The sequence below is a fragment of the Gymnoscopelus braueri genome (assembly GCF_963280865.1).
Source record: "Gymnoscopelus braueri genome assembly, chromosome: 12".
NCBI classification, from domain to species: domain Eukaryota; kingdom Metazoa; phylum Chordata; class Actinopteri; order Myctophiformes; family Myctophidae; genus Gymnoscopelus; species Gymnoscopelus braueri.
Window position 1 is genome coordinate 10,210,278 of NC_137614.1, and position 71,782 is coordinate 10,282,059.

Consider the following 71,782-nt stretch of genomic DNA (forward strand, 5'->3'; position numbering starts at 1 on the left):
TTCTATAGGTGTATATATTGCAGATAAGACTGTGTGGCTGTGTCTAACAAAACAACAGTGTGCCTCGGCACGCCGTTAATGAACCACTAATCAAATAAGAGGCTGTGAACTCGGGGCTCCCTGTGCTCCTTGTGAGTCGTGAGGACCTGAGTTCTAATCTGACTTTTGCACATCTCCACTCTGCCTCTGCCCTCGGTTTCTCTCTCTTGCTCTCTCCTCTCTCAATAAAGCATAACAATGCCAAAAAGAAAATGTATCAGCTGTCTTGACCCCTTAACCTTCAAGTTTAACTTCAACGTGAAATTAACTTACAAAACAGTTACCTTTAGAATACCCAATCATCTGTGCGTGCGTGCGTGCGTGCGTGCGTGCGTGCGTGCGTGCGTGCGTGCGTGCGTGCGTGCGTGCGTGCGTGCGTGCGTGCGTGCGTGCGTGCGTAGAGCGTAGAGCGTAGAGCGGCTATTGAAAATAGTCGATCTACAAGCTCACAACGCGTCGCACCGCTTGTAGATCGACTATTTTCAAACAGCCTATGTATAAAATAGGGCTAAAGTGGTTAATGTATGTTTAATAATGTAATAATTTATATCTGAAAAGTAACTAGTAACTAAAGTTTTCAAATAATTGTAGTGGAGTAAAAGTACAATATTTGCCTCTAAGATGTAGTGGAGTAGAAGTAAAAGTATAGAGAATTGGAAATACTCCAGTAAAGTAACAAATACCTCAAAATTGTACTTAAGTAGAGTACTTGAGTAAATGTACTTAGATACTTTACACCACTGGCGTGCGTGCGTGCGTGCGTGCGTGCGTGCGTGCGTGCGTGCGTGCGTGCGTGCGTGCGTGCGTGCGTGCGTGCGTGCGTGCGTGCGCGTGCATGCGTGTGTGTGCGTGCGTGTGTGTGTGTGCGTGTACGCACGGAAATACAACATTTGAGTTCTGGCGGTGTTCTCACCTGAGTGTCTTCCTGGTTCACTCTGTACTGATCCTTCAGAATGGAGGTCCTTCCACTCTCGTCGCGCCTCACTCCCCTCTCTGCTCTCTTCATCTCTGGGCTCCAGAAGTTGACGCTGTTCAGACTGGAGCCCAACCTTCCATCTCTCCCTCCGTCCCGCCCTCCTCCTCCTCCTCCTCCTCCTCCTCCTCCTCCTCCTCCTCCTCCTCCTCCTCCTCCTTCCATCTCTCGTCTCAGCAGGTCGTTCTCTTTCTGAAGCTCTCTCAGCTGAGCCTGGAGATCCGGCGTGGAGCCTTCGCCGCCCCGACATGATCCGACCGAGTCCAGTCCCTGTGCGCTTCTCCCGGCCTGCCGTCTCAGGTTAGTGGGTCCGCCCAGCTGAAGGTAATGGGGCTGGTCGTCTCCGTAGGGGTCCGACGGGTGATGCAGCCCAGAGGAGGTGATGTTCGGGCTGCTGCCCATGGCCGTGCGGCGGCCGGTGTACGAGGAGCGACGCGTGGTCCTGCCCAGAGTCATGGTGCCTTTGGGGTAACCGCCCGAGGGTTCCAAGGCATCCCGGTCACAGGGGTAATTGGTGCCCGGGGTTGCGTAGGCGGCACTCATAGACTGGATGTTCTCCATGGACAAGGTTTTACCCCCCGGGGCTGTGGCCGAACCGGTCGCCATTCTCCTGTCCGCTGCTAGACAAGGTTTAATCTTTGGCCCTGCTTTGGAAACGCTCCCTTGACCTCCTCCAGCCAGCTTTGACCCCGGCGAAGGCCCCGAGGACACCGAGCCCGGCTCCAGCCCAGAGCGACAGCCTGGAGTGGAGGTCACAGTCTGCTTGGCCTTCCCTTTAGGGGGCCTGGAGGAGAAGCGAGCGTGGGATGAGACGCCATCCGTGTGTCCGACACTCTTGGTGCTAGCAGACAGCTTGCTCTGTGCAGGCTTGGCTCTAATGTTTAAAGGCATGGCTTATTATATGGCAATGGATGACAAAGTGTTTAAAGGTTTAGAAAGCGCAAGTATCCCTTCTGTACCAATTACAATTAGAGATATATTGCACAAGCTCCGGCAAATCATGGTGTGTAGCCATAATAATTCACAGCAACGGATACGGTTGGCACTGCCATTGTTACTGTATCCGATCAAATATTCCGAACGTTTCAAAAGTGTCCATGTTTGATTCAGTGCTGAAGCTTTTGGGTCTCACGTTGTTTTAAATGCAGACGGTAGCGGTTGCTGTGGGCTGCAGCAGGGCTCCCAGGCAGACAGGCGGGCCAGCGGTGTGGTCGTCTCACAGCAGGGCATCATGGGCTCTATATAGACAGGAGTACAGGACACACATTCACACAAAGAAGACACTTAAGCGCGGCTAGTCAATAAGAGAAAGCAGACCAGCAAAGTCAATACAAATGTCTGGAACAGAGGGGTTCCCACTGCGCCTCAAGCCTATTTCAGGCTCTGCTCCGGTGCATCTCAGGAGCGGGACTGTAAGTCTGGAGCAAACTCGGAAATTAAAGCCTTTTTTTAATAACAGGGTGCAGGCAAATTAATAACGTTTCCATGTCAATTCATCTTCATCAGGTCATAATGAAGATTTAAACGTAACTTTCTTTTGTACATGATGACATGTATTACTGTGTTAATCTTTTATGCTATGTTGATGAAATTAATACACAATGGTAACAAGTCCTCAGGACTTTTTTGTGTTATCCTTTTAGCCTTAATGTCTTACTGTACCGCAAGCTGTTTACATTTCTGACTAATAAAGTATTCAATCAATCAAACACTGTTACAAATTTAAAAAAAAGGCTTTAATTGTCTGAGTTTGCTCCAGTGCCTTCCTTCTTCATCAATAGTGTCTATTAGACAATAATTATAGGCTGGGACTGGGTTATGTGAGACATTACCCAGTGTGAAATTCCCAGAGGAAATTGGAAGACAGAGCTTTTCATTATCTTTCATTCCCCCCACCCCCCCCCCCCCCACACACACACACACCCTGCCTAGGCACAAGCAACACTCATTTCCAGACTTACTGTAGATGTCTTAGGCTTCAGCTAAAAATGATCCTATTTTTATTATTTTTTATAGAAGGATATAATAGAGACATGGAATTTGGGCTGAACCACACTTGAAACGTGTATTACATGTTAACCCACTAAAACCGGGAAAGCATCCGTTTCATTTTAGATGTCTTTGGCTATTCAAAAATAGCAGATCTACAAGCTCATAGCACGAAGTGACGTGCCATGAGCTTGTATATAGCAGATATACAGCTTGTATATAGCAGATATACAAGTTCATAGCACGTCACTTTGTGCTTGTATATAGCAGATATACAAGCTCATAGCACGTCACTCACTTCGTGCCGGGCAATGCGCTTGTAGATCTGCTATTGTGCAAATCTTTGAATATTTATATTTTTAAAGCGAACATGTTTAACTCAAATCTTTGCTTCTGGGGGTCCCTGCCTGGAACCAAATAATTTGAGATGGGGGTCCGCGGCCAAAAACATATCATTTTGGGGATCCTTGACATGAAAAAGTTTGAGAACCACTGATATAGCAACATAAGTGTTTCAGAAAACTGTGAAAAAGACATTTGTAGACTCGGCCTCAGGTCTTAATGGGTTAAGCAACCATGCGCTTATGATAAAAAATAAAACATCAAATTGTCCCAACTACAATATTTTCTGAAGTAACATCTGGAAAATGCAAGGGTCACGTTATAAAAAGTCAAGCATTAACACTGTTAAAATAAGTATAAAATAAACAATGGCAATGAATATCCAGAGATGCCGGGTAATGGGTATATAACAGAGTAATCTAAGGGCATGTCCGTGGACCAGACCTTGGGGACTGACTGACGGCAGGATGCAAATCCAATCCATAATCCCTCCTCTAATCTGAGAGGATTGGGTGTGGATGGAGAGCCACGGCATGGACTACAACAGAGAGATTGGTTCGGTGCACTTGTCAATCTTCCAGTTTAGCTGTCAATCCTCTGTCCATCACTGATGTGTGTGAGAGAGACAACGAATGTATCCCGAATGTATGTGTCAACAATCACAGTCAGTCACAATTGACTTTTGGGAATAATGTCTTATTAAAGTGGCAAATGATATCCAAACTGAACGTGAAATTGCTGTTATTTAATTAAGCAATATGGGTAACTACATATACATGAATGTCCCCAAGCTATTCAAGTGCTAACTTGTTAGCTTGCTACTACCGTGGACTTCTGATCATACATACCTGTCAAATGGTGGGAATACTGGACTATAGCTATACATCCAGAAAAAAAGTGGGTAGCCTATATAGTTTCCAGGCGCATCAAGTTTACGCATCGATATCTATATCCCACACTGCCTGCCCAACCCACATTCACACAACCTGCCAACCACAATGTCTTTATGGATTCATTTATCGTCGCAAAACCTGTCGATATAATATAGGAACGAATCCCACGGACGCGCAAACATCACACTCGTCTACAGCAGCGTGAGATACTATCTCTGAGTTGCATGGCCACCAGGCCAGCTGTTGCACGGAATGAAACTCGCTCCACAGACAGTCACACCCCTGCCTGTCTGTCTGTCTGTCTATCTGTCTGTCTGTCGACAATAACAAAATACATGGACTCGTTTCATTCCTCCACGCGCCTCCCTTACAGTTTATCCCGAGGTTAACCTGGTGAAACATAGAGACAGAAGAACGATGTGTTGTATTGTTTGGTGAGACATCGCTGTGTTAGCCTATGAGTCAGACGCTGACATAACTACAGGAACAGAGTGAGGGGATTAGTTTCTTTCTGATATGCAACACGCGAGTCACGACCGGCTACATGAATTAATGCATTACATAAGAAGTATAAAGCTGTCTGTCACACAATAAACGAGAGCTTCATTTGTTTAAATCACGTGCTGATCTTGTCCAGGTGTGTGTGCGCGCAAAAGACTGGACTTACCATCATCCATCCATCCAGGCAGACAGACAGACAGACAGGCCTCTACCTCTCTCTCCTCTCTCTCTCCAGCATCATTCACTTCATCGTGCATCTATCGCATCCCGGGCGGCTCGTACTCCAGCTCCATGATCTCATCATCAGCTCACACACACTCACACACTCCCTCCTCTTCTCTTCTCTTCTCTTCTCTTCTCTTCTCTTCTGACCTGTCCTGCTCTGCTATTCGGGGCCGCCGCGGGAACGCGCATACTACTGTATCAGATACGCGCGCGAAAAAACGTGGCAACGGCAGCAGCTCAGATTAATAAGAATCATCTTTATATTAATGTCACATCACAAGTTTACAGGTGTAAAACAGTAAAAAAAAAAAGCAATTAAAAAGGCTGGGTGCTTTTTCTTCTTCTTTTATTTATTATTATTATTATTATTATTATTATTATTATTATTATATTATATTATAGCTGCCTACCGGCCTAAACCCGTCTCACAAAACAGTAATTGCGATTTAGTTGAATTAATAACCTTTTAAAATTAACTAATTAATCAATGTGGGCCTGTGACAGCTGAGAGAGAGAGGGAGAGAGAGAGGGAGAGAGAAAGAGAGAAAGAGAGAAAGAGAGAGGGAGAGGGCGAGAGAGAGAGAGAGAAAGAAAGAGAGAAAGAGAGGGAGAGGGAGAGAGTAATTGAGAGAGAGAAAGAGAGAGAGAGAGAGAGAGAGTTAATAACTTTATCTTTTTTCTTATCGACGTAAACGTTGTCTACTGTGTAAGCTATAATAATACAAATAAATAGGTCTAGCTAGTTAAACGATAACGTTAAAACGCTATGGCCTTCTGTGAAGTCGAGTCAACCCTGTCGCTAGATATATAGCCAGCCCTAGTCTAGCCCTCTAGCCTATCAATGTAACACATTTACATTTCTATACATTAATATTCACCTGTTCACTGGTAGGCTGTCAGCTTCTTCTCTTGAGTTGTACTTCTAATTCAATCAGTTCAGTTGCTGTGTAATGTGTGTCTACCCAACATGAGCGCCTTTTTTTTTGCTCTGCACGAGTTATGACAGGCAGGTGTTGTGTTGGTGGGTAATCAGCAGCGTTGCCAAGTCTGCTTATTATAAGCGACTTTGGGCTTATGTTTTTCTGTAAAGTTGCTTATAAATATTGGTAGTTGTGTGTAGCATTTTGGCTTGCTTCCTGATGTTGTTTAAGAAGACAGTGGTGTCAAGGACCCCCAAATTAATATGTATAGCCTATTTGTTCATGGAGCCCGATCTGAAAATTGTTTGTGCCAGGAACCCCCATGCAAGAACAAGATTAGTGTATTTGATGTTTCAAAAAACACAACAGAAATCACAGGAACGCGTGCACTGAATTTCAAGGTCCCCCGTTTGATACCTTTTTTTCTGTAGTGTACACACTCTCAGAGGTAGACCCATTTGGACCCCTGGTGGTCCCCATCCCAACGTTGAGAAACAGACACAATGGTAACAATAAATACACAAGTCATAACACATACAGTACGTTCTCCTCCATATTAGTTATCCAACAATGTAAATAAATTAAGATAAAACAAATGTGTGTGTGCCCAGAGGCATGCTGGGAAGTCTCTACTCTGTGTAGTGCAGTGATTCTCAAACTTTTTTCATGTCAAGGACCCCCAAATTTACACTTATTAGGCCGCAGACCCCCATTTGAAAAGACATGCCAGGGACGCCCATAAGAGAAGATTTTTACGGCTCTAGCAGTGATTCTCAACCATTTTAATTTCAAGGACTCCCAGTTTGACATGCATTAGTCTACGGACCCCCATTTAACAGCATTTCTATCTCCGGGACCCCAATTTAAATTGTAAAATCAATGTTAATTTAACTCTGAGAGGCCCATAAGGGTCCATTTGGTTCATAAAATCATTTAGCTGGGGACCCCCTGGAACTCCCTCAAGGACCCCTGGGGGTACCCGGACCCCACTTTGAGAACCAAGGGTCTAGTGCACACCCTGTTCTGGGATGCTACACAGGCCTTCAGGGGTCCCAGGGGTCTGACGCCTAATTCACACCAGCAGCAGTATGATGCCGCTTCCCAGAAAGCGAGGAGGTTTGTTGCGTTGTCTATGGCGGTTGTTCTCAAAGTGGGGTCCTTGACAGGGTTCCAGGGGGTCCCCACTCCCCAGTGGTTATTGTTATAATTAGGGACCAAATGGACCCTTAGAGATTATGTAACTCAGAGAGTGTGCAAATGGAACCAAATGGACCTTTACAGGTCACAAATGGACCCTTAGAGATCTGTAACTCAGAGAGTGTGCAAATGGGCATTTGCACACCCTCTGAGTTATGGGGGTCGTAGATCGGCTATTTTCATATAGCCGAAGTATATAGTATAGGGCTGAAGTGGTTAATGCATGTTTTCTAAATCTACAAAGTAACTATTAGCTCAAGTTTTCAAATAATTGCAGTGGAGTAAAAAGTACAATATTTGTCTGTGAGATGTAGTGAAGTATAAGTATAGAAAATTGGAAATAATCCAGTAAAGTAAAAACACCTCAAAATTGTACTTAAGTACAGTACTTGAGTAAATGTACTTAGTTACTTTACACCACTGGTCAAATGGTTCAGGTGCTGCGGAGCTGTCTCTGCTCTCATCCTCGGTTCCGCTGTTATATACCTGCCTGGAGAACGCTACATATTAATGGTGCTGGCGTGCTCCGCTCCTCCACAGGTCGACAATAACGGCACTCAAGCTGTTTGCAGGGTCGTGGTGAAAGGTCCTCGGTGCTGCTGTGTGAGTGTGTGTTAGGGCATTCACAACTAATGATTTTTACTAGTCGACTCATCTGACCAAGTAGTAGTCGACTAGTCGACTAGTCGAAATTTACATTAAAAAAAAAATTACAATATTTTTTATTTTTCATTTTTTTAGGGGGGGTATTGTTTTAATGCCATCCTACTACTATATTACTATTATTATTATCCTCCTGCCATTCTTTTTAAGGCGTTTTAAGGGAAGCGCTTCTGGCACAGCAGCACAGCAGCGTCTCCAAGGATCCCCATTGCCCAATAATAGGCTTTTATTGGGCATACTTTTGACCCCCTTTTGATAAAAAATAAAGTCAGGAGGATAATAATAATAGTAAGATGGGCCATTACTATGGCATTAAAAACTATTCGACTAGTACCAACAGAGTCGACTAGTGGTTATACTAGTCGACTAGTCGACTAGTTGGTGAAAGCCCTAGTGTGTGTGTGTGTGTGGTCTGCACTGTTCGATGATGCATCTCAAGGTCACACGTACCCCTGGAGGGTCTCAAGCCACTGGACCAGCCAGCTGTCCTTCTGGCTCTTTGAAGTGGAGTTGACAGGTCAGGGAAGCATGGTTGGTCAAGTGTAAAGTTCAGTTTTATTTATGAAGCAAAATCTCACGTGTCTCAATACAACAACAAGTTAGAATACAATACACAACAACACTGATGGCAATAAAATATATATATTAAAAAAAAACAATCAATTATAAAAATCAAGGCACAAAGTCCACCAAAATTATGGTTGGTCTAATTATGCAGGAAAAAAAAGCATTACTAGACTTGGCGTCTCGTACTGAAATGGACAATGGGTTCCAAAGGTAGGGAGCACAGTAAGACAACGCCCTACTGTCAGATGACTTTATTATTAATTCTGGCAAGGGACAATGAGGTAGCCGGCATCTTGTGAACGGAGGGAGCGGGAGGGAGTGTAAGGGATGAGGTCTGATAGGTACAGTGGAGCTAGCCCATGCAGTGATTTATTGGCTAGACTAGAGGACCTTGATGTCTGAGTGAGCCTTAACAGGGAGCCAGTGAAGGGCAGTGATGGAAGAAGTACTCACATGTTTTACTTAAGTAAAAGTACAGTACCCTATTGTAGAAATAGTCTGTTACAAGTACAAGTTGTGAACAGGGAGTAATTCCTCTCAGCCTGGTTGAGAGAGCAGCAGTAGTATACTCTCTCAGGGGTACCTACTGCCACTTTATTGCTATTCTTTTGCCAATGTGTCTCGTGCTAGTGTCGAGGAGCCAAAACCAAGGGACACTTTGTCCCTTTATATGGGATGTAACAAATAAAATCTTGAAACTTGAATATTCATATCCTCTTCCAACCAGTAATGTGAATGAAAGATGTTCTAATGCCTTAAAGTTATAGTTATAGTGGAAATAGTTTACCCTGCCCTAACCAAAATATGACAGAAAATAACCAAAGTCAACCACTTCAGTAGAACTGAAGTTGAGCAAGACCCAGCTCGGGAACAGATGTGGGATGGTACATGGCAGGCTCTCAGATCGTTGTCTCCGCCAGGCCGAAGGCATGGCAGAGACTATGTTTTGCACTCTGTCCATCCGTCCGTGTGTTCATCCGTGTGTGTCTAATCTCCGGCACCGTTGGCCCGAGCGCAGCGAAACAGAGCCTGCACACTCCCTGGATGCCGGAGCAAAACATCTGCCCAGAATATTTCAGATCGGCCTGTTATAGCGCCACCAGGAGGCCGATGTTTGCAAAACAAACTTTGCACGCACATTGCCACTAGGCCAAGGAAGAAATGCCACCATACCTTTTTCAAATCTGCCTTATGGTGGCGCTATAACAGGCCGATTCACGTTTTTACCTGTACTTGACCGATCGGCGTGACACTTTGCACGCTCACTCTCTAGAAGGACCTCTGCCCTGCATTTTTCACATCAGCCTTTTATTGCGCCACCAGGAGGCCGATTTTTGCTTAAGACATTTCTTGATATTACTCCCACAGATTTTGTCCAAAAATCACGCAAATCGGTACACATTATCTCTATAGTCATGACTCATGTGATCAACATGGATCTGTTCGATTTTTCATAATCCATCCTGATTGGCTAAGATTGGCATCTAAAGTTTGGAGTGGCCCGTTGTGAACAAAAAATCTCAATTCATAAACGCAGCTTCTGATTGTCGTGAAACTTTGCACGCACATTCCCTCTAGGCCGAGGAACACATGCCACCATTTTCACATCCTGTCCTGTCATAGCGCCACCAGGAGGCCAATTTTTGCTAAACAAAGTATTTGATATTACTCCTACAGATTTCGTCCAAACATCACGCAAATCGGTACATATTATCACTATAGTCATGTGATTAAGACGGATATGTCCGATATTCCATATTCCATCCTGATTGGCAAATTTCTAACATTGCTGGCCTTGCTTGCTGGTTGTAACCTAAAGTGCAATGCAATTTTGCAAAGGCAGATTCGTCTGGAACCAGACTAGGAGACCTGAGCTCTGAGGAGCACTTTTTCTAGTTTTCTAGTACTTTTTCTAGTTTGACACAGACAAGGTCACTGACATTTACAAACACACGGTCAAAAGAAGAATTCTACTCTGATCCCACATGGACCTTACCCCTATACCCCGACTAAGCTCAACACACAGCTCATTTTCATTGACATGCATTTGTGAAATAATGGTTAAATAGTTAATAGTTCCATTCCCTAAAGTATTTTATTAAACAAGTGTAGTTTTTAAAGTTTAAACCTGAGTCACATAATAAAACAATTCTAATGTTAACCAGGGTTTGGAACCCTTTCACCATTAGTACTTGCACACAAGCTGCATGCAGCTTGTTATTTAGGTTTTTTGCAGCTGCCACTCAGGCAGTCTGCCACTGTGCTTAAGCAATAACAGAGGTTTCACTTCCCCACAAGGGAAAGTGAAATTGTGAGATATTGTGGAAAATTTAATAGAGATGGACACATTTTTTATAATTTCATCGTATATGCTTCATATCCATTATTTTCCTGTGACACTCGAAAATGCTTTAAATTGGCTATCCGGTAAAAAAGAATTACTTTATAATTTTCAACAGATGACTGTTATTCAGTCAATGCACTACAGCACACAAACAGGGAATCTATTGTAAATAACCCTGGCCAGTGAAAGTGACAGTTTGGCATCAACAACCAGATAGAAATCACATAACATTTTAGGCATTTAAAAACTTAAATAAAAAATTAGACTGAATTCCAAAGCAGCAGTCAGAAATTAGGTTTATCTCATTTTAAAATCATCTATCCAACGATGCTTGACATTATAAACAGAAATTGTCCAATGTTGCATGTTTAGGGATGTATGAAGCTAAGTTATATGAAACTTTCACTCATCTTGCTGTCATAGAATCGCAGGTTATCTAACGACAGGGCCATTCTCATTCTGGTCCAGAACAAAGGTTGGGCCCTGGGGTTTCTGGGCCAGGACAGCACTGACTTTCTGCACAGCCGCTTCCTCAGTTGAAGGTACTTCATCTTGGGAAATGTCTCGTCCAGCAGAACCAGTACTGCCACGTCCATCTTGTTTAAAAATAAATGAAAAAAAGAAAAGGGGGGGAGGATATGCCGTCAACTTGGTGAGCATACAGTAGGTGGATTAACTAAAAAATGAATAAAGCACTGATTCTCAACCATTTTCATGTTAAGGACCCCTAAATCTATATGCATTTGGCTGCAGAAATCATATAAAAAGATGTTAAAATGTTTCAAAATAAAAAATTCACACATTTTCTAAATTCTTTGAAAATAGCTGATCTACAAGCTCATAACTTTGTATGCTAATAGAGTGGCTATTTTGATGCTCTATTAAAATGGGTGTTTCACTATAAAACACTTCTGGGATCACTTTAATGTGTTACTCGGGCTTTTGTGTGCAGCCCAGACAGTTTTTAAGTTGCTTGGATGAATATTTAGACATTTGATAGTAATGTTATCAGCCACGCCCCCCTCCTATATAAATCCATTGAAAACCCACGTTCCTGGTTCTGGTGACTGATTTTGTCCTTGTAATCGGTGAGGGGGCTGTGTTTTGAATTACTTTTTGTTTTTTTGTGATTATTTTTGTTAAACATTTATGAAAAACTGAAAAACACAGCCCCCTCACACATTAGAAGGACAATATCAGTCAACAGAAGCAGGGACGTGTGTTTTCAATGAGTCTAACATGGTTAAAATGGAGTTTGAACTTCAATGGGTTTATAAACAGTATATCTCTGCTGTTCGGCCGGAACCAGCTAAATCCAAAATGGTAATTGTTCAGGAAATGAAAAACAAAATATAAAATTTTCAGAAAATGAAGAAAACCTTATATTTTTAAAACAAAGCAATACTGCCTCATCAAACTTGGTATTGTGACTTTATATATTATCAGATACTTGCATGTGTCATTATATTATCACCACTTTACCCAAATCCAGTGCAAGTGGAGTTAGGAGGTTTTGTCCATCATTGATAAGAACAGCTGGCAATGGATCTCAAAGCTCACAACACATCACAACGCATTGTGAGCTTGGAGATCAGCTATTTATGGTGAGCGCCATCCTCATATACTATAGATCAAGCTGAATTCTGTACTTAAACAACTTTTATTTTAACATGCATTGTAAACAACCATGGATCTAACTGTTACCACTGTTGTTCTTCTACAGTTGAGTGCAACAAACAATTCTGCCTCAATACTCAATCATGTATTTAACAAAAGCGATCATGGCACACCAACAATAAAAAAAAATGGCATATAAATACAAAATACATTCATGAAAAATAGAATCTTTAGCCTATCAAATCTGTAGCCTACTGCACTAACAATAACAACCACAGTTGAATTTACCTATCATATACCTATCAACATTTTATTATCACACTGTTGTGTGTTGTGTGTTGCGTGTGTGTGGTGGGTGTTTCTTAGTGCTTTAGATTGTCATAAAAGCTGTGAAAGTCTTTTGGCATGATCTCCTTGAGCTCTTGGAGATGTTTGAAACAAACTCCTGCACACACTCATTCTCTGTCCATTAACATTTAAAAAGAAAACACGAGCAGATGACCTTTGTGAAGACACCCTTCTCCTCTTTACTGGGGTGACATCTATCAAACCTTGCACATACATTCTCTTCTCTTCCCAGTTTATGTTCTCCCAAAAGCATTGAAAAATCTTCTCCCTGTCTGCCTCATACAGAGCAGAGCTTCTCGAGAGCCTGAGAGGAGGGGGGAGTTGTTTGTTTTTGACGGACAGTTTGAGGGTCCAATGGAGTTAGGAGTTTTTGTCAGAGGCGCTTTTTAATACTTTTCATATGTTATTATTTTTTTTTAAATTACACAGATGTAGAGGGGGTTCAATAGCGTTGATTTATGAAAAAAAAAAAAAAACTGAAAAAGGAGTTAGCTGGTCCCGGCTGGACACTGACGATATATTAGATGTATTCAAATATCTAAATATTGAATCAAGCAACTTAAAAAAGTTCTGGGGTGCACACAAAAGCCACAGTAGATGTTAAAATAACTCCAGAAGTGTTTTAAAGTGAAATACCCCTTTAACTAATTTTGCTGGGGACCTCCTGGAAACCGCTCAATGGCCCCTGGGGGTCACCGGACCCAACTTTGAGAACCACTGGAATAAAGAATAGCAAAGTTCATTTATTTACAAACCTTCTCATCCAGAAGCCTCTGCTGAACCATGAAGAAAGCCTGGCGTATCACACCATTGACTGCTTCACCGCCATGTGCATTACTCCCTCCGCTGGAAAGCACAAACACTGTCTTCACACTGCTATACACCGCATTGTGGAGGTTCTCAATACAGGAAACCCCAGGTATCCATTCCCTTTCTTCCAGACAGAGGCAGAATCTCCTATGACCTGCAGTCTCCATTTGGACGATAAACTCGTTATAAACCCAGTCCCTCACAGCTGGGTTCTCTGTGTCAAACACAACAAAGGCATCATATTGTTTCTGAAGGTCACTTCCAGGCAGCTGGGAGTAGCCTTTATATCCTGCCCACAGCACCTGTAAGCCATACCATAGATCCCAGCCATAGAGGTGCTTCAACATGGGGAAAACCGTACATGCCACAGCCAAGAACGACGTGAAGAGGAACGCAATGCTGCCGTAGATCTCTTGGCAGGAGCGGTGGTCGACGGACAGGACACTGCTTCTCTGCTTGGATTCTGGGAACTCACAGAGGACTTTTGTAGTGAGATAGGGAATGTCTACAGGACTGGACCACAGGAAGTCTGCTAAACTGGAAGCATCACAGTTACATTCAAATGGGTTGGCATGCAGGGCGAGCTTCTGAAGGGCACTGCCATTTCTCAACAAGGTGGGCAGCACCTGCTGGTCCAGCTGTTTGATACGGTTGTGGCTGATATAGAGAGAATGCAGGGTTTTGGCCTTGCTGAAGAAGTCATCAGGGAGAGTGCTAATGTAATTGTGACTGAGGTCCAGGAGAGTAAAATCTGGTCCAAATACTAATTGGTCCAGATTTGCATTAGGCAAATTATCAAGGTAGTTTCCACTGAGGTTGAGGTGGCGCAGTTTGCTGAGTACTGTGATACCCTGCCAGTGGAAAAAGCTCAATTTGTTGTTGCTGATGCTGAGTGTCTGAATGCTTTTCGGTAGGTTACAGACCACCTCTTCTGAGACGGAGCTAAGCTCATTCTGAGATATGTCCAGGTAGATTAAGCTAACGAGGTTTTGGAAGAAATGAATGTACTCCTTGTTGCCAGGGCCCCACATGAGGTTGAGGTGATTGCCAGAGAAGAAGAGGTACTTAAGAGAGTCGCTGCTTATATTTTGATTTATTCTTATTCCAATGCCATTGTTTGCCAGGCTTAGGACTTCCAAGTGAGAGAGATTTTGGAGGAACCCAAAGCTATGACCCATGCCCCTCATTTGGAAGTGGAAGTCATTGTTACTGAGGTCCAGTACCTTTAGAGTAGTGTGGAGCTCATTGAAAGCGTCAGGGTAGTAAAGGTCAATTCTATTATAGGCCATATTAAGATAAACCAAGTTTTTCATGTTACTAAATGGTCCTTTCCGCAATGCTTGGCTCATGTAATTGTAGGACAGATCTAAGCAAACAGCATTTTCCATACCCACAAATACAGCTTGGTTAAGGTAAAGAATGTCATTTTGAGAGAGGTCATAATATGTCAAATTATACGGGCATTTGAAGTCCCATATTGTTTTGTGCAACACACGGTCACTGTTACACAGTACATTAGTTTCAGTTGGTTCCCACGTGTCACTTTTGGTTTCCTTTCGATCTATAAGAATTAGGGGAGGGTCAGTGAAATCACGAAATGTATAAAGGTTCTGATTTTGAGGGCTCAGCTGTGATGAACGTTTAGTAGAGGACAGATACGAATGTGGGTGGAAGGTCAGTATGTTCTGGGAGAGGTCAACTTTGGTAAGGGCAGGCAGCTTTCTCAAAGCGCTCATGTTAATAGAGTTGATGAAGTTCATTCGCAGCTCCAATATCTTTAAGTTTCGGAGCTTGGACAGAACTTCTAGGCTTTGCCTTGAAAGCGCGAGGAAAAAGTTACCACTGAGGAGGAGAGATCTAAGCTCAGAGAGGTTTCCAAGATGTCCTGATAGTTTTAGGTCTTTGAGTTTCATATTTGGTTTATAGTTGTAATTAAGGCTAATCCAAGTCAGGCCCTTGAGCTCAGAGAAGAAGGTACCATTTCCGATGGCATCAATAAGGAAGTTGTCAGAGAGGTCCAATCTCTTTAACTTTTTCAAAGGTTTAAAGAGGCCTTCTGGAAATGTTTTCAGTGAGTTTCCTCTCAAACTTAGGTACTCAATAGAGCTGTTTGTAGCAGTGAAAGAGTTTGTATTGAGTTGGAGGGGGGCATGTTGTGGACAGGGAATGCATATCCTGGCTGCACGGTCACAACGCTGGCAATTCCATTCTAAATTTAGACTTTCAAGGCGAGTGAGGTTGGCAAAAGCACCATCCAAGATCTCAGCGATGGTATTGTCTCCTAAATCCAGTCTCAGCAGTGATGGTGGCAGCCCTGTAGGGACTGATGTCAAATTGTTGTATCCTAGAGTAAGATTTTGGAGTTCAGTAAGCTCCCTAAAAACATCCTTGTGGATGTGAAAGGATTGATAACAAGGGTTTCCATAAAAGCAGTTCATGGTAAGAAAGAGCTGCTGCAGATGTGGAGTGTTTAAAGGGTGTTCTATATTGAAGATGTGGTTCCTTTCCAGATCCAAAATTGTGAGGCTTTCAGGTAACCAGGGTAGAGAAGTGAGGCTGTTTCCTGACAGATAAAGAGACTCAAGCTTGTCCAGACCCTTGAAGGCCTCATGGTGGATGTCCATTTTGCAAGAGCTATTGTCCAAAGCTTGCATGCTAACTGGTAGACAATTCCACATTATCTTCAAAATCGTAAGGTTCGGGACACCTGAGAAAGCATTCTGACCAACTTTCGTGACCTTTGTCTGACTTAAGTCCAATGACACGACAGTGTTAGACAGTGTTACATTCCTTATGTGAGGAATGTTAATGAGCGGACGGTGTGAACAGTCTACTGTAGTCAAGTTAACATCACTGTCACAAGGGAAAAATCTGGGATTTCTTGCTCCCACAAATGGCAGTTGACAAAGTATGAATATGACATTTTGCCACATGATCTGAAAAGAAATTGGAGAAGACTTTAGACCTAATTACAATTAGCTATTTATTAACATAGTAAGTAATGTAGTCATTGCAATAGTATTGTAATGCACTTATATATAAAACTTATTGTATAGAACAGTTTTTTTTCAATCAGGTATGCCTGTATTGTACAATAGACAATTATTATCTCACTCTACAGGCAGTGATATATATTATATTTCCACAAAATTACTTGTCAATCTTTCTTGATTTCATTAGAAGTTATACAATTAAGTTTTAACATGTAAATGTCTTGAAATACAAGAATGTTACATTTACATTTTCCCCAAGACATTTAGTATTTAAAACGTATGATGATCCATACTAAAGTGACTAAATAAATGTCAAATCAGAACCACCAAGAGCTGATTTCCTATATAAAAAAGATAGAATGACAAACTATTGTACTTACTAGATAAGGTACTGGACTACTAGTCTTCAACAATTGCATTGAGGAGCCAGCAGAAATGTGCAGTAATCCAGTTGAGGACAAACTGTGATAAGCTATTGCAGTCAGATTCTAAATAGATCTACTTGAATAACTAAAAGGCTCCAGCACAATGGGACAGGCCACCTTTATGGAGAAGTGAAACCATCAAATCGTACATCCAGATGTTCAGGTGCTGTCGGTGCTGCTGTCGGTGCTATCATCCTCGCTCTGCTGTTACCGGCCTGGAGAACGCTGTTAATGGTACTGTGCTCCGTTCCTCCACGCACAGACAATAATGGCACTCAAGTTGTTTTACAGGGTTGTCGTGAGTCATGACAAAATCTTGAAACTTGAATATTCAAATGCTCTTCCAACCAGTAACGTTCAAGATATGATAGGGTGCCTGCCTTAAAGTTACTGATGTGGAAACAGTTTATCCTGCCCTGACCAAACTTTTTTTTTTCTTTACGTTCGATCTTTGACTCAAATGTGAAAAAGGTAGGCACAATAAGCCATTGGCTTCAGCCTACACCGTTTTGGTCTGTTACACTGATTTATATGATATGAAATGAATACATTGTATATTTGTTTAAATGACCAAAATAATTTACTACTACTAGAGTGGTCATTCTGACAATCTGACCTGAAAGAGACTAGGGACTACATTGTGACAGAGACTAGGTCACTACACTTACAAATACATGGCCAAAAGAAGAATTCTACTCCGATTCCACCCTAACTTTCCCCCTACCCTGACTATAAATATACAGCTCATTTTCATTGACAACATCAATAACTTTTACTAATAGTATTACTTTCATTACAGCAAAAACAGCAATAATACTACAGTTATTAATCCAAGTAACTTTGAGATAAAGTTGAAAAAAGTTCATATCTACAAGCTATCAACACATTGTGATGCAATGCCTTGTTGGCTTGTAGAAATGATGATGTAACATGTTAGTGTAGGTCAGGGCTGGTCCGTGGGTCAAAAAGATTAGGGTGGCGGATCATGATGGAGAAGGCTTTTGGGTAGCCAAAGTAACATAATAATATAACTTAGTAACTAGTTACTCTTCATACCAAGTAATAAGTAAAGTAATGGTATTACTTCTTAATAAGTAAAGTAATGGTATTACTTCTTAAATAAATTATAATGAACCAACTTATTACTCTGCCTTAGCAACTTGCCCAACACTGGTGCTGGTAAACCACCAAATGTAGCTTGGGCCCAGTGCCCAGAAAGTAACTAAATACATTTAGTACAGTACTTAAGTACAATTTTGAGGTATTTTGTACTTTACTTGAATATCTACAATTTCCAATACTTTTACTTCTACTCCCGCACCCGCTGGCTGGATGTAAAAGCCCAGGACCTAAAGGCTTGTGATGTGACTCTGGCACAAGCTCAACCAACACCTTGCCCACGACAGACACAGATGGAGAAACCTGGTTGCTACGATTGGCTCTACGTGCCTTAGATGACAGCCCCGCTGCCTCATCTATAAGAAGTGCAAGAGGACGTAAGTAACATCTCAGAGAAAAATATTGTACTTTTACTCCACTACAATTATTTGAAAACTTACTAGTTACTTTGTAGATTTTGATTACTATTACAAAACATACTGTACATTATGTTTTGTAATAGTAATGTCCATTTCGGACATTTGAAAATAGCCGATCTACAAGCTCACAATGCGTTATGCGATGTGACGCATTGTGAGCTTGTAGATCTACTATTTTCTAAAGAAAACTTGAAATGGGACATTCTGCATAATGATTACTTTTACTTTTAGTACTTTAAGTACATTTTAATGCCAATACTTTTGTATTTTTTTACTCAAGTACATTTTGAATTCCGGACTTTTACTTGTATTTTTTACGAGTATTTCTATATTGCAATATTAATACTTTTACTTAAGTAAAACATTTGAGTACTTTTTGTACGAGTGCTTGTGCCCTTTGTTCTTGCCACAGACAGTCTGCCACTGAGCTGTTGAGCAATGACTGAGATTTCACTTCCCCACAAGGGGAAGTGAAACTGAGATTCTGTGACACATTAGTAGAGATGGATATTTATTTTCTAATACAATTTCATCACATAATACGTCCATTATTTTCTAGCGATACGCCTATGGAATTACATTAGTTCAACTAAATATATAGGCATACTGATTTTATTGTAATTTTATTTAAAATGTTACCATTTTACAAAAAACGATACATAACTCGACGACAACATTTAACCATATTACAAACAAACTAAGAGACATACATAAATCATCATCTTCCACATGATACCTGTAGCCACCATAATCATAAAACCTTTCTAGATGAGACTATATTATTTTCAACAGATGCGTTGTTCAGTCAATGCATACACAGGGACGCTAGTGTAAATGACCCTGGCCAGTGAAAGTGACAGTTTGGAATCAACAACAACCAGAGAGAAATCATATAAACATTCAGGCATTTAAAAATTCAATGAAATATTAGATTGAATTACAAAGCAGTCATCATTGAGAGTCAGTTAAATTAGGTAAATCACGTTATAAATATAAGTTGTCCACTTTTGCATGTCAGGGATGTATGCTAAGCTAATTATATGAAACTTTCACTCATCTTGCTGTCATAGAATCGCAGGTTATCTAACGACAGGGCCATTCTCATTCTGGTCCAGAACAGAGGTTGGGCCCTGGGGTTTCTGGGCCAGGACAGCACAGACTTTCTGCACAGACGCTTCCTCAGTTGAAGGTACTTCATCTTGGGAAATGTCTCGTCCAGCAGAACCAGTACTGCCACGTCCATCTTGTTTAAAAAAAAAGAAAGGGGGGAGGGGAGAGATAAGCCGTCAACTTGGTGAGCATAGGTGTATTTACTAAAAAAAATATAAAGCACTGATTCTCAACCATTTTCATGTTAAGGACCCCTAAATTGATATGCATTTGGCTGCAGAAATCGAAAAATAATAAGATTTGTGTTAAAATGTTTGTTCAGAATTACATTTTCACGTTTTCAAAATTCTTTGAAAATAGCTGATCTACAAGCTCATAACTTTGTATGCTAATAGAGTGGCTATTTTGTTGATTTTGATGATATATTAAAATGGGTATTTCACTATAAAAAACACTTCTAGGATCACTTTAATGTCTACTCGTGCTTTTGTGTGCAGCCCAATCTGTTTTTAAGTTGCTTGGATCAATATTTAGACATTTGATAGTAATGTTATCAGCCACGCCCCCCTCCTATATAAATCCATTGAAAACACGTTCCTGGTTCTGGTGACGGATTTTGTCCTTGTAATCGGTGAGGGGGCTGTGTTTTTTAAATTATTTTTAGTTTTGTGATTATTTTTGTTAAACATTTATGAAAAACTGAAAAACACAGCCCCCTCACACATTAGAAGGACAATATCAGTCAACAGAAGCAGGGACATGTGTTTTCAATGAGTCTAACATGGTTAAAATGGAGTTTGAACTGCACACAAAAGCCACAGTAGATGTTAAAATAACTCCATAAGTGTTTTAAAGTGAAATACCCCTTTAACTCATTTTGCTGGGGACCTCCTGGAAACCGCTCAATGGCCCCTGGGGGTCACCGGACCCAACTTTGAGAACCACTGGAATAAAGAATAGCAAAGTTCATTTATTACAAACCTTCTCATCCAGAAGCCTCTGCTGAACCATGAAGAAAGCCTGGCGTATCACACCATTGACTGCTTCACCGCCATGTGCATTACTCCCTCCGCTGGAAAGCACAAACACTGTCTTCACACTGCTATACACAGCATTGTGGAGGTTCTCAATACAGGAAACCCCTGGTATCCAGTCCCTTTCTTCCAGACAGAGGCAGAATCTCCTATGACCTACAGTCTCCATTTGGACGATAAACTCGTTATAAACCCAGTCCCTCACAGCTGGGTTCTCTGTGTCAAACACAATGAAGGCATCATATTGTTTCTGAAGGTCACTTCCAGGCAGCTGGGAGTAGCCTTTATATCCTGCCCACAGCACCTGTAAGCCATACCATAGATCCCAGCCATAGAGGTGCTTCAACATGGGGAAAACTGTACATGCCACAGCCAAGAACGACGTGAAGAGGAACGCAATGCTGCCATAGATCTCTTGGCAGGAGCGGTGGTCGATGGACAGGACACTGCTTTTCTGCATGGATTCTGGGAACTCACAGAGGACTTTTGTAGTGAGATAGGGAATGTCTACAGGACTGGACTGCAGGAAGTCTGCTAAACTGGAAGCATCACAGTTACATTCAAATGGGTTGGCATGCAGGGCGAGCTTCTGAAGGGCACTGCCATTTCTCAACAAGGAGGGAAGCACCTGCTGGTCCAGCTGTTTGATACTGTTGTGGCTGATATAGAGAGACTGCAGGGTTTTGGCCTTGCTGAAGAAGTCATCAGGGAGAGTGCTAATATAATTGTGACTGAGGTCCAGGAGAGTAAAATTTGGACCAAATTCTAATTGGTCCAGATTTGCATTAGGCAAATTATCAAGGTGGTTTCCACTGAGGTTGAGGTGGCGTAGTTTGCTGAGTACTGTGATGTTCCGCCAGGCGAAGTAGCTCAATTTGTTGTTGCTGATGCTGAGTGTCTGAATGCTTTTCGGTAGGTTACAGACCACCTCTTCTGAGACAGAGCTAAGCTCATTCTGAGATATGTCCAGGTAGATTAAGCTAACAAGGTTTTGGAAGAAATGAATGTACTCCTTGTTGCCAGGGTCCCACATGAGGTTGAGGTGATTGCCAGAGAAGTAGAGGTACTTAAGAGAGTTGCTGCTTAAATTTTTATTTATTCTTATTCCAATGCCATTGTTTGCCAGGCTTAGGACTTCCAAGTGAGCGAGATTTTGGAGGAACCCAAAGCTATGACCCATGCCCTTTAATTGGAAATGGAAGTCATTGTTACTGAGGTCCAGTACCTTCAGAGTAGTTTGAAGCTCACTGAAAGCTTCAGGGTAGTAAAGGTCGATTCTATTATAGGCCATATTAAGATAAACCAAGTTTTTCATGTTACTAAATGGTCCTTTCCGCAATGCCTGGCTCATGTAATTGTAGGACAGATCTAAGCAAACAGCATTTTCCATACCCACAAATACAGCTTGGTTAAGGGAAAGAATGTCATTTTGAGAGAGGTCATAATATGTCAAATTACTTTGGCAGAAACAGTATTTGAAGTCCCATATTGTCTTGTGCAACACATTGTCATTGTTACACAGTACATTAGTTTCAGTTGGTTCCCACGTGTCACTTTTGGCATCCTTTCTATCCATTAGAATTAGGGGAGGGTCAGTGAAATCACGAAATGTATGCCAATTCTGATTTTGAGAGCTTTGCTGTGATGGACATTTAGAGGACAGATAAGAACAACGTGGGAGGAAGGTCAGTATGTTCTGGGAGAGGTCAACTTTGGTAAGGGCAGGCAGCTGCCTCAAAGCGCTCATGTTAATAGAGTTGATGAAGTTCATTCGCAGCTCCAGTGACTCTAGATTTCGAAGCTTGGACAGAACTTCTAGGCTTTCACTTGAAAGTGTGAGGAAAAAGTTCCCACTGAGGAGGAGATATCTAAGCTCAGAGAGGTTTCCAAGATGTGGTGATAATGTTAGGTTTCTTTGTGTTTTATTTGGTTCATAGTTGTAAATAAGGCTAAGCCAAGTCAGGCCATTGAGCTCAGAGAAGAAGGTGCCATTTTCAATGGCATCAATTAGGAAGTTGTCAGAGAGGTCCAATCTTTGTAACCGTTTCAAAGGTTTGAAGAGGCCCTCTGGAAATGTGTTCAGTGAGTTTCCTCTCAAACTTAGGTATTCAATAGAGCTGTTCGTAATATTGAGAGAGTTTGGGTGGAGTTTGAGGGCGTCATTATTTGGGCAGGGAATGCATGTCCTGGCAGCATGGTCACAACGCTGGCAATTCCATTCTAAAATTAGCCTTTTAAGACACGTGAGGTTGGCAAAAGCACCATCCAAGATCTCAGTGATGGTATTCTCTCTTAAATCCAGTGTCATCAGTGATGGTGGCAGCCCTGTAGGGACTGATGTCAAATTGTTGTATCCTAGAGTAAGATTTTGGAGTTCAGTAAGCTCCCTAAAAACATCCTCGTGGATGTGAAAGGACCGATTACAAGGGTTTGCATAAAAGCAGTTATAAGTAAGAAAGAGCTGCTGTAGATGTGGAGTGTTAAAAGGGTGTTCTATATTGAAGATGTGGTTCCTCTCCAGATCCAAAGTCTTTAGGCTTTTGGGTAACCAGGGTAGAGAAGTGAGGCCGTTTCCTGACAGATTGAGAGACTCGAGCTTGTCCAGGTCCTTGAAGGCATCATGCTGGATGTCCATTTTGCAATAGCTATTGTCCGAAGTTCGAAAGCCAAATGGCATGCAGTTCCAATTTATCTTCAAAATCGTAAGGTTTGGGACACCTGAGAAAGCATTCCGACCAACTTTCGTGATCTTTGTCTGACCTAAGTTCAATGACACGACAGTGTCAGACCTAATTTGAGGAATGTTAATGAGCGGACGGTGTGAACAGTCTACTGCAGTCAAGTTAACATCACTGTCACAAGGGAAAAATCTGGGATTTCTTGCTCCCACAAATGATGGCAGTTGACAAAGTATGAATATGACATTTTGCCACATGACCTGAAAAGAAATTGGACAACACTTTAGATATTAAAAAAATATATAATGTAGGTATTACAATAGTATTATAATGTACTTATATAATTCCTGTTATATTGTATTGTCAGTACAATAAGCACTGTACTTTTGCTTCAATAATGCAGGCCTTTATTATTCATTACATACCACCCTAAATGTCTACATGGAACAATATATTTTCACAGACTTGCCAGTAAGTCTTTCTCGACTTCTTTTGAAGTTTTTATGCAATGAACGTGTGATGTGTCTTGAAATGCAAGAATGTTGCATTTCAAATTTTCCCAGTAAATTTGGTAAATACATTAGAACTAAAAACTATAGGAGCACAGGTCTCCGCCAGGTCACGAAGGTTATTGTGGGCCAGCAATGTTGGAATGATGGAATGTGAATAATCGGACGGATCCGTCTTGACTATAGAGATAATGTGTACCGATTTGCGTTATGTTTGGAATAAGTTTGTAGGAGGAAAAAATATATATAATGTTTTGCAAAAATCGTTCTCCTGGTGACGCTATGATAGGGCAATGTGAAAAGGGTGGCATTTGTTCCTCAACGTAGCGTAACGCGAATGAGCGTGCAAAGTTTCACCGCAATTGGACGCTGCGTTCACGATTTGCGTCATTTTGTTGAAAATGGGCCACTCCCGCAAACTTTAGATGTCAATCTTACCCAATCAGGATGGAATATGAAAAATCAAACAGATCCGTCCTGATCAATTGACTATAAAGATCATGTGTACTGATTTGTGTGAAATTTTTATAAAATGATATGAGTGATATAAATCATTTTTTTTTACATAAGTCGGCCTCCTGGTGGCGCTATAAAAGGCAGATGTGATAAATGCAGGGCAAACGTTTTTTCTTTGGCCTCTAGGGAGTGCGCATACAAAGTTTTACACAGATCGGAGCAGTTATAGGTAAAAACACGGATCGGCATGTCATAGCGCCATCATAAGGCTGATTTGAACATTTTCAAGCGCCATTTCTTCCTCGGCACGCCGTGTTCATGATTTGAGGCATTTTGTTCAAAACGGAGCACTCCTGCAAACTTTGGAATGCCAATCTTAGCCAATCAGGATGGAATATGAAAAATCTGAAAGACCCGTTTCGTTTAATGATTATTAGAGATACTATGTACCGGTTGATGTTTGGACAAAATCTGTACAGTAAAACATGTTTTTTTTGCAAAAATCCTTGTGGTGCTGGAACAGGCTCATGTGAAAAATTTGGGCATCCAGGGAGTGTGTGTGCAGTTTCGCTGCGATCAAGCCAACGGTGCCAGAGATAAGCTGTTCACAGACGGACACAAACACACAGAGGGACATACGGACGGACAGGGTGCAAAACAGTCTCGGCCATAGCTTTCGGCCTGGCGGAGACAATGATCTAGTGACTAAAGTGACTAAAACAGTGTCAAATCAGAACCACAAAGGACTGATTCCCTACAAAAAAGATAGAATGGTTTACTATTGTACTTACTTTATGAGGTACTGGACTAATCTTGCAGAATTGCATTGAGGAGCCAGCAGAAACGTGCAGTGATCCAGTTGAGGACAGACTGAGCTAAACTATTGCAGCCAGTCAGATTCTAGTCTGCTGAATAACGACAAGGCTCGAGCACAATATGAGCATGGAGAACTGAAACTATCACATCATACATCCTCCAGATGCTGGTCGTGTGATTAAAAATGAAAGCCAGTTCTGTAGAAGTTTCACAAGCAATTACATGTGATCATTTGTCAAATGACTTCACCAATTATCTAACCACTTAGCTGCCCCCTCTGTCCTAGCTCTGAGGACCCTCTAGTCTAGGGGTCCCGGACCCCCTGTTGAAGACCCATGTTGCGGAGTGCTTTTTCAGTAACAGGGGTCTCTTTCATGTCAGGATACATCTTTTGTTTTAACCAAATAAATCTCTCTCACAGCATCCGTTTTCATGTTGCATTTTGAAAACCAATGTTAATGGTGCTACTCACTCATGCAAAATGAGTTAAAGGTAGTGTAAGTGATTTACTTTGGTTAAAATAAGTGTTAGATAGCGCTATATTCTGATAGTACTCATTGCTATAGAGTGTTTGTTCAGTAAAAGCATTTTCAGTGCCCTCTCCTGATTGGCTTAAACTTTGTCACCTACCTGAAAATGTACTATATTCTGTTTACTTAAGCGCTGGAGAGACCCCTGTGACCAAACAAACGCTCTGTAGCAATGATTACTATCAGAATAGTACTTTAACAGTTTTAACAAAAACAAATAAATTACCAAAACGTATCACTTACCCTACCTTTAATAGAGAGAATTGCGGGGAGTAAGCCCAAAAATGACACAAGTACTTTAAGAGAACATAGTTTATTGAATTAACTGTATTGAACCATGACCTTGTCCATTACTGTACTGTCAGAAGGATAATTAAGTATAGAAAAACAATAACAAAAACAGCGTCTTACAAAGATGTATTTCATAGGAAATAACAGAAGTATATTGGTTTTACAGGAAGTGCGTTTTTATGATTAACTTTCTGTGGCTTTGGCTTGAACTTCACACACACTAAACACAAGGTCTCTCACACAGCGCCTTGTTGTGTTACCCTGCTATATCAACGGGCCGCTTTAGCACGCTAGCATTTAGCACGCTAGCATTTAGCAGGGTGCCATCATCTCTGACACAGGTGCCGAGTCATCCACAGAGCGATGTTCATGAAGCCATCTGACTCGGCGTCCACCTTGGACAGGGAGTGGTTGTTCCCTGGGTACCACAGCAACCTGCACAACACACATGATGCGGTGCATGAGGAAACGGAACACAAAAAGGAGGAAGGCCCGTTTTACACCAGTGGTTCTCACACTTTTCCACGTCAAGGACCCAGGAAATTGATACATATTTGGTGCCAGGGCACCCCAGTAGAGAAGATTCGTGTTAAATAATTTCAAAATAATCCCCCGAAATTAACGTTTTCAAGATTTTTCAAAAGTAGCCGATTTACAGTAGAAGCTCACAATGCTAGCCGAAGTATAAAAAAAAGGGTCAAACTGATTTTGATGCTATATTAACACATTTTCCTGGGAACCCCCTCAAGGACCCCATGGGGGTCGCACTTTGAGAATCCCTGCGTTACACCTTACGCGACCTACAGTACAACAGTGGTTCCCACATGTTTGTGCACAAAGCTACACCAATGGGCAAGTCTAAATCTCAAGGCACACCTGCATTCATAGTGAAAATAGACGATCTACATGCTCGGCTATTGTAGCTATTTTAGATAGATTTTTTAAATAATAATAATTACATTTTCATTTATAATGACATGCCTTAAGTAGGGATGCCAGCTTGAAAAGGTAATATATATTTATTTCGAGTATAGAATTGTCCTTCTGTATTTCACAGTTAGGTAATGATATAGTAAATTAAAACAATAAATGCTAACTTTTTGTATCCAAAGGCACATGTTGACATCGTTTTGAGAACCTCTGACCTACACAACGCAGCCAATTAGCTACTCACCGCACAGGGACCTGCAGTGCTTTGAGAGCTCTGTAGTACTCAATGCCCTGCTTGTTGGGCACGCGCTTGTCATCTTCCCCCAACATGAGCAGTACTGGAGTCTTCACCTGGGAAACCGAGAGAGAGACGGAGGTCATGTTTGATTGCTATGGACGGACATGTATCAGTATAGATGCTTGCGACAAACGTTGTGAACGTGAATCAACACAAACCTGAGCGATGTGTCTAATAGGAGATTTGTGCAGCATCTGTTCCCAAACAGCAGGCTGAGGAAGGCAGTCTGTAGTGTATTCATACCCAGCCTCCACCATACACCTGGAGAAAACCACAGTTACAGGGAATGTAAGTGATATTTTTTGGGTTAAAACAAAAAGGTTTTTGTTGAAAGGTTAAAGCTCTGTATTCTGGTAGTAATCACTGCTGTAGAGATTTTCTTCAGTAACAGGTGTCTCCCCATCTCTCTAGCTCTTTAGTAAACAGAATATACTGAACATTAGGGGCGGAAGTCGCTAGGTAGTAGGTACCTGACGATTCAATTCGATTCAGAGGGCTACGATTCGATTATATTGCGATTAGCGATGCATTGCGATTAATTTACTTCCATTATCTTTTATTGATAATAAAAACTAATGGAAGAGATGTGTCAGCTGGAAGGTTATATTTGCCAACATCAACAATTGCAGACAACCAACAAGAAAATAAACAAGTCCTTTTTGGTAAAATAATACTGACTTATAACAAAGGCTTCTCAATATTCTGAAAATATGGCTGCTGCTCTGTGCAATTGGCGATATGACGTAAAAAAAATCTTCATTTCATAATCGTCCATATCAGAATCGCGATTAATCTATCAATCGATTTTATTTTCCACCCCTACTGAACATTCTCAGGAGGGTTACCAATTTCATCCAATCAGGAGAGAGCACCCATTTCGTCAGCTTAAAATGTATAGTGTTCTAATTCCAATTCTGCTCTTTTTTTCTTTTCATCACTTCCAATTTCACTTTCATCCTGAGTTCTCTCTCCTGATTGGATCCCAACGTAAAAATATGTTTTCTGTTCACTAAAGAGCTGTAGACACGGGGAAACCTTCCAGCCTGGATACCAGCTTGGAAGTGGTTAACCCATTTAGACAGGGAAAATTTTGTGTCTATTTTTAGATTTCTTTGGCTATTAAAAAATAGCAGATACGAGCACTACGAACTTGTAGATCTGCTATTTTTGAAAAATCGTGAACATTTCTCAAACTTTTCATGTCATGGACCCCCAAAAGTATTTGTATTTGGTCGCGGACCCCCCATCTAAAAATATTTAGTTCCAGGGACCCCCATGAAGCACAGATTTGAGTTATAAATTCAAAAATTCATATTCAAAGATTTGCAAAAAAAATCACGATTTTTCTAAATAAAATAGCAGATCTACAAGCTCATAGCACGGCACTCGGTGCTGCGCTATGAGCTTGTATATCTGCTATTTTTTGTATAGCCAAAGTATAAAACACGGATAAAGTGGTTACACAGACGTGTTCCCGGTTTGAATGGGTTAACCATGCACAGAAAGGATTAAGTGACTCTTTTGCTCACAAAGCGTACGTTTGTGTCGTGTGTCCCACATGACATGCATTATTGAAGACCTGATTTCCCCTGAAGGGAAGCAGAAAGTCATCTTTTAACTGCCACCCGCCCTCCTACAGTCATCAACGAGAATGTCAGCCCTTCAAACCTCCAATATGAGGCTGTGAAGTAATGGGGAAGTGGGTATGTGAGAGTGTGAGCGTGCGTGTGTGCGTGAGTGTGTGTGTGTGTGTACTTGTATTACTATACCTTGAGGGCCAAATGTCCCCACAAGTATAGTAGAATTTGAGAAATAGACATTGTGAGGACTGGTTAACTCATTCTCTGCCAGACTTATTTCTAGCTGTGTTTGCCCACTGCCAGCGATTTAGTGTTTTTTATAACTTTAAAATGTTCACTTTTTTATTTTTTCATTATGATCGCAAGTCCAATCATTTATTAACACACCAGCGATACGTGCACGTCGCTCAGACAACAGACATTCCGATCGGGGCGGAGTCTCTGTCCACCAGCCCAGCGTAAAAACACCATGTTTCGCCATGTGAACGGAAAACTCACTTACTTTTTCACCTCGCCACAGACCTCGCTAAATCCCTTATGATCGCGTGTTCAACTGTTTGTAGACACACAGGGTAGTTGTGTGAGTGGCCCAGAGAAGACATTTTCAATCTGCGACATTCCATTTTGCAGTAGTAGCAGTTTCTAAACAGCGTTTCTAAACAGCGTTTCTAAACAGCGTTCCACGGTGGAGAAAAACAAAGCCGAGATAATGGCGAATCTGCGATTTAGCGGAAGGTTTAGAGCGGCAGCAGGCGGAAACGGAAATCTTCGATTGACGTCACACGTGTGTGTGTGTGTGGGTGTGGGTGTGTGTGTGTGTGTGTGTGTGTGTGTGTGTGTGTGTGTGTGTGTGTGTGTGTGTGTGTCTGTGTGTACACACCAGTCTGGGATGTCTGTGCTGCCGATCATGGAGGCCATGTTGGTGACGGGGTTGCGAGCCACGCACGCCTTATAGAAGCCCGGGTACTGGCCAATCAGGTGACAGGCCAGGAAACCACCGTGGGAACCCCCAGCGACCGCCACCTTCTGCTCGTCAAATTCCCCACCTTTCAGAACGCTCTCTACGGCAAACTGGTGACACAGGGGGGAGGGAGGGAGAGAGAGGGGGGGAGAAAGTTATCTGTAAATGTATAGTATACTTCAGGGGTCTTCAATGTTTTCAGGCCAAGGACCCCTTAGCTGAGAGAGAGATGAAGCAGGGACCCTCTCTATATTGTATAAAATTGTGTTTCAGATTAACCTTTTTTTGTTTACTTGGTCTGCTCTTTTTTTCCCCTCTACACCAAACACCTCTTTGCCAAAAATAGCCGATCTACAAGCTCACAACGCCTCGCAGCGCAAGGCGTTGTGAGCTTGTAGATCGGCTATTGTTGGCTAAAGTTCTCCTCAGAATAGGGATGCTAGGGTTCAAGTGGTTAATGTGAAAAAAAACACAGATTTGGCGGAACCCCTGTAGTAACTCTGAGGACCCGGACCCCCTGTTGAAGACCCCTGGTATACTTAATTGAATGCAACATGATTTTTCCCCCTTTCTTATTTATATCATAAATTATATTTGGCGAAAATCAAAGTTATATATTGAATTTGTTTTAGAAAAACAAGTAACACTGACACTGAGCATAAAGGCTATCGTATCAGTGTAGTGCATTTTGTCATGTTCTCACCTGAACATCGTTGACGTCCTGCGTGCCCACATTGCCAGGCAGGGAGAGGATGCTGTCCTGGCCATAACCGATGGAGCCCCGGTAGTTCACTGAAACAACACAGTCATCCACACAATGAAAACACCGAAACAACACAGTCATCCTCACAATGAAAACAACGATTTTTTTTTTATCACTGGAACCCCAATCTACTGTACTGTGTATGTAAAATGAGTGTACAAATGGAACCAAATGGAACCTTATGAGTCAATTTGTACACTGTAATGTAGAGAAGACACTGGAGCAGCTCGGACAATTAAAAGCCAACAATTAAAAGCCTGTAAGAGCCATTTGAGCCAGATCTATGATTGTTTGTTAATTGATGATGTCACCGCAGGGCTTGGTCAAGGCCAAGTTGCCTAGGTATTTAACAAGGTCTGTAATCAGGTGCAGGTGTTGCCAGTGGCAGAGGCAAACAGCTTTTGACTGTGTTCAGGGAAGTTGATGGTCTGTATCCTACCCCGGTGTGGTCTTTAACTCCTGCAGTTTTATTTTGTAAAACATTCCTTAACGGTGAATCCAGAATCCCAAAATGTTATGAATGGAATTGAGTCCAAAACACCGCTCATAATGCAGTCCGGTGTCTGTTCTATCTCTTCATGTTCTATATTTTCTTCTTCTATGGCTATAGAATGAAAAAAATAACTTAAAACAATTCCGGGCTAAACTGGCTCATGCAGCAAAGACACACACGCCTGGGCGTTTGCATGAATGTGAATAAGCTCCGGTTGAACCCTACGGGCATGCCCATGTGCGTTCTTGTTCTCGTTACGTGCATGAGCCGGTTTAGCTTCCAGGTGTTTGAAAAGTCTACTTTGGTGATATTTCTGGAAGATTTCTCTCAGCGGACTTCAGTAGAACGGAATCTAAATGATAACATGAGCGGTGTTTTGGACTTTATGAACAGATTTCTTATATCGTGTTGCTGTTGGAGTCTGATTAATTCCATTGACCATGTTTTTTCTTCATTTTTGGATCCTGGATTCACCGTTAAGGAATGTTTTACAAACTAAAACTAAGACAACACCGGGTAGGTAAACAATAAAAATAAAGTGAACTATTCTTTTAAGGGTTCATTTGGACCCCTAGTGGTCCCCGGACCAGACGTTGAGAACCAATGCAATAGATGATAATATAACATTATTCAACTTAATGAGTTCAGCTGGAAGCATACAGCAGCACATCACTCATCATCCAGCATCTAGTGCCGCAACTGACTGCAGACAGAGATAGTGAGCCTTGCTCATCCACTTAAACACAGTCTGACTGATCCTATCAATGGATGAAAGTCCCCTGTCAGAGGCCCGCTTTCACACCTGGCCAAGCAGCTTACAAGGAATCTTGAACTTAACCCATTAAGACCTGAGGCCGATTAAAAAATTTTTTTTCCTAAATCCTAACGCTTAAAAAAATATACGTATTCAAAGATTTTCACAAATGTTCACAATTTTTCAAAAATGGCAATGAGCTTGTATATCTGCTATTTTTGAATAGCCAAAGAAATCTAAAAATTACACAGACACGTTCCCGGTCTTAATGGGTTAAAGCGCAACACATACTCCTTCCCATGTCCGAACTTTTGTTTGGAAAGGGAGGCGATAGAACGAACTACAAATTGACGTCATTCCGAGCTTCGGAAATGCAGTCTCAGAACGTTTCCCTCGGAACTCGTGCACCCCAGATGTCCTGACTCTCTGGACCATAGATATAGAAACCTAGATACCTCATTGGCCTCTGCAGTTCATTGGAGCGACCTGCTTGGTATGGTGGCCGCCATATTTCCGGGGGGAATGGGCACTGGCCAATCACAGCGTGTTGACTACTGGCCAACCACAGTGCGTCTTTTCCAGGACTTGTCAGAATCTATTGTCCCGCCCCCACCTGCCTCTGATTGGCCTACTGAACGCCCCCTTCCGTGACGCACGCGGACATTTCCAGCTGCCCCCCCCAGAAGCGGAAGCGCGTCCGCCATACAGACGCTTCAGAGCCAGAGGAGGCGTCTACCTTTATATGTCTATGCTCTGGGACTGTATAGTTCAGAAGGTCTGTCCGAACCGGAAGATTTTCAGACGTCGGAAGGAGTACGTATTGGCCCTTTTAGGGCTGTCATGATCATGACATTTTAGTTGACGATTAATTGTCGTACAAAGAAAATGTGATTAATTATTAAATTGTGTTTTTGGCATTGAACATGTGGAACTTATAAATAAAAAATTGCAATTCTGTTTGCCATTTAGACTTTGTAAATAAAAACTTAAATATAGAAAGAAATGACTGACAATAGCTGGTAAAAAATAATCAAAATAAATAATGTACTATGGGCAAAATTAGACCATAATACTTGATAAAAAATAGCACATCTACAAGCTCAAAACCTCACATTTTGAAAATAATGTATGAAGATTGTTCATGAACACCAGGTTGAAGGTGGTTAAAAGAGTGTGGACAACGATGTGGAAATAATGATGGAAATTGTTGCTGAAAATGAATGCCCTACTTGATCATACTACAGCGTCACACAAAAGCATCAAAAGTAGCAGATCCACAAGCTCGTACACTTTTCAGGATTCAAATTGAATTTGAATCCTGAAAAATAACAGTTTTGGACATGACAGAGACGATATGTGACAGGCCTACTCACCCATCAATGTAGCAAAGCCCATCCTACACAGCACAGAGGAGGACAGGATCCAGTCTGCTACGATCACAGAATGAGGGCCACCTACAGTACAGTAATAGAAATGTAAACTGTAGATGAACAGTATGCATTCACAAGTTTGTTATTCAATTAAGCCTCCAATTTGTAGTTGGAAGCTCATTTATAAGTTACTACCTCAGTCCACAAAAAGCTAGACAGTGTGTATTAAAACTATTCAACAATAATTATCCTTCTTCTTAGCAATTTGAACAACAGCAAGCTCAACTTACTGATTAAATCAGTGTAGAAACTGCCATTTTCATAAGACTTGATACTTGAACACTGAACTATCATAAAATGTTCTTTATGATTGTTAACATGGTTACATCTTAGTTAAATAATCTAACACACAGGCCAGGGTAACTTCTGGCATGTACAGTCAGTATGGTCAATACTGCTTTAGCTTAGGAAACTTTAAAAGGGATATTTCACTTTCAAACATGTTTGGGTTCATTTTAACACATTGACTGCCTAGAACGAGTTAACTCGTTTTTACTCGTTTTTAAAATCCATCACTTGATTGCCTAGATCGAGTTAACTTTTTTATTTTTTTATTTGACCCAAAGACCAAGGAGATATGATTAGTCGAAGATCTAGACTCCTATCCACTTCCTTGTTAACTTCAAACTTTAAAATTTTGTATCTCAGCTCCTGAGTACTTTTTTTTTTTCAATGAAAAATCTCTGGCAATAAACTGCAAAAAATCTGAAATAACTCAGGCAATCAATGTGTTAACATCTACTTAGGCTTTAGGGAGCACCCACACAAACATCAAGTTTCTTGATTCAGTATTTAGATATATGATATAAATTTTTATCAGACACGCCCCCTTCCTATACAAACCCATGGTAACTTCAAACTGATATTGTCCTTCTAATGCGTGAGGGGACCGTGTTTTTTCAATTACCTTTTTCATTTATTTTTTCTAATTTTTGGGGAAAATAAAATACAAAAAATGTAATACAATAAAAAATAATAATGAATGTATTAGGAGGACAATATGAACCAAGAACCAAGTCACCACCAGAACCAAGGACGGGTGTTTTCATTGAATCTAAGATGGTTAAATGTAAGTTTGAAGTTACAATGGCTTTGTAAAAGAAAAAGGATGCAAAGACTGTAATACTCTGAGGCACAATATGACAGAGACCCACCATGAGGGGTGACGATGAGAGGCAGCTTCACTCCCTCCTTCACCTCGGCTGGTTTGACCAGCAAGGCTTCAAAACCCAGGCCAGCTAGAAGAAAACACACAAGCATTCTTGAGTCCCACATTGCATACAAGTTACCAGAGTATTATTATCCAATGGTCAAATCATATTCAGTAGATACCTCATTGGTGTTCATTGGAGTGTGGCTAATAGGGCTGGTAAATTAATATTCGAATTTCGAATATTCCTCGAATATGGGGGAAATATGTATATTCTAATCAAATCAAATCAAATCAAGCTTTATTTATATAGCACATTTACAAACAGGCAAGCTGAACCAAAGTGCTGTACAGGCAAAATCAAAAACATCAATGCAAAACAACAGAGCAAGTTCACAAAAATATTTAGCAACAAAGGAAAACACTATTAAAAGACAGCAAAAAAGAGGGAAGGAGAAATAAGTATAAATGGAAAGTTTACATTACATAAATGAAAATTAGATGCTATTAAAAGCAAGGGAAAAAAGATGGGTTTTGAGTTTGGCCTTGAAAGCCCCGATCGATTGGGGGGATCGGATATGGAGGGGCAGGCTGTTCCAGAGTCGCGGGGCCGTGGCCATGAAAGAGCGGTCACCCCTGGTCTTTTTAAAATTTCTGGCTGGAACTTCAAGTAAATAATTTTCTGCAGACCTCAATTCCCTGGTTGGGACATATGATTTGACAAGTGCGGAGAGGTAGGATGGAGCGAGCCCATTTAGTGATTTATAGACAAATAAAAACACCTTAAAATCAATTCTAAAATTTACGGGGAGCCAGTGTAGAGAGGCAAGGACAGGGGTAATATGCTCACGCCTTCTTGTACCTGTAAGGAGGCGGGCAGCGGCATTTTGAACTAATTGGAGGCGTCTGATCTGTTTATGATCCAAACCGGTGTATAGAGAGTTGCAGTAGTCTAATCTGGATGAAATGAAGGCATGGATAGCCATCTCCAGTTGGTGGCGGGGGAGGTAAGGCTTAATCTTGGCCAGAAGCCTTAACTGAAAAAAGCTGGTTTTAACCACGGAGCTGATGTGTTGATTGAATTTGAAAGAACTGTCAAGGGTTACACCGAGATTTTTGGCAGATGGGCGGATAAGAGGGGTGATGGTGTCCGGGATATTGCAGGGTGGGATATGGCCAAATAGTATAATTTCAGTTTTATTTTCGTTGAGAGTAAGAAAGTTATTGTTCATCCAAGATATTATGTCATGTAGACATCCGAGTAGTGACTGGAAAGAGTTGGCGGAGTTAGTTAGTATAGGTAAGTAAATTTGGATATCGTCGGCATATGAGTGGAATGATATATTATGTTTTTCAAATATGGATCCTAAAGGCAACATATATAAAAGGAACAGGAGTGGGCCTAAAATGGAGCCTTGGGGGACCCCACAGGTAAGGGGGGCGCAAGGCGAGGAGAAATCCCCCAAATGAACAGCGAAGGTTCTATTTGCAAGGTATGACTCGAACCAGGTTAGGGCTGAGCCAGTGATGCCGATGTGATGTTGGAGCCTATTTAAAAGAATTTGGTGGTCTATTGTGTCAAATGCAGCAGATAGGTCGAGGAGCACAAGGATGGCAGGATTACCGTTGTCAACTGTTAAAATCAAGTCATTAAAAACTTTGAGGAGAGCTGTCTCCGTGCTGTGGCCTGGTTTGAAACCTGATTGAAAATTTTCATGTAGGTTATGGGTGAGTAAGAAAGATTGTAATTGTGAATAAACGACTTTTTCCAGAACCTTTGATAAAAATGGTAGCTGCGAAATTGGTAGGGGTGTAACGATACGTTTTAACAACGATTCGATACGTATCACGATACTTGGTCGTCGATACGATACATGAACGATACAGGTTACTTTAGAACGATACGATACGTTTCGATTTAGTGATTTAGTCGATACGATACACGAACGATACAGGACAGGTTAATTTAGAACGATACAATTCGATTCAATGATTTAAAATCGATATAGTAACTATTTATTTACCCAAAAATTCTGTGAGAAAAGTTAATACCTGGATATAAACCCCTCTCTCTTTTTTCTTCTTAAGTACTTAGTATTGATAAAATGTATTATTTGCATTGCAAAACGATTCGATACGATTATTTGCATTGCAAAACGATTCGATACGATACAAAGTCAAACGATACGATTGTTTGCTGTTTGCATATCGATATAGTAGATCGTTGAAAATTCAAAACGATTTTCCGATGCAGTTACTATATCGTTACACCTCTAGAAATTGGCCTAAAATTTGACAGTATTGAGGGGTCGAGATTTTTCTTTTTAATTAATGGGTTTACAACAGCATGCTTAAAGGCAGCTGGGACAGATCCAGAGGTGAGGCAACTATTAACTAAGGTGAGGATGCTTGGACCAACAGTACCGGAGACCTCCTTTAGGAGCCGGGATGGTATGCAGTCTGAAGGGCAGTTTGTGGGACGAAGATGCATAATTATGTCGGTGAGGGAGGTCAAGGTTATTGGCGTGAAATTATCTAGAGTGTTAGCGGGGGGGCATGGAGAAGGCGCTGGGTCAAGAGTAGTGGGGGTGTGAGCTGATCTAAGGGTTGTGATTTTATCTGTGAAGAAAGCTAAAAAATCAGCACAGAGAGTGGCAGAGGGAGGAATGAGAGGATCGTCTCGTGGATTTGTGAAAGAGTTTAAGATATTAAACAGAACCTGGGGTTTATGGCAGTTATTTGTGACTAGATTAGAAATGTATTCTGATTTAGCAGCTGTTACTGCTTTTTTGTAATCGGAGAGGGAGTTTCGAAGTAATTCAAGGGAGATGTGGAGTTTGTCAGTGAGCCATTTACGCTCAGCGCGCCTGCAGGTGCGTCGTAGGGTACGAGTGGACTCGTTGAGCCATGGTTCAGAGAGGGCTTTTGGGCGTTTGTTTTTAAAAGGGGCAATGGAATCTAAAATAGTAGTGCATGTGGAGTTAAAATTGTCGAGAAGTGTATCAGGGTTGGAAGAATGGGTTGGGGCCAGGGCGGTTGGCACCAGCTCAGAAAAACTGAGAGAGAAGTGTGAGGGAGTTGAGGAGTCTATAGTACGCGTGCGGCGAGTAAATGCAATGGGGTTTTTTACAGAACAGGGAATTTTGGCGGTGAAAAAGATGGATGAGTGGTCGGAAATGCAGGTAGGAGTGACATTTGTGACAGAAACAGTTAAACCAAATGACAACATCTAATATGATTTTTATTAATTTTTTTCATGTTTATTTGACAGGAACAATACAAAAAACAATGTATTATTGGATCTGAGCACTTGATACATTGTTTCTTGTATCGTCCCTGTCAAATAAACATAAAAAAATACAAAATATATATATTTTTTTTTAAATAATAATAATACTAGTATTCGAATATATTCGAATATCTGCCAATTTTTAAGACCAATATTCGAATATCATTTCTGAGGAAAGCTACCAGCCCTAGTGGCTAATGATGCATGTACGCCACAAGTCTATTGTCTATTGAAGCAGGAGGTCTCTCCACAATTTAAAAAACATTGTAACTCGCTGAAGTCATAACTGATTTTCACACATGTGGTTTGTTACAAATGTCAGACATGTATGTGATGATATGATATAGGACAATTGTGTGTTTTCATACCAAATCACCTCATCTTATGTAGACAGTAACAGTAATGTTTATAAAACTGAAAAAAGTTTTAGTCTCAGGCATATTCCAAGCTGACCCAGCTAATATGGGGGTGGCGTTGACGTACGGGCCCCAGTGGCCAATGAGGCGTCTACAGTACGTGTTTATGTCTATATATGGTCTTACGGTATTGGCTGTTGTCTTGGTCTGGGGGAGGGTCAAAGGTCAGGATCTTCCAGCTGATATCCGATTGGCTCTGAGACTCCTCCAGAGTAACCCAGTCCACTTCCTCTTGGGAACCCCTCTGAGGCAGGAAGCCCACCCTCTGGGCAACAGGAAGTGACATCGCAACAGATACAGGAACAGTTATAAGGCAGTCATAAAGTGTGTGAAGGTTAACCACATTATTGCCATGTCTGCTTAAAGGCGGCAGTGGCTCTAGGGGGTCCGCGGAGGTACTGCAGGGGGTCCGCGAAATTGTTGTTTGATTAAACAATATTTCCGTTTGAAAAAAAAAAAAAAAAACGTTTTTTATTTTTTTCCCCCAAAATGTCAAATTGTCTTTAAACATAACATGAATCCATAGCAAACAGATAAATGGAGGCACAATGCACAATAACATGGTATGTTTATACATATTTTGTAGAGAATTTTGATTTTGCACACCTACTGGGGCAGGTGCGTATAGGAGCAGGCAATATAAAACACAATTGTATACACAATATATGTGGTATCCCCCTACCCTACGAGGTAGGGGGTCCCTGCTCCATCTCCCCATCAGTTTGGGGGTCCCTGGCCTGAAAAGGTTGAAGACCCCTGCTTTAAAGTAATGGAAAATGTTGCATCATTTTGATTTTTTTAACACAAATCTTCTCTTCTGGGCTGGCACAAAACATTTTCAGATGGGGGTCCGCGGCCAAATACCTATCAATTTGGGGGCCCTTGGCGCGAAAACGTTCACTGACTTATACCACCTGTAAGTTGTGTTTAAGTCTAAAGGCTCCTTACCAGGCTGGGTGGGCAGTTTGGAGAAGAGCAGCTGATCACCACCAAGTCTCTCTGTATGTTCAGCAGGCACCAGTTACCAACATCGGACTCTATTGGCAAAACAACAAGAACATCATGAACACATTCAAATGTCAACATAGACTCTCCATCTGCTCCAGAACACAGTTGCAGTGATAGAATCAGATAAATGGCAACATAAATATAGCCGGGTTCGATTAGCTGGGGTGGGGGTCCATGCCTCTGTGTTGGAGGCATGATATTGACATCGTTGCAGTCGGAAAGAAACCCTTTATCCCCATATTCTAACTTTTTGTGTTTTTTTCGTAAATTAATGCCCTGCTTGATCATAACTAGCCTGGTAAACCCTCCCTCCGGAAATCTCATTTGTAATTTATTTCAGGAGTGAGTCTGGCATGATCGCCCATTCTGCAATTTTGGCTGTGGGCTGGAGTTGGGCGGGAGTAATACCGTTGACTGACAACCCCTTCAGCCAATCAGCAGTGTCCCACTTCAGCCAGTGCATTTTTACCACCTCCAGACTAATGTGACGCAACGGGACTTTTGAGACGGCCATGCCCAAAATAGGTTGCCTTATTCGGATACACTGCCCGCCCCTGCCGGTTCTCTAAATTTTTAAATAGGCTCTGTCATGATTAATTGACCACATATATGAAGTTAAACAACTAAATTCTATCCAAACGATATCTTAAAAGTAAATTCCGTGCCTCAAAAAATAAGTTTGAGAGCGTTTTAAAACCGAAAGTAAAAGGTTTAACTGCCCACAGAAAACAATGGCGGCTCGTTCCATTTTTGTCGGCTGCACTCGGTCCCATTCGGGCTCACTCGAACTCGCCACCTGATTGGCCAACTTTCGCTATCAATCACAGAACGATGAGCGACGCTGATAGCCTCGGTTTTTTGGTGATGCGCTAGAAACGCCCATACAAGCCTTCATGCCACTCCTTCCTGAAATCAAATGGAAATGAGATTTTCCGGAGGGAGGGGCTTTACCAGGCTAGATCATAACTACAGTGTCACACAGAAGTGTAAAAGTAGCAGATCCGCAAGCTCTAAATGTGGGGCAAAGCGACACATTTTGAGCTTGTAGATCTGCATGTGCTGGTAAAGACAGCGTTCTGGACCTGTTAGGTAGGACAGACTGAGTGTCTGTGATGCAACAGGCTGATTAAGTGTCATTGACTCACTGGAAGTGAGAGAAGTGACGCTCCCTGTGGTTGTATCTATCAGCAGCAGGTCCTAAAACAAACACAAAAAACACCTACTGATTAAACCATTAAAACCAAAACAATGCTTTTCATTTCAGAAAACTTTAGAACAGTGGTTTAGAACAGAGGTTCTCAAAAATAGCAGATATACAAGCTCACAGTAAATCTGCTATTTTTGATAATTTTTGAAAAATCTTTTTTTTAACACATTGGGTGCCAGAGGTTTATTAAAATATTATACTTTGAGTGCCAGGACTTTTTAAACATTTTGAACCTTTTTCAAGTAGTCACAAAATATTTTCAGTGATCACCGTCCTCACGGTGATCCCCTCATTACACACATACAGGTCTCGTACAATCGGGGGGAAAAAATTTTAAACATTCGGAAATCCATTCCATAGTTGCAGCCAGTTGAAAATAGTTAAATTAACATTGTAAAAAAAAAAAGTGCACAGGAGCCGAGATACAGGTTTTTGAAGTCATAAGTTAACCAGGAGGTGGATTGGAGTCTAAATCTTGTAGGAGTGATATTTCCTGTTGCTGTGAAGGAAAAAAAAAAAAAAAATTAAAAAAAAAAAAAAAAAAAAAAAGTAATTTTTTTTTTTTTTTTTCAAAAAACGTATATATACGGTTTTGGCACTCAACGTTAGTATGCGCAAAACCGTATATATACGGTTTTGGCACCCAATGTGTTAATACTTTTGCATGTTTTAACACAAATCTCCCTGGCACAAAACATTCTCAGATGTGGGGGGGGGGGGGTCCATGCAGCCAAATACATATCAATTTGGGGGGGGGGGGGGGGTCCTTGGCACGACAAAGTGTGAGAACTACTGATTTTGAAGGCATTAGTAGAATCAGCCTCACGGGTCTTAATGGGTTAAAGACTTCAGCGATTATCACAAAGAAGGGAGAACAGCAAAGAGAGAAGAAGAGTTCCCGAGGTAAGGTTGATGATATTTCGCCACGGTAACAGGCTGGTTTCCCTGGTAACTGCTGTAATGTTGGTACCTACCTTGCGGCCGAGCTGGGGACAGGCGATGAGCACACGCTGGCTGTCTGCAGACCAGCACTGAGGGGACAACTGAGAGCTGTAGATACCAGCGAAACCATCTGGACACACACACACACACACACATTTGTATTACTCATGGATTAACCCGTTCAGTCCGGGAACGCATCTGTGTCATTTTAGATTTTAGATACTTTATACTTTGGGCTATTCAAAAAAATGTTCAAAAAATAGCAGATCTACAAGCTCATAGCGCGGCACTCTGTGCCGCGCTATGAGCTTGTAGATCTGCTAATTTTTTTTTATCCAGATTTTTTTTTACAAATATTTTTTTTAATGTTCGCTTACATTTTTTTAAGAGAACATTTGTAACGCAAATCTTTGCTTCTAGGGGGGGGGGGTCCCTGGAACATTTTGGGTGGTCCTCCTTGACATGAAAAGGGTTGAGAACCACTGATATTATAGCAACATACGGTTTTCAGAAAACTGTTATGATTTAGAAGACATTTGTAGATGCGTTCCCGGATTCAATGGGTTAGAGCAAAATAAAATCTCACGACTGAAAATGTTTGTATGACCAAGTGAAATGAGCCCACACACTAGCACTGTTTCCTAAACAATTAGCACAATATTATGTAAAATGATGGATGTTTTAGTAAACCTAATATTGTTCCGGCTGTTCTACATACTGCCAACCAGGTGAAGAAATCACAGATTCATTGAGCCTTTAACCTTTGCTTTTATATGAAATATCCTAGACTACAGAACATTTAACCCATTAAGACCTGAGGCGATTCTTAAAAATGTTTTCTAAATCCTAACAACAACAAAAGATTTTTCAAAAATAGCTGATCTATAAGTTCATAGCGCGGCACTCGGTGCCGCGCTATGAGCTTGTATATCTGTTATTTTTGAATAGCCAAAGAAATCTAAAGTGACACAGATGCGTTTCAGGTCTTAATGGGTTAATAACAAAAAATAGCCGATCTACAAGCTTGCTACGACCTTGTCTATTTTCTAGGGGCGGGAATTGGTAGGCACCTGACGATTCAATTCGATTCCGAGGGCTACGATTCAATTAAATTCCGATTATTGCGATTAATTTACTTCCATTATCTTTTATTGATAATAAAAACTAATGGAAGAGATGTGTCAATGTCAGCTGGAAGGTTGTATTTGCCAAAATCAACAATTGCAGAAAACCAACAAGAAAATAAACAAGTCCTTTTTTGTAAAATAATACTGACTTATAACAAAGGCTTCTCAATATTCTGATAACCAACCAAAATATGGCTGCTGCTCTGTACAATTAACGATATGATGAGAAAAAAAAATTATAATCAATTTTTTTATTTTAATAATCGATTATATTTTCCACCCCTACTATTTTCGCTGCGCAACATGCTTACACAGAAGACATTCTGGCTTCTGTGGGATCCAAATGACTGAGACGGCATTTTCCTTTGTTTCGTTGCTTTTTACCCTTCTTTCTTTAGTCGTTATGCCAATGAATTCCTCCCCACACATATTTGTCGCCACTGCTGTCGCATCCTACTGACTCACCTGCCAACGAGGAGCCCCCACTGGGAGGACATAGAGCCCCCCCCCCAGGGCCCCCCCCCCCCAGCCCGTAGGAGTACGTCGTGCAGTGACAAATATCACCCTCCCACGCCCGGCTTCCCTCCACCGAACACGGGCCAATTGTGCTCATATATAGACGCTCGACAAAGCCGAGATGAAGATAGCAATTTTATGGACGCCATTTTTTAAATGTTTGTGTGTCATGCACCGAAAATAGCTGTAGTACAAGTACACAGACAAACACACAAGTTGACGTGTCAAAATGAAGAAAGATCATTCATTTAACTGTACATTTTGCATATTTGCACTCAAATTTACACAATGGAAATAAGCTCTTGATCGTTTTGGGGTTTTATCCTTTGGAAAGATATGTACAAATAATATGTTAATGTATATGCATTTTTGTCAATAAAAACTTTAATAAATAAAAAGATAGACGTACCTGGCCCAGGTCTTTTCACCACATCTACAACCACTGAGGTCTTCTTCGTGTACCAGTCATACTGGGAACAAAACAAAACAAAATATCCTCTTCAAAATGTATTCACAATATGTATGACCCTTTCTATCTTTTCTTTAGTTATTACAGTGCAGTTATTTTTAGTTCAAATCTGTAATTTTATGTGTTAATAAAACCTGACCATAACACATTATTTTATGTCTTAATAAAACCAGCTAATAAAACCTGAGTCTACAGCCATCTTTACAACGCCCAGCCGGGTTAAAGTCCTGCAGCAGAACTGGGGCAGAAATTAAAGATCAATTTCTTCTTTATCTATCTTTTACACCAGAGGTGGCCAGCCATGTCTTATCTATCGACCGGCTACAACAAGGGCTGGGCGATATGAGTTCAAATCAGTGTCACAATTAAACTTTTGCCTTGATTACGTACGATATTTCTATGATTATAAATTAAATACAAATAAAATGAAAATAACAGATCAACAGTGAGCTGGTAGATGTTCACTATTTTTGTATGCCACCAGTGTACAACAAAGTACTATATAATACAGGGCTTAAGTGGTTAGTCAGACTAATCATTTGAGTCGATTATAAGAAATCGACTAAATAGAATGTGTGCGCCGGGAGCTCCGAATTTGATGGTGAACTGTAAATGAGTTGAGCTTTGCACTGTGTAAATAGTAAGGAAATGTCTGTGCCGTCACTACGCCGGCTGTTAAGACTAACTTGAAGCTGGTCTTAGCGCAAACCACACATCATTTTAAGACCAACATCGGCTCTAAACTGTCGCAAGAACATTCGTTATTTTGTTGCTGTCGGGCAGAAACCTTTTATCTACATATTTTAACTTTTTTTTGTAAATTAATGCCCTACTTGATCATACTACAGCATCACACAAAAGCATCAAAAGTAGCAGATCTACTACTTGTAGATCTGCTACTTTTGACTTTGAATCATGAAAAGTTTTGGTTTTCACATGACAGAGATAATTTGTAAAATGGGCCTCAGGTCTAAATGGGTTAAGACCAAACATTGGCGCTGAACTGGCGCAAGAACATCCATTATTCATTATCTAAAATAACATGGTTGCCTGGTGGAAAAATTACAACTGCTTTGGTGGAACAATACCAGTGATAATTACGCATCCCCTTTGTGCCAACTTGCGCCGGGCAGAAGATGGGGCCTCTAAATTACTCTCATTACTGGTTTTGCTACTGTGTACTGATTGTGCGGCAGATAAACATTACCGTTACTGACGTCAAAAGGATATATAGAGGCTTGAATCAAATACCACCGGAGTGGAAAAAGCAGAACTCCAAAATAAAGGATGCAAAACTGGCTCAGATACACATTCTAATTTATTGGGAACGCTTACGCGTTTCGGCCTCAGCCTTCCTCAGCCTTCCTCAGAGCAGACTAAACTTTTTACTTAAGGTAGGGTAAGTGATATTTTATTTTTTTGTTAAAAAGGTTTAAGTACTATATTCTGATAGTAATCATTGCTACAGAGCGTTTGTTCAGTCACAGGGGTCTCTCCAGCTCTTTAGTAAACAGAATATAGTACATTTTTAGGTAGGTGACACATTTTAAGCCAATCAGGAGAGAACACTGAAAATGCATTTTCTGCTTAACTCTTTAACTGCCAAAAACGGGAATTCCCGTCCGATGGCTCAATGGCTCTCATGGCCACGGACGGAAATGACGAAATTATTTAAAAAAAATATATATATATATATATATATATATATATATATATATATATATATATATATATTATTATTATTTTTTAATATTTTTTTGGTCTTGTTTTTTTTTTTTTATCTCAAAGGAACTAGGAGATAACGCTATCCAAAAAATTGCTGCTCCATTCACTTCAATGTTAAAAAACAAACTGAGGAAAAATGCACCTTTTTCCTGGCACTGGGACGACACAGTCTGAAATAAGTGTGGCAAGGCAATGAAAGAGTTAATAAAGAGCTGGAGAGATGTTGGAGACTCCTTATATATGGATAGGACACTCTATAGTAACGAGCACTATCAGAACATAGACCCATTTTGCAATTACTTGAATAATTGCGAATCACTTACCCTACCTTTAACTTTTTTAATCTGCTTTGAGGAAGGCCGAGGCCGTAACGCGTAAGCGTTCCCGATAAATGAGAAAGTGTATCTGTGCCAGTCTTGCTTCCTTTACTTTGGAGTGCCACTTTTTCCAATTCTGTGGTATTTGATTCAAGTTATATTTATAGCTGAGCACCCACTGCCTACACAAAAAAAGGCATACATCTTTGTTTTATTTATATATAGAGGCTATAGTATACAATCAGTACATACACCATGCAACGTGTGGTGTTATATACTTTGGTCATCTGGTCTTACCATACAGAGCTTGCTACACTGCATGTGTGGACCGTAGACACCGCACTCCAGGTAGACAATCCTACACAGGTCTGGACTGAGTCTTGGGGAGCACACCGCACTGGTGCCCGACGACAGCTGTTCTGAAGGACACAACGACAACACATACAAAGACATACACACGCACACACACAGATATAAGGTCAGTATTAGGAATAGTTGTTCCGATACGAATACTGTACTAGTATCGAGCTGCCGAAACGGCCTAAAATACTGGTATCGGCGAGTATGCCAGTCTATGCCATTCCAATACCACGTCATTTATCACATGATGAGATTTCATTTCATTTGAAAAACTGGTAGGCCTATCGGTACATCTCCAGTACACACACAGAGATAACTTCAGTATTAGGAAGGATTTATAGACTCTCAATGGCCAGCTTAAAAACAGAACAGAGTACCGTATACTTACCACATTTCCCTTCAGTAAGATCCACATAGAACAAAGACGACCTATTGACGTACAAACAAAAAGAGGAAGAGGGATTTCAAGCTAAACGATTCTCGGCACAGAATGTTTCAATTCCTCTCGGTTAGCAATTTTGTCAAACACAGGGGTCTCAAACTCCTTTTAGGTCACGAGCCAGATTAGTCAAAATGCAACTACATAGACTGTTGTTACCTCCATGGTTAGATGTCGGGTAGCTTTACCATTACTGTGAAGATTTTATTCAAATATTTGTTGTCAATTTATCATTTTATTTTGTATTTATTTATTTATTTATTTATATTTCCTTTACCCCAAATCATTGCCAGATTGGACCCCAAACTTTGTAGCTCTAGACCCAAAAGATTTCTGTTAAATGAAATAATGACGTGTTGTGAGCTTGTAGAACTGTTATTTTTACTACTTCTTCTTTCTTTTCAAAGATATTTTCTGGGTCTTTTTCTGCCTTTATTGATAGGAAAGTAGGCTGACAGGAAATGGGGAGAGAGATGGGGGGGTGACACACAGCAAAGGTCATCAGGATCGTAAGTCGAACCCGCGACACGCTGTCAAGCTGGATTACCAGCATATGTGGTATGCGCCTGGACCGCTAAAAAGGGGATATTTACTTGTGACACAAAAATGTGTTTGTGTGTTTGGGAACCAGCCCTCGTCTAACAGCACACAAGGACATGTGACTCTCTCCTCCTTCATGGCTCACCTCCGGTTGGGACAGTACTTGAGGCCCAGTCTGAAAGGCTCGTGCCACCAACCAACGAACACCACACCTGTGTCACCAGGAGCCCAGAACGCCTGCCCAGAGAGAGAGAGAGATAGCGTTACTTTAGTAGTACAAATACACAACCATCTAGCATAACGCTGTTGTCGGGCAGAAACCTCTTATCTCCATAATTACTTTTTTTGTGTTTCTTCAGAAATGAACATCAACGCCCTACTTGATCATACTACAGCGTCACACAAAAATATCAAAAGTAGCAGATCTACAAGCTCGAAACGTGGCGCGAAGCGGCACGAAGCGACGCGTTTCGAGCTTGTAGATCTGCTACTTTTGCCTTTTTTTTTTTTTGGATCCTGAAAAGTAACAGTTTTGTACATATGAGGTTTCCACCCGACAGAGACTAAATGTTAATACTTGTTATCGTTGCTGTCGGGTGGAAACCTTGGATCTCCAAAACCGTTACTTTAAAGGAAATGGAAAAATGCAGTTCTTACATGCTCTTGTTAATACTTTTCATTGGGTAAATATGTATGACACCCACAGACAGACAGACACCCACTTTCACGTCAAATAAATAAAATAAATCTCCAGAATTGCGCAAGTAGCAGATCTACAAGATCACAACAAGTTGAGATGTGACACGTAGTGGGCTTATGCAGATCGTCTATTGCTCTACTTTTGTGTGACACTGTTGTATGACAAAGTAGGACATTAATTTATGAAGTTCAAATATGGAGATACAAGGTTTCTGCCTAACAGCAACGATATACTGTATGTTCTGTACATACTGTATACATATATATATATATATATCGTCTGTCAAGTGGAAACCTAATATGTCCAAAACAGTTACTTTTCAGGATTCAAATTCAAAAATATCAAAAGTAGCAGATCTACAAGCTCGAAACGCGCCGCTTCGCACCGCATTTCGAGCTTGTAGATCTGCTACTTTTGATGCTTTTGTGTGACGCTGTAGTATGATCAATTTGGGCGTTAATTTAAGAAAAAACACAAAAAGTTAAAATATGGAGATGAGAGGTTTCTGCCCGACAACAACGATATACTGTATATACACGCACAAACCCACTGAGGCAAATAGCAAAACAAATGAAATCAAGGCCGTTGAAATCAAACAAATGTAATGCTATTTTAAATTACATTTCAGTGTTTACTTTCAATTCGTCTGCCTTTGGTAAATGTACATAGGGCTGTCATGATAAGGACATTTTACTTGACGATTAATCGTCGCTCAAATTATTAACAATTTAATTGTGTTTCTGTTGTTGAACATTATGAATAAAAATTACATTTCTGTTGGCTTAAACTAAAGTTGCACAGGACAGATATGACAAATAATTTACATATTTAATAATGTTATACTTAAATAAATGAATAAAAACATAGGAAATAGCCTAAATGTTCACAGTACACACTGATCCGTGTGGATCATAGTGAATAACAATGACCGTCTCCTGACCTGTCCAGGGGAGATATCGTCAGGTATTCCCTCCAGCACAGAGACATTGCTGCCCTCAATGTCCAACACACAGAGCACCGGACAGCTTTTACTGACCAGAGCCTCTCCCCAGTCCTCGTAGAAGACAAACTGCTCCCCCTGATGGAACACAATGGTAAACACACCATAAGCAAACTGTAGGAATGGGCTATAATGTGATCTAATATAGCTGTGGGGGTGTTTTTGACTTTAAAATACATGCCTTGGTGACTTCTTCTTTCTTCCCCATTTTCAAAGTGTCCTCCTCATCTCCAGTGGAAGACGACTCTGGTGACTCAGTCTGCAAAAAGACAATGAAACGGAGAATTATTCATTCTTGGTCATTACCAGTGCTGAAAGAAGTACTCTGAATTTTTTATTTTTAAGTAAATGAAGCATTAGCACAATGTAGGCATACTCTATTACATGTAAAAGGCCTGTAAAAGTACAAAGATATTGGCACAAAAATATACCTAAATTACCAAAAGTAGTCTATGCAGAATGTCCATTTCACAGATTTTTCAAGTTTTCAAATTTGTCAAAATCTTTCCATGATAGGCGATCTACAAGACACAACGTGTCGCAGCTTGATCGGCTATTTTCGAATAGACAAAATATAAAATATGTCTTCACAGGTTAAAGTATGTTTCGTAATAATCTAAATCTACAAATGAACTTGAAACTGAAGTTTTCAAATAATTGTATTGGAGTAAAAGTACAATATGTGCCTCTGAGATGTAGTGGAGAAGTATAAAGCATTGACAAATGGGCATACAGTACAGTAAGTACAGTACCTCAAAATTGTACTTAGGTACAGTCCCTGAGTAAATGTACTTAGCTACTTTACACCATTGGTCACTACCCATTTACCAACCCAGAACAACCGTATGTATACAGCAGTGATTCTCGTCGTGCTCCAAGCTTGTAAATCTTCTATTTTTTAACTTTCTTTTTTACCTTGAAAATATTGGAAAGTTTTTAATGATTTAAAAAGAAAAAAAAACATTTACACAAATCTTCTCTTCTGTGGCTCCCTGGCACAAAACATTTTCAGATGGGGGTCCGCGGCCAATTAATTACATATCAATTTGGGGGTCCTTGACACAAAAAAGTTTGAGAACCACTACTGTATAGTTAATATGAAAAGCAAGTGCATGTGACAGTCACCTGGAAGAAGGACTCAGCCTTTGGTCTCTTCCGCTCTGCCACGTACAGGAGATGGGTCTCAGAATGGGACCATACCAGGCAGCCAAACTGGTCTAGAGACAAACAACACAGTTAACATGATGTGCCCTGGAACATTGAAAGAGAAACTTAAACTCTAAAAGCACTTATGTTTTAGTTAATAAATTATGTGTAGGGCCACTTGTGTTTCGTTGCAAACACACAGATCTTCTAGCCTGGAATCCACACTTGTTCTTTTTTACTTCACGTCTCCGTCTGGCTATCATCATCTTGTTTGAGCTGGATTTCCAAACGTCACCAACTACGTAGACAAGTCAGGAAGTGACTCGAAATTTACATTGGAAGCCACTGGTACCCCCACCCCCCCCCCCACCCCCCCTTAAGGACCAATCAGAAGCCGCAGTGCCTGGTCCCGCCCCATGGAAATAGCAGCATTACCAGACTGAGAGGGGAAGTGAGAAAAAATAAATCCACCCAACGGAGCAAATCAGTCTGGATTGCAGGCTACAGATCTCCCCCTTTTCAGCGTAAAACACAGTAATCCTGCCCTCTAGGGGTTGAAAGAATACTGCTGCATTTTTACAGGCTTCATGTGTAGTACAGGATATCAATCACAGTCTTTCTATGTGCAGACAGTTTTGTGAAAAATGACATGTAGATATTATGGAAATGAAAAATGAAAACATGAAGATGAGCTGTCTCTCACCATCCTCATAGACCTTGCCGTGCTTCTTCAAGGCAGTCAGGTTGATGCTCTTCACCTTAAGGTTCTTACTCCAGATCTGCAGGGTCAGAGATGGGTCAGGAGAATGGAGAGAATAGCACATAACTGATGAACATACTGCCTACTAAAACTGCAGCTAATACTGTTCTCTAGAGCATTAGAGAACAGTATTAGGGCTGCAGCCATCCATTATTTTCCATAGCGATTAGTCTATTGATTTCTTTTTAAAAAAATCATTAACCAATCAATTAACCACTTAAGCCCTATTTTATACTTTGTCTCACAATGGTGTAGTGCAAAAATGTTGAAAATAGCAGATATAGAAGGTCACACCTTCAAGCGACTAGCATCATTTGAACATTTTTTTTTAATGTTTAATGTTTGTTTGCCTATGACATGTCTATGCTAGAACAGTAGAATAACAGTAGGTAGGGTAAGGGCATGTTCACCTGTTTTTGGGGTAGAAAAAGTGGTGTCAAAAACGCTTTATATTTTTATTTGGATAGGCTCAAAAGCAGATCACTTCCCATAGGGCAGTGGTTCTCAACCTGTGGATTGGGACCCCCAGGGGGATCCCCACATGATTATTTTAAAAAGACCATTACTGCATCAAAAGTAATCAACAGATTATACTATAAAACCTGGTCAAACATTGGCCAAATTGTCAAATAATATAAGATAGAGGCAAAAAAATAATAATAGCTCAACGCGTTGTGAGCTTGTAGATCGGCTATTATCACAATATATTTATCTGTGGGAAATGCCTTAAGTCCTACAATTCCAAGTGCTTGTCAGGGTGGGGGTCCCCAGTTCGAATATGATTATTTTGGGGGGTCGTGGCCTGAAAGGTTTGAGAACCACTACCATAGGGAAGAAAGTGATTCTGATCTGAAAGTAAAAGGCTGTGGCAGTTGGGAGAACGTGCCCTAAATGTAAGCATGAACCCGCACAAACTTAATTGAGCCTCTCACCTCCAGAAACTGCTTGTCTTCCCCTTTGACAGAGATTTCTCTGACCACAGCCTTCATTTCTCCGGAAGGGGAATCTTTACTCAGCAACCTGAGAGGACAAGCACAAAGAATCTCTCTCAGTATTGCAGTCTATCGATTGTTTTCAGTGTCGTACAAAAATAGTGAAAAGAGCAGGTCTATAAGCCCACAATGCATCGCATCGTGACGCATTGTGAGCTGATAGACTGGCTATGTTTTATATTTTTGAAATGTGATTATTTTGATGAAAATCTATTATCATTTATAATCGATAAGTTTGATAGAGTGTTGCACCCTTACTACAGTTAGTCACAGAGGCCTACTCAACACCAGGAAGAATTGCACACAGTGTCATCTTTAGGCCATCCCAGATCAAATGTAACTACAATTCCTGTAACATTTAGAGTTGTTACAGTGGACTTCACATAATATCAATGTTTGTTTATTAACATACAGTATATGCATGGTTTAACTAAACAAACAGTAGTGATTTACTTCAGCCAATGACGTTATGTGACGTCCACAAGATGGTCATATATTTCGGCAGGTTACCAATTTCCCCCACTATGAGCTGGTAGATCTGCTATTTTTGAAAAATCTTGAAAGTTTGTGCAAATCTTTGAATATATATATATATTTTTAAAGCGAACATTTTTTACTCAAATCTTTTCTTCTGGGGGTCCCTGGAACTAAATATTTTGAGATGGGGGTCGGCGGCCAAATACATATAATTTTGGGGATCCTTGACATGAAAAAGTTTGAGAACCAATGATATAGCAACATACGTTTTTCAGAAAGCTGTTAGGATTTAGAAGACATTTTCTTAATGGGTTAAGATGGTAAAATGTCAACATACTCTCCCTTGATCTCAGTGCAGTTTCCTGACGGTCCAGAGTAGACCACCGATTTGTCATCGTGGAACACAATGTACTGCCGGCAGAACTTGACATTCTCGTTCCTCTCCAGGTCACGTTGGCTCCATTCTGGGGACAATCAAATAAATGTAATTAAACTTCCATAGACCATTCTTTATCTTAGCAACAGCTAGAAGGCATCCGTTTTGCAAACAGCATGACACAACTAGTCATTGTTAAACTCCTAACATATTCAGATAGATAGGGCAACAGATAAGGGACAAGTTCTGATATGTACATATAAGTCCATATCTAAACAACAGTATCAGTTTATTTTTTCATATAACTATATGGAAATTAATTTAAATGGGACGTTTTGAAAAGGTGACTGTACAGCTGGCAGAAGGGATCTGCACAGTAATGACATCACGCGTGGAGGGAGCTCAGCTGCTAGATGTACATATTGTATTGACTGGGCTTCGAGTACAATATTGGCCTAGAGAACATTGTAAATGTCTACCATTCAAAACCAGACATATATTTGCAGTGCTCTGGAAGCTCTGGCTTTTACTGTCAAATCATGTATAATTACATGTATATTGATTATTGAGTATGATTATATTTGCTAATAGGGAGTTTGGGTGAGTTTACCAGGGTCGACTTCTTCCAACTTTCAATCACAAAACTGCTCAACTGCATGTTTATTTATGTCTATTTATATTTATTCAAACACTTTTTTCCAACATTTATAAAACAAATATTGTTATTGAGAATGCCAAATTATAACATAAGCACAGTGTTTTCCCATTATTTGAATATCCGGCGTTTTAAGTTATCTGTTGGCCCTGCCTTTAATAATATTCTAAATACTCTACTCACGCACAATCCAGATTGAACCTAACAGTAAGCAACTTAGATGGTATCCATAACCTCGGACAGCTTGCGTTGTTATCCTCTTTGTCTTTGTCAAGACTTTGTTTTGTTTTTTTAATCCATCGTTGTCATGTTATAAGCAACTTTCGGTCAATAAACTCTCTGCAACCATGATGATCACTCAATGTCCTGCATATGTGCAATTTAGAAGAAGGTGGTACGCAGAACATTGAGTGATTTAAAATGAAAAATAATAAAACAAACACTTGTGGCTGGAGTTTATTTACAGAACGTTGCTCCTAACATGACAACGTTGGATTTGTTTTACAACAGTCTTGACAAAGAGATTAACCCAAGCTGTCCGACCATACATGCGCAATATTGGCGAGTTTATCGTCGTTTAATACAATCAGATAGGACTTTTCTGAATGGTTTAATGGAAGGGAATTGCAACTTCAAGGTTATGGATACCCTCTAAGTTAGTTTGCGTCTAGGTTGAACCTTACACAGGCTATCCTGTTTACATACAGTATGTTAATGTATATAAACAGAGGAAAGGAAATAGCAGGCTACTGTCACCATCTGTAAAACCACTAAAATGTTAACAATGTGAATATGTGTTGGGTTGGTGCCTGCATTGTAGACTAGTACTGGTACTACATCATCTAACGCATTGTGAGCTTGTAGATCAACAATTTTCCAAATAGTCCAAAACTGTTATTTTTCAGGATTCAAATTCAAAAATAGCAAAAGTAGTAGATCTACAAGCACGAAATGAGACTTTTATGCTTTTGTGTGACGCTGTAGTATGATCAAGTAGGGCGTTAATTTAGGAAAAAACACAAAAAGGTTAAAATTCGGGGATAAGAGGTTTCTCCCCGACAGTAACAATATCATAGTCTCCATCTTAGATAATCAGACTGTACATACTATATACTATTATGAATGCCATTAAAAAATATATATATTTTGATATTTTTAATCGTAAGTCTAAAGCCAAAAAACAGCAGATCTATAAGCTCACAACGCGTCACGCTGCGACACGTTGTGAGCTTATAGATCAGTTATTTTTCGGTGCATGACACCGGCGCGCAACTAAGTATAAATCATGTTTAACTCTAATTTCAATCCCTAAACCTAATCTCTAAATGTCTAATCCTAACCTGAATGTTTTTCTAATTGTAAAAATATTTTTTTTTAAACTATAAAACAACCATTTGTATTGTGAGGACCAGGAAAACAGTCCTCACAATGTATATTTCTTCAAATTCTACTATACTTGGTCCTCGAAAGTATAGTAATACAAACACACACACATCCCTATATACCTGTGTAGATGTTGCTGTATTTGCCTCCATACTGAGAGGTGATGACAGGTCCTACATCTGCCCTGCTCAGAGAAGGGTAGAGGCTGAGCTCCCGGTACAGCTTGGAGATGTCCTCTGGGCTGGTCATGACCTGGCAACGTGCAGCACAGTCACTCACACTGCTGCGACTCAGTGACACCACAAGCCTCTTCACCACGAACAATGACCTGTTCATTTCTTACCAAACTGCATGGGCGAGACAGTCAACCACGTGCGAGTTGTTTTCGTTAAGTTGCCAGTAAGCAGTGGTGGGAAAAAGTCCTCATTAGTATTTACTTAAGTAGAAGTATCAATACTGCAATGTAGAAATAAATACTATTGTTACAAGTAAAAGTCCGGAATTCAAAATTGACTTCAGTAAAAGCACAAAAGTATTGGTATCGAATCGAAATGTACTTAAAAGTACCAAAAGTAGAAAGTACTCATTATGCAGAATGTCCCATTTCACAAGTTTTCTAATGTGTAAAGATCTTTTGAAAATAGCAGATCTAACGCATTGTAGATCAACTATTTTTAGATGGCCGAAATGTATATAGGGCTTAAGTGGTGAATGTATGTTTTGTAATAATAATCTAAATCTAGTCATTTTAATTAATAACTAAAGTTTTCAAATAATTGTAGTGGAGTAAAAGTACAATATTTGCCTCTGAGATGTAGTGGAGTAGAAGTAAAAGTACTGAAAATTGGAAATGGAAATACAGTAAAGTAAAAATACCTCACATTTACTTGACGAAATGTACTCAGTTACTTTACAGCACTGGCTAGACAGAGTCTCTAGGCATTCAGCCATGTACAGGTTGTTTTCGTTAAGTTGCTACTAGTAAGTTGCAGGTAAAGCAATACAAATATTTTTGCAAACAAAATGTGCTCAGAAACCATGTATGTATGCTACTGTATGCAACGTTAGTTACGACAGATATTACAGATCAGGGGCCAGTTGCACCACCTCACACTAAGTTCAAACTTAACCTAGTTATAGCTAAATGGCTTTTAAAAAAAGCCATTTAACCCATTTAGCCGGGAAAGTATCTGTCATTTTTAGATTTCTTTGGTGCCGCGCTATGAGCTTGTAGATCTGCTATTTTTTGTTTTTTTGTGAAAATTTGTGCAAATCTTTAAATATATATATATATATATATATATATATATATATATATATATATATATATATATATATATATATTTATTTATTTATATTTTATATATTTTTAAATATATGTTCAAAGATTTGCACTAATTTTCACGATTTTTCAAAAAAATAGCAGATCTACAAGCTCATATGCCGCGCTATGAGCTTGTAGATCTGCTATTTTTGAATAGCCAAATAAATCTAAAATGACACAGATGCGTCCCCGGATTGAATGTGTTTAAGCTATAACTAGGCTAAATTTGAACTTAGTGTGAGGTGGTGCAAGTGCAACTGGCCCCAGCTCACTAGACTGGCACTGAATGTTTAGAAGTTCCAACTGTCAACAATGGTAAGAGACTATGCCCCCTAACTCTGGAACTCCCTGCCAGTCAATCTGAGAATGGCTCAATCAGTAGATATGTTTAGGCGTAATCTTAAAACACATTTAATTTATGTTGCCTTGCTTATCGCATTGATTAATCGGACTGATATTCAGTGGGGTTCCTTTTCTGTTCTTTAAAAATAGTTTTCTGCACATTTGATTTGTTTCTTTATGTACTTGTTTTTATATTTTTTGTATTTATTTTTATGATCTTTCTTTTTTGTGTAAATCACTTTGAGTTGCATTCTATGTATGAAATGTGCTATGATGTAAATAAAGATCATTATTATTATCAGTAGAGCCAGGAAGTTCCTCTCAGCTGACTGACTGCTAGCATAACAGCTAATTCTAAGCTAGCTCCTAAACAAGCCAATTCATTCACTAAGAAGTTTCTTCAGAAGGTGATAGATTATTAGAATACATTAAGCTTTAATTTAATGTGTTCACAGCATTATTATTATATTGTAAAGGTGTCTAAAATAACAATAGTTTGCTCTGGTTATTATTAACTTACATGTGAGTCCATGGTCATGGTCAGAGGTTTGGACACAAATCCTTCTCCACACTAGAGCCCTGTCTGCAATGTTGCCAGATACTGCGAGAGAAATAAGCAACCTCTATGCTTATTTATATGGTCTATGTCTATAAAAACAAGCCCAAAATGAGCACTCTAAACCTATACATTGGTTATTTTCTAAATAAATCTTGGGGTAAATAGTGAAATATTTGAAATATTTTTAAAACATTTTAACAACACAAATATGGTATGGGGGTCCCTGGCACAAAATATGTGCATATAGGGGTCTGCGGACAAATACAATCTGTGGGTCCTTGAAATATTTAGAACCACTGTTTTACTTTAAACAACAATAGGAAACAAGTCCAAATAAGCAACTACAATTAAGAAACAAGCCCAACTTTACAGAAAAACAAGCCCAAAGTCGCTTATAATAAGCAGAAATGGCAACACTACCTTGTATGTCTGTCGGCTGAGAGACCAGTGGCTGCCAGTCTGTGCATAAGGTACTTTTTTCCCCCAAAGTGCAACGCCCTCAGACCATAACCACCAGTGGTGTAAAGTAACTAAGTACATGTACTGTACTTAAGTACTGTACTTTCCAATTTTCGATACTTTCACTTCTACTCCACACAATTAGTTGAAAATGTACAAGTAACTTTGTAGATTTTGATTATTATTACTACAAAACATACATCCACTTCTGTCTAAACAAAATATAGTATTTCGAGTCCTACTACTGTGAATGGCTGAAGCAGGATAATGTTCCGTTCCATTGTGAGGGGAAAAAAATTTACCTTGTGAGTGAGCGAGAAGCTTTTGACGCCCTCTACTGTTGACAATGGTCTCTAGTCTGGATTCACAAGAAGAAAATGTTTCCCTGTCTCGTAGTAATAATATTTTCAGGAGCTGCTTGACACATTCGTCTTGCTTGAAGACAGAAACAAATACTCGTTGGTGCACCTTGCCCTCCCCTACTACTACCCTTTTTATGTTTGTATTTGTACAAATTGGTATAACTTCCATGCTGGCCAACAGGGGGCAAGTAAAAGTACTGAATATTTGATTATTATTTTTAATCCTCAAATTTCTACTTAAGTACAGTACTTGAGTATTAGACCCTCCAGAAAAATGCGTTTATGCGATCGCAGAATTTACCGCATAATCAGCAAAATGGCGCACAATTATGCGGGGGTAACGTTTTTTCAAAAAGGCCGCATCGCATCGCATAATACGCACATCGCATAATATATGCGATTCGCATCTCATATTTCCGCATATTTCGCAACTTTTAACATATTTAGCATTTTTCGCAACTTTTCGCATATCGCATATTTCGCATATTGCCGCATATTTCACAACTTTCCACATATTTCGCAACTTCCCGCAATTTCACCGCATAAAATTGCAAAAAAAAACGCATATTTCGTCGCAAAATCAAGGATTTTAGCCCGCATAATCAAGAGTTTTAGCCCGCATAATCAAGAGTTTTAGCCCGCGTTTTTCTGGAGGGTCTAGAGTATGTACTGTACTTAGTTACTTTCCACCACTAATAACCACACACCGGAACATAACCATAAATAACATGTCTACTCTAAACATAATATAGCATTTCTGAGTCCTGCAACCAGGATAATTTTCCGTTTCATTGTAAGGGGGAAAAAGGTACCTTGTGAGACGGTAAGACACAAAGTGCGCTAGCTTTTGGCGCCCTTTACTGTTGACAATGGTCTGAGTAGTCTGGAGTCACAAGAGGCAGAATGTTTCACTGTAATAATATTTTCAGGAGCTGATTGACACATTCGTCTTTCTGGCATTTGTCAGATAATGTGGCACACACACACACACACACACACACACACACACACACAAATTGATCAAAGGACATATATATACACTGAATAGTAAAACCAGTTCAGTCCAAAACCCTAACTAATCCACAAGCGCCACACTAAGTTTAATAGCACTCACTGCTCCTAAACGTAGACAGTAGTAATAAAAAAACACATACTGTATATACATCAAGGTACATGCAGCTGCTCAGGATTCTTTGTTTTATTTCGTTTTTTATTAACGTTAACTTAATTCCAGACACACAGGGGGTCCATAGAGTACATACAAATCATTGACATCACACATAACAAATTAAACAATAAATAAATAGAGGCTGACTCTCCAGTGTTTACGCAGCCTGGACGAGTACCAGAGACAGCTCTTCCCAGGATTGACTATATCCTCAATAATACTGTTTTGGGACTCATCCAGGCGAGACATGAATCCATGCGAGTCTCACATGTGTGGATTCCACACGTTACAAACAAGTGACTGGCACTATGCCATCTAGGGACCTTAAGTAGAATCCTCAGGGCATCATTGTAGGCCACTTTAAGCCTCTGCATGCTACCTTTCTTGTATGTGCACCACAAGAAAGCTGTATACATGGGGAGTGCAAAATGCTTATGTCAGCCAGCCTCGGTTTTTTGATCAACCTGTAAGAATGGTCAATGCCACTCCTCTGTGGCTGTGACCCACCAAGACGCCTCTTGGACCTGGATGGAGCCGACATGGAATCATCGCCTCGCTGCTCGTCGGATTGCTCTTGCTCTTATGGCTGTGTGGTGTTGTATCCACAAAGGGAGTGAATGGCAGAGTTCCGGGTTGATGGGTTACAAACACCTGCTAACCGCTTGGTAAGTGTAGCTATAGTGTGATCGGAGATCGTGGGATCATTTTCCAAGGTGTTTCCCACGGTGGTGAGGATGTTGCGCAGGCGTTCCATGAGGATGCGACGGTCCGGTGCATCTGTTAAAACAGGTACAACTTTACAGTAACAGTAGGATCTTAATATTCCCACACTATCTTAGAATTAAATGTACACAAAATAATGTTCTACGTCTGCCTACATACACTGTAATGGCCAGTTGATATTGTAAATGTAGTTGTATATAGAGCTAGTTTATTATTCTTACCCTCTTCATCATGAAGCACAGGGTGGTCAGCAGAACTTCCAGTTTCACATTCTTCAGTGGGTTGAAGAGGTTGATAAAAGCCTGCAGATGGTGGACAAAACAGCACTCCTGTTATTACAACGCCACCACCCACCCATAGGGTGAATTATTGTTATTATTCATATATTCCCTTCTTTTTACATTGAGACACTGTTGTGTTTGCAATGTGCAATATAAATTATGTATATTTGTATGTATTGCTGTGATGTATTATGACTTACTCTCTCCAGTTTGATCTGCCTTCAAAAACTTGCGGGGTACTGCACCTTCGGCTCCTGAAACAGACACCATGTCTACGGAGCAGGTCTGTCCTGAAGTGGTGCTGCTCTTCACCTTTTGGTAGAGTCTGTACAAAAGGCAGGGTGACATCCTCATTAGGCCACAATGTTAGACATGTTTATGGACATGTGTTTTTATTTTAACAATGTATATCCAAACATTTGATGAATTAATTCCAAACCTTTTCCAGGTCTGAAAAACATGTTTTCCAATTTCAAAATATTTCCAGGAATGTCATGACTGTGGGAGCTCTTAAGAAGGTGTTTAATTGAGAATTAAACATAAGTTTCGTTTTAAAACGTTAAATATACCTTTTGGCAAAACCACGGTCTGGGCATATGGCTCGGTCAGCAGCAGCAAATATATACTCTCCACCATGCTCTGCTCGAAGGTCGTTTTGGAGCACTGATATGGCAGAAGTTATAGAGTGACCAATCTCAAAGAGTTTGGTTAACTTCTCAGTGGCTTCGCTTCCCACGTCTCTGTGTTTCAGAGCTGCAGCTGAATGTACATTGTGGTTGTGGACGTTCTGGAGAATTACCACAGTTGGATACTGTGGCAAATGTGGGTCCACCTTAGCCCTGAGACAAGCAGCACAAAGATATGTGAGCAACGATATGTGGAATAATTGCATTCAAATGACAACACTTACTGTGAACGTGGAAAAACTCACCGTGACGCTCTACCTAGGGTAGGCTCTCTTCTAGGGTCTGCCTTCAGGATCACACTCAACTTAGCTGGACAGTCGGTGTTTTTTGATGTCCTTCTGTTGACTGCTGTAGCTGACCGCTTGTGTATATTGTGCTGACATTTGTAATTCCTCTGAAAATATGTATGTAAATCAACATTTATATTTTTTCTACAAGCTGACACTATGTGCTGTCAGCTTGTAGATTGGCTATTTTTTGGCAGAGAGATGTGTAGATGGGAAAAAATAGCAGTTATGGTTCATTACCCTAAGGATATTTTTTGTGCCAGTCGAGGGTGCGTGGTTTAGGACCCTCCATGTGACGGCGGTCTCCTTTGTCTCCAGAACCCACTGTGTAATGCGTTCTTCAGTGTTAAATGGGAGCCGCAAAGTAGCGCAAAATGCGGTGTGGTCCATTTCTGAAGTTTGCTCCTCAAAGGAGACGACATGATAGTCGTACCCAGGGGGAAGCCAGGTCTATGAAATACAAATGGAAGCGATATTGAGGCTCACTTAAAAACATAACTTATGTTATGATAAATAACATAAGCAATCAAACAAATGAGTACAACCCTGTTATGTACAGTAATAAGTTGAATAACCACAGTGTTATGACTGACCTGTAAGACAGGATACGCAGAAAGATCACGACAGTTCTCATCACCACAACGTGTTGTACCCTCTGACATGATGCTGTGAAGAGATTGATTCATTGATGTACTTTATTTAGTAAGACATGAGAACAAACAGTACATGGAAGTAAAAATTCACAATACAAGGTCTACTAAACTGGAAGACTCATAAAGCACTAAGCTTGTTTAAAATGAGATCCCCACGCACACAAATCATGATGACATATAAGAGAACAGACAGATATATATATACACTACTATACAGAACTTCATACCATCAGCTTACAGGTTACTGGTATGAAAAATAAAAAAATATGTACAACAGAAAAAAGAGGAAGAGTTTGGGGTGGGGGTTAGGTTAAGACTTTGACAGGGGGCATTTTCGAATTGCAGCCTCCTGAAGGTATTTCTGAAGGCAGTTTTGAAAGTGAGTAGGGTTTTACACTCTCACTGTCAAAAGAGAGTGTAAAGAAAGAGACAATGTAATGAATGTATGAATAATGTAAAGTATATAATGTTCAACTTCTTGTTTATGCCCAAAATGAGTGGATATCCACAGGTTATCAGCAATGTGCAGCCATTAGAAATATCAGGCCTTTCTTCATGGCAAAAAGGAGCATCTGGTGTGCTTTTTTTCAGTGAAAAAGCTTTCAAAGCTTACAGTGAGTAAGCAGAGATTATTAACGATCACCTTTAAGGTCTCGCCGTTTCTAGAGGCTTTAGAGTACACATTAATAACGCCTACAAACATGCTACCCAATTACTATGTTTAATAATACAACAACTCCTACAAACACAGTACACAACAATAACACAACTCCTACAAACACAGTACACAATAACACAACTCCTACAAACACAGTACACAATAACACAACTCCTACAAACACAGTACACAATAACACAACTCCTACAAACACAGTACACAATAACACAACTCCTACAAACACAGTACACAATAACACAACTCCTACAAACACAGTACACAATAACACAACTCCTACACACACAATACACAACAACACAACTCCTACACTAGCCATGGTTCACATGGTGCCGAGTCCCCCTGGTCTAAAGTTGTGTTCGATTTTTTCACATTGCCATCTCTCACATAAACATAAACGTTCAGATTTCAAATATAAAGTGCTTATCACCGAGCCACGGATGTTACAAGGCGATGCGGACCGCGATGAGTACCCGTATCTCCCGTATTGTTCAATAAAAAGCATTTTAATCCCATCGCTGGCCATTTTCTCCAAATTGTCTCCGATACTTTCAACCATGCGACACTAATGGTTGGGAGGTGTATTGCACTCTGATACATTACAAAAAAAAAAAAAAAAAAAAAAAAAATGGCCGGCGATGGGATTAAAATGCTTTTTATTGAACAATACGGGAGATACGGGTACTCATCGCGGTCCGCATCGCCTTGTAACATCCGTGGCTCGGTGGTAAGCACTTTATATTTGAAATCTGAACGTTTATGTTTATGTGAGAGATGGCAATGTGAAAAAATCGAACACAACTTTAGACCAGGGGGACTCGGCACCATGACTGTCATGGTATGACAGTCATGTTTCAGGGCTACTCCTACACACACAGTACACAATAACACAACTCCTACAAACACACTACACAATAACTCTGGTTAAAAACTAGTTTCTTACCTCAGCTAATACAACTTCTGCGTTCTTCTGCTCCGTTGTTTCGCTTCATCTGTTTTGGTGCTGGTATTGTTTTGGCATTAGTATCCTCCTCAATGTTAGCCCTTTTCCCTTTGTTTCTGCGTCGTTTGTTTGTTATCTATTTACAACAGATCTCCAATGTGTTGTTTGTTGTTGTCTTCTCTCTAACTCCGTCTCCGTCCATTACTGTTGCGCGCGCGGCAAGGGGGAGGACCATAGAGTTAAAGGACCGAGGCTTCTTCTTCTTCTTTTAGGTTTCCGGCAGGCTGTACACTAACGCGTGTAATGCTGCCCTCCACAGGCGAAGGGTTTTACTGTTTTACCCTACACTTTATCACTGATGATACGTCCCAGGTGCATCCATGTGATGTTTTTCGTTATAGTTATTCTATTTATAGTGGCTCATAGGAATTTATAGACTACGTGACAACCAGGAATAGATTGGTGACCACCGGAGAGTCGGGTGACAGCCGGAATATAGACGGCATCCGGGAGCAGTTTGGGTTGGCGCCCCAGTCTGTGTCTTCCGTGAGGAAGAAGCCCAACAAATCCACGGTGAGGCCTTTGGGAGGACCATTCAAGTAAGACGCAAGGGAGCCTGCAGTACCACCACGGGTCATGGTGGTCATTGCAGTACCATCACGGGCCAAGACACCATCACACCAGAATGAAATGTTTGGAGCAGGGGAGTCTGGTGCAACGCTCAGGTCCTGGACCTGGTGAGACGAAGGAGGAGCCCGGCCAGGAGTCAACCCACAGAGCCTAGTCCCTCCACGTGCCAGAGCCTCCCCGAGTCCCGGCAGAGTATTTCCGGAGAAGCGGACTGAGTGGCCCTGTCTTGCCCTATAGGACTGACCGTGGGTAGCTACTGGGACGTAAGTCGAGGCTTGATCAACCTTGGCTGGGTCACCTGGGGGAGGGTGTATGTTGCGAGACCCGAAACATCCTATGACCCCAGGCTACAACACTGATGATACGTCCCAGGTGCATCCATGTGATGTTTTTCGTTATATCATATAGTTCAGTAGAGTGGAGATACCTAACCTCAGGACTGCTTTTCCAATTTTCTGGGAATTCACCTCTGATGTAAAAATCACACCCTGTGTGAAGTGGGCGGTGTCTTGCTAGCTAATCACAATACTGAATGGAGTCGATCAATCATGTACAAAGGATAAATACATTTATTGAAACACTCTTTATGATGGACAAAACCATAACTTGAAAAAAACAAAACTTTGGTTTTTTTCAAGTTATGGTTGCTTATATAGGGCTATGCACATGTGTCATGTGACACTGGCCAATCACAGTCCTGAATAGGCTGTGATTGGCCAATCACAGCGCAGGATAATTCTACTAATTTCCTGGGCCCAGATCACAGCGTAGGAAAATGTACATTTTTCCAAATCTCACTTATAGGGGCGGTTTCACCGCCCAAAAAATAGTCTTTAAGGAGAAGACTTGGAACATAGAACCCGGGGAACATAGGTATGACCCCCTGTCTCTCACTACTGTACTTCTCACATGAGAACAAAACATGTTGTACTGTCTCCAGCTGTCCACATTGGCAAAGCCCGTCTGGGTCTTTGCCTATGGTTTTTAAGCAACTGGCTAGACCACAGTGTCCCAGTCTCAGCCTGGTTATTACAATTTCATCCCTTCTCCCAGAACCCATTGCAAACCTCTTTTTTTTAATAGACGGCTGTACCGAAAAATACAGCCTCCCCCTTTCCTCCTCTGTCCACTCTTTTTGCCACTGGATCCCTAGCTGTTCTCTGCACAAGCTAAAGCTCTCAAATTTTCCTAGCTGGACCTTCATATCAATGGTTTATTTTTTTAGAGCTTCCTTGGCCACGCTGTCAGACATTTCATTCCCCTTGACCCCAGAGTGCCCCGGTACCCACAGAAAAACAACCTTGCAGCCCATTCGCTCTATCCTATATATACCACACATAACCTCCCAGATCAAATCAGATCGTGCCTTTGATTCCCCCCCTCTCAGAGCCACCAGAGCAGCCGCAGAATCTGAACAAATCAAAGTTTTTGCCGGTTTGACCTCCTTTATCCACCACACAGCCCATATAATTGCCAATAGTTCAGCTGCAATACTGACATGTTATCTGTTATCCGGATACTCTGCTGGACGCCCCTCCACATACAATCCAAAGCCAGTTTTCCCAGAGACTGGGTCTTTAGACCAATCAGTGTATATCTGCACATATTCTTTCTCGTACTGCCCTAGGTACCTGTGCACTCGGTCACTTGTAATCTCTTTTTTCCCCTCGTCCAACAGGGACAAATCTACTTCTAGCTCTGGGAGAAACCAGAATGGGATAGGAGACCACACTGACCAAATAACATTGTCCTGCTTTAACCCAATGTTAGCTGCTAACTGTTTTATGTGGTGAAAGGTTGCTTTCTCCTCCTTGCCTGCAAACTCCCAACACTCCTCCAATATACATTTTGCTGCCGAGCTGTATTGAAACCCGCTTAATTTAACCCAGTAGTGAAGTCCCAGCTTGTTTCTCCTGTATCTTAGGCAACTCCGCACCAAACAGACTCGTCCAGACTATTGCAGACTACTCCAGACTGGTATTCGGTTGGCAAAAGTTACCATTTAAGTCTGTCAGCCGACTGGCCATTCATGTGCTAATTTGACTTTTAGCGTGCCAGCGTTGCCAGGTCTGCTTATTATAAGCGACTTTGGGCTTGTTTCCCTGCAAAGCCACTTAGGGATGTTCCCAGCGTTTTTTCTTCACTGACGTGCAGTGGTGTAAAGTAACTAGTACATTTACTCAAGTACTGTACTTAAGTACAATTTTGAGGTACTTTTACTTTACTGGAGTATTTCCAATTGTCTATACTTGTACTCCACAACAATTATTTGAAATGTTTAGTTACTAGTTACTTTGCAGATATAAATCATTATGAAACATACATTAACCTCTTTTGCCCTATTTTATACCTATAAGCTATTTGAAAATAGCAGATCTACAAGCTCACAACGTGTTGCGATGCACGCATTCTGAGCTTGTAGATCTGCTATTTTCAAACATTTTGGTACTTTTACTTTTGGTACTTTAAGTACATTTTTATACCAATACTTTAGTACTTTTACTCAAGTAAATGTTGAATTCTGGACTTTTACTTGTAACAGACTCAGAGTACATCTATTGCATTCAAGCCTGGAATTTCGTCATTTTAGGGGCAAGGCCACTTGGCCTTTGGTGTTGTAATTTTTTGGAGGGCACAAAGGCCCTGCCCGGTCTTCCTGCCAGGGCAGGAAGGCCATCCAAAAAAATAATAATGATTTTTAAGTCCAAAAATGATTTTTAAGTCCACGGAAATAATGCATTTAACTTGAAGGTTAAGGATCATTGTATTTTAATATATTATAAGAATAGTATAACTATCTGTGAAATATAACCCGTTTATTTCACAAAATAATGTGTTGGCAAATGACCAATATTTAGTTATATAGGTCTCAATATGTCACATTCAGCCCTGGACTTCACTGACTGAAGTAGGGGTCACATTAATCACATTAGATTCACATAATGTATTTTACCCACAATTAATTTTCATTCAAATGAAATGTTAATGAACTTGCACTAATAATGACTTTAGTTGATTTTTCACTCTTTAAAATATAGTATTTCTTAATTATTAATAATTACAGCTTCTTTTTTTTTCACGATTTTTTATTGTTTTTAAATAATAATAAAAAAGGAACATACAAGATTTCCACCCGACAGCCATAATATATAGCCAATATATGGTTCTGTATCAGTATATGAGTCCGTTTTTGCAGATTTCATTCTAATTGGCTACTATGCCTGCATATGAATTTCATGAGCCTGGGTAGGTCACCCTGGCTTGGCGGAGATATGCCCTGTAGCGCACACTCCGCCAGTGATGTAAAGTAACTAAGTACATTTACTCAAGTACTGTACTTAAGTACACTTTTGAGGATTTTTTACTTTACTGGAGTATTTCTAATTTTCAGTACTTTTACTTCTACTCCATACATCTCTGAGGAAAATATTCTACTTTTACACCACTACAATTATTTGAAAACTTTAGTTATTAGTTACTTTGCAGATATAAATTATTACATTATAAAACATACAGTAACCACTTTAGCTCTATTTTATACCTAGGCTATTTGAAAATAGCCGATCTACAAGCTCACAACACGTCGCGAAGCGACGCGTTGTGAGCTTGTAGATCTGCTATTTTCAAACATTTGAGTACTTTTACTTTTGGTACTTTAAGTACATTTTGATACCAATACTTTTGTACTTTTACTCAAGTACTTCTACATTGCAGTATTGATACTTTTACTTAAGTAAAACATTTGAGTACTTTTTCCACCACTGCGCTCCACACAGCAGCAGCAGGTGAAAGCAATTCACTTAAACGAGGGTTGTGTTGCGCACCAAAACTGCGCGAAAGTAGGTCAAATCAATCAATCTCTCTCTCTCTCTCTGGGAGCAACAACGAGAAACAGTGAATGTAGGTTTTCATAGACATGGTCGCTTGTTTCTCTCACATAATCTGGCAACACCGACAGCCCTTTGTTGTCACTGCCACTGCTCTGCCAGTCGGCTAAAAAGCTGAACATGTTCGGTCGGCTCTGGGTCGGCCGAAAAGGTCCCGACGGACCCCTAACCGACTGGCCGACGGACCCCTAACCGACTGGCCGACGCTTCCCGAAGCCAAATCGGCCCAAAGTCGGGCCGATTTGGATTGGTCTGGAGCCAGCTGGTACTTCCCCCATTTCAACCAGCAAGGCTGGTATAGGCGTTGTCTTAAAAGCCCCACTACAAACTCCGGGTTCTCATCTTAAACAAGCGTTATGCTTAATGAGGGTTTCCAGTTTAGTAGACCTTGTATTGTGAATTTGTACTTCCATGTACTGTTATGTACTGTCATGTACTATTCTCATGTCTTTCTAAATAAACTACATCAATCAATCAATCAATCAAACCTTTCAGTGATTTTGATTGCACTCTGTCAAGTTTGCATAGATGTGCTTTTGCAGCTGCCCCAAACACTATACTTCCATAGTCTAGAGTGGATCTTATCATAGCTTGGTATATCATGTGCAAGGTCTCCCTCTCGGAGGACCGAGGCGAGGGAGGGGTTGTGGGAAAAGGAAGAGGCGTGGTCTCCGCTCTCCTCTTTTTTTATTTATTACTCTTTATTTATAGTCTCATAAAATACAATACAACACGAACAAACACAAACAACATACACAGACAAAGAAGTTATCAATAAATCTATATAACATCAGAGCCAGGGGGATTTACTAAAAGAAAACATTAAGGAGTGAACACATAAAGACAGTTCTTGCAGCTTTCTTATTTTTTTAGCCATATTGTTTTAATGTACTGCCTGGCTTCAATCTCAATTACAATGAATGAGGGTTTGGAATGACTAAATTGGGATTTATGTCTATGAAATTTAGCTAGAATAATGATCAAATTAATTATGAATTCCTCATTTTTTTCTTCTTATTACTCTGCTCTCCATGCCTCCGCCGGCAATCCGCCCATGGTGTCACCAAGTTACAACTGTTACAACGAGCCGGGAGGAAAACGTCAACGACAGTATCACTGTAATAACATTTTCAGGAGCTGATTGACACATTCGTCTTTCTGCCATTTATAATGTCAGAAACTGTGGCACACACATTGATCAAAGCCTAAGGACAGATATATACTGTATAGTAAAAACCAGTTCAGTCTAAACCCCTAACTGCTCCACAAGTGCTGTACTAAGTCTAATAGCACTCACTGCTCCTAAAGGTAGACAGTAGTAATAAAAAAGACATACTATACATCAAGGTACACGCAGCTGCTCTGGATTCTTAGTTTTATTTCGTTTTTATTATTAACTTTATTCCAGACACACAGGGGGTCCAAAGAGTACATACAAATCATTGACATCACACATAACACATTAAATAAAAAAATTTATAGAGGCTGACTCTCCAGTGTTTACGCAGCCTGGACGAGTACCGGAGACAGCTCTTCCCAGGATTGACTATATCCTCAATAATACAGTTTTGGGACTCCTGCCGAGACATGAATCATACATAGTGCCTTAAGAAAGCCTCACATGTGTGGATTCCACACGTTACAAACAAGTGACTGGCACTATGCCATCTAGGGACCTTAAGTAGAATCCTCAGGGCATCATTGTAGGCCACTTGTAAGCCTCCGCATGCTACCTTTCTTGTATGTGCACCACAAGAAAGCTGTATAAATGGGAGTGCAAAATGCTTTTTAAAAAATGCACACTTGACAGGACCTGAACACTTACTGAACCTGTGAAACAGCATATTAGCCTGGGCATAAAGTTTGCGGCACCGTCTAGACTCTAGAGATATCTCTATCATCATGATTATCAGTGAAAATGTGGTCACGGTACTTGATTTCCTGGCATACAGAAAGACGACTGTCACATAAGTGAAAGGCTGGAAAGGCCAATTTCTTGTCCTCATGGCTTCTCAATATCATGACACAACTCTTTTTTTCATTGGAAATTATGTCATGATCATTGCCATAATTTAAGCACACTTTTAATAGCTGCTGTAACCCTCTACTGTATGGACTCAGAACGACCGGGTCATCAGCATACATAAGGTGATTGATGATAGTTACCTAAAAGACAGCCCGTATTGCACTTATAAGAGACAAAAAAAAAACCTTGACGAACACCATCGCTGACTGAAAAATGGGCAGATGTAACATTACCCCATTTAACCTGCATTTTCTGATTTGCGTACCAATGTTTTTATGTTTTGTGGCAGATCAGAATGAGCAGACCTTACACGTTACTTGCGTACCAATATATTAATGTTTTGTGGCAGATCAGAATGAGCAGACCTTACACGTTACTTTGGATGTGAGCGATTCCTTTCGACAGAATCTGCTAATTTGTGGTGCCGAGCCAGCCTCGGTTTTTTGATCATCCTGTAAGAATGATCAATGCCACTCCTCTGTGGCTGTGACCCACCAGCCGGCAGACGCCTCTTGGACCTGGATGGATACTTTCGGCGGATAAGCCGACATGGAATCATTTTGCCTGATCGCCTCGCTGCTTGTCGGATTGCTCTTGCTCTTATGGCCGTGTGGTGTACCCACAAAGGGAGTGAATGGCAGAGTTCCGGGTTGATGGGTTACATATATCTGCAAACCGCTTGGTAAGTGTAGCTATAGTGTGATCGGAGATCGTGGGATCATTTTCCAAGGTGTTTCCCACGATGGTGAGGATGTTGCGCAGGCGTTCCATGAGGATGCGACGGTCTGGTGCGTCTGTTAAAACAGGTACAACTTTACAGTAACAGTAGGATCTTAATATACCCACACTATGTGTGCTTAGAATTAAATGTACACAAAATAATGTTCTACGTCTGCCTAAATACACTGTAATGGCCAGTTGATATTGTAAATGTAGTTGTATATAGAGCTAGTTTATTATTCTTACCCTCTTTATAATGAAGCACAGGGTGGACAGCAGAATATTCTTCAGTGGGTTGAAGAGGTTGATTAAAGCCTGCAGATGGTGGACAAAACAGCACTCCTGTTATTACAATGCCACCACCCACCCATAGGGTGAATTATTGTTATTTTTTTCGTTAAGACACTGTTGTGTTTGCAATGCGAAATATAAATGTTGTATATTTTGATTTATTGCTGTGATGTGTGATGTATTATGACTTGGGGTAAGTGATATTTTTGGGTAAAAAAAAATAGTATTTTGTTAAAAGGTTAAAGCACTATATTCTGATAGCAATCATTGCTATAGAGTGTTGGTTCAGTAACAGGAGTCTCCCCGTCTCTCCAGCTCTTTAATAAACAGAAAATACATTTTCCGGTAGGTGTCAAAATCTCAGCCAATCAGGAGAAAGTATTTTTTAAGCTTAATTTTTATAGTGTTCCAGTTCCAATTTTGCCTGCTCATTTCTTAGTGTCATCACTTCCAATTTCACTTGTTTAATCTATATCCTGATTGAGTTCTCTATCCTGATTGGATAAAATTGAAAATGAAACTGAAACTGAAAAGAAAATGCATTTTCTGTTTTATAAAGAGCTGGAGAGACAAGGAGACTCCTTTTACTGAACAAACACTCTTTAGCAATGAGTACTATCAGAATATAGAGCTATTTCACACTTATTTTAACCAAAGAAAATCACTTACCCTACCTTTAACTCTCTCCAGTTTGATCTGCCTTCAGAGCCATCAGAAACTTGCGGGGTACTGCACCTTCGGCACCTGAAACAGACACCATGTCTACGGAGCAGGTCTGTCCTGAAGTGGTGCTGCTCTTCACCTTTTGGTAGATTCTGTACAAAAGGCAGGGTTCCCACACATTTTTAAACTATTCTTTTTGTTTGGTGACATCCTCATTAGGCCATAATGTTAGACATGTTTATGGACGTTTTTATTTTAACAATGTATATCCAAACATTTGATTAATTAATTCCAAACCTTTTCCAGGTCTGAAAAACATGTTTTCCAATTTCAAAATATTTCCAGGAATGTCAAGACTGTGGGAGCTCTTAAGAAGGTGTTTAATTGAGAATTACACATAAGTTTAGTTTTAAAACGTTAAATATACCTTTTGGCAAAAGCACGGTCTGGGCATATGGCTCGGTCAGCAGCAACATATATATACTCCCCACCATGCTCTGCTCGAAGGTCGTTTTGGAGCGCTTTTATGGCAGACGCTGCAGAGTGACCAATCTCAATGAGTTTGGTTAACTTCTCAGTGGCTTCGCTTCCCACGTCTCTGTGTTTCAGAGCTGCAGCTGAATGTACATCGTGGTTGTGGACGTTCTGGAGAATTACCACAGTTGGATACTGTGGCAAATGTGGGTCCACCTTAGCCCTGAGACAAGCAGCACAAAGATATGTGAGCAGCCATATGTGGAACAATTGCATTCAAATGAAAACACTTATTGTGAACGTGGAAAAACTCACCGTGACGCTCTACCCTCTCTCCTAGGGTCTGCCTTCAGGATCACACTCAACTTAGCTGGACAGTTGGTGTTTTTTGATGCCTTTCTGGCACCTGCTGTAGCTGACCGCTCCTGTACATTGTGCTGACATTTGTAATCCTTCTGAAAATGTGTATGTACAGATTGATTAATAAACATTCTAATTTTTCTACATGTGCTGTCAGCTTGTAGATTGGCTATTGTTGGCAGAGAGATTTATAGATGGGGGAAAAAAGAGCGGTTATGGTTCACATTACCCTAAAGATATTTCTTGTGCCTTTCGAT

General features: G+C 40.6%; 6 protein-coding genes across 6 annotated transcripts in view; all 6 read right to left on the reverse strand.

Annotated features, from left to right (window-relative positions):
* LOC308096368 (ERC protein 2-like) overlaps window positions 1-1,903 on the reverse strand; it is a gene marked incomplete at both ends in the record, with an annotated part of 339,729 nt that extends 337,826 nt beyond the window's left edge. The window contains 1 exon segment of the mRNA XM_080443792.1: window positions 1,156-1,903. Coding sequence (XP_080299918.1) covers window positions 1,156-1,903 — 748 coding nt within the window.
* Window positions 1,904-11,042: 9,139 nt separating this feature from the next.
* Window positions 11,043-14,928, reverse strand: LOC308097541 (toll-like receptor 9; the record flags this gene model as incomplete). Its single annotated transcript, XM_080445373.1, has 2 exons — window positions 13,374-14,928; window positions 11,043-11,249 (listed from the first exon to the last, which is right to left on the reverse strand). The coding sequence occupies exons 1-2, from the start codon at window positions 14,814-14,816 to the stop codon at window positions 11,043-11,045; spliced, it is 1,650 nt and encodes a 549-aa protein (XP_080301499.1). The 5' UTR covers window positions 14,817-14,928.
* Window positions 14,929-14,967: 39 nt separating this feature from the next.
* On the reverse strand, window positions 14,968-16,212 carry LOC308096369 (toll-like receptor 7; the record flags this gene model as incomplete). Its single annotated transcript, XM_080443793.1, has 2 exons — window positions 15,088-16,212; window positions 14,968-14,989 (listed from the first exon to the last, which is right to left on the reverse strand). The coding sequence occupies exons 1-2, from the start codon at window positions 16,104-16,106 to the stop codon at window positions 14,968-14,970; spliced, it is 1,041 nt and encodes a 346-aa protein (XP_080299919.1). The 5' UTR covers window positions 16,107-16,212.
* Window positions 16,213-18,906: 2,694 nt separating this feature from the next.
* Window positions 18,907-25,095, reverse strand: tlr9 (toll-like receptor 9). The gene is made up of 3 exons (XM_080444107.1): window positions 24,963-25,095; window positions 20,476-23,466; window positions 18,907-19,627 (listed from the first exon to the last, which is right to left on the reverse strand). Exons 1-3 carry the CDS (start codon window positions 24,996-24,998, stop codon window positions 19,421-19,423), a joined length of 3,234 nt encoding a protein of 1,077 aa, XP_080300233.1. The 5' UTR covers window positions 24,999-25,095; the 3' UTR covers window positions 18,907-19,420.
* A 719-nt stretch (window positions 25,096-25,814) lies between these two features.
* Window positions 25,815-56,281, reverse strand: LOC308096904 (acylamino-acid-releasing enzyme-like). The gene is made up of 23 exons (XM_080444421.1): window positions 56,198-56,281; window positions 54,134-54,358; window positions 51,935-52,061; window positions 51,061-51,148; window positions 50,072-50,147; window positions 49,348-49,439; window positions 48,404-48,481; window positions 48,163-48,300; window positions 46,668-46,759; window positions 45,932-45,972; window positions 45,481-45,602; window positions 43,082-43,142; window positions 41,062-41,159; window positions 40,026-40,077; window positions 38,821-38,909; window positions 37,999-38,137; window positions 34,172-34,255; window positions 32,961-33,041; window positions 30,281-30,369; window positions 29,497-29,687; window positions 27,195-27,297; window positions 26,983-27,089; window positions 25,815-26,243 (listed from the first exon to the last, which is right to left on the reverse strand). Exons 2-23 carry the CDS (start codon window positions 54,345-54,347, stop codon window positions 26,135-26,137), a joined length of 2,271 nt encoding a protein of 756 aa, XP_080300547.1. The 5' UTR covers window positions 54,348-54,358; window positions 56,198-56,281; the 3' UTR covers window positions 25,815-26,134.
* Window positions 56,282-58,600: 2,319 nt separating this feature from the next.
* Window positions 58,601-62,661, reverse strand: LOC308096906 (uncharacterized protein). The gene is made up of 8 exons (XM_080444423.1): window positions 62,475-62,661; window positions 60,796-60,868; window positions 60,443-60,652; window positions 60,161-60,309; window positions 59,799-60,068; window positions 59,430-59,554; window positions 59,170-59,250; window positions 58,601-59,002 (listed from the first exon to the last, which is right to left on the reverse strand). Exons 2-8 carry the CDS (start codon window positions 60,862-60,864, stop codon window positions 58,806-58,808), a joined length of 1,101 nt encoding a protein of 366 aa, XP_080300549.1. The 5' UTR covers window positions 60,865-60,868; window positions 62,475-62,661; the 3' UTR covers window positions 58,601-58,805.
* Between the last annotated feature and the right edge of the window lie 9,121 nt (window positions 62,662-71,782).

Bases quoted from the DNA above. Each gene is read 5' to 3' on its own strand.
- tlr9 (XM_080444107.1), bottom strand. From the start codon at position 24,998: ATGCAATTCTGCAAGATTAGTCCAGTACCTCATAAA. The intron at 23,467-24,962 runs GTAAGTACAATA...ATTTCTTTTCAG, and splicing joins TTAGTCCAGTACCTCATAAA to GTCATGTGGCAAAATGTCAT. The intron at 19,628-20,475 runs GTTTGTAATAAA...TTTTTAAACAAG, and splicing joins AGAGGCTTCTGGATGAGAAG to ATGGACGTGGCAGTACTGGT.
- LOC308096904 (XM_080444421.1), bottom strand. From the start codon at position 54,347: ATGAACAGGTCATTGTTCGTGGTGAAGAGGCTTGTGGTGTCACTGAGT. The intron at 40,078-41,061 runs GTAGGTACCAAC...TGTTTGTTTTAG, and splicing joins GTCCCCAGCTCGGCCGCAAG to GACCTGCTGCTGATAGATAC. The intron at 34,256-37,998 runs GTAAGACCATAT...GTTTTCTTCTAG, and splicing joins CCAAGACAACAGCCAATACC to CTGGCCTGGGTTTTGAAGCC.
- LOC308096906 (XM_080444423.1), bottom strand. From the start codon at position 60,864: ATGTCAGAGGGTACAACACGTTGTGGTGATGAGAACTGTCGTGATCTT. The intron at 60,069-60,160 runs GTGAGTTTTTCC...TGCTTGTCTCAG, and splicing joins ACCCTAGGTAGAGCGTCACG to GGCTAAGGTGGACCCACATT. The intron at 59,251-59,429 runs GTAAGTCATAAT...CACCATCTGCAG, and splicing joins GGCAGATCAAACTGGAGAGA to GCTTTTATCAACCTCTTCAA.